General features: G+C 42.5%; 5 protein-coding genes across 6 annotated transcripts; all 5 read right to left on the bottom strand.

Moving 5' to 3' along the window:
- Nucleotides 1–17969: 17969 nt before the first annotated feature.
- On the bottom strand, nucleotides 17970–20025 carry LOC122013961 (putative clathrin assembly protein At4g02650). The gene is made up of 2 exons (XM_042570170.1): nucleotides 19247–20025; nucleotides 17970–19158 (listed from the first exon to the last, which is right to left on the bottom strand). The coding sequence occupies exons 1-2, from the start codon at nucleotides 19911–19913 to the stop codon at nucleotides 18044–18046; spliced, it is 1782 nt and encodes a 593-aa protein (XP_042426104.1). The 5' UTR covers nucleotides 19914–20025; the 3' UTR covers nucleotides 17970–18043.
- A 456-nt stretch (nucleotides 20026–20481) lies between these two features.
- LOC122009093 (dirigent protein 22-like) lies at nucleotides 20482–21009 on the bottom strand. The gene has a single exon (XM_042565112.1). It carries the CDS (start codon nucleotides 21007–21009, stop codon nucleotides 20482–20484), a length of 528 nt encoding a protein of 175 aa, XP_042421046.1.
- Nucleotides 21010–24265: 3256 nt separating this feature from the next.
- Nucleotides 24266–24799, bottom strand: LOC122009088 (dirigent protein 22-like). Its single transcript, XM_042565099.1, has one exon. It carries the CDS (start codon nucleotides 24797–24799, stop codon nucleotides 24266–24268), a length of 534 nt encoding a protein of 177 aa, XP_042421033.1.
- Nucleotides 24800–56487: 31688 nt separating this feature from the next.
- On the bottom strand, nucleotides 56488–57024 carry LOC122009082 (dirigent protein 22-like). Its single transcript, XM_042565091.1, has one exon. The coding sequence runs from the start codon at nucleotides 57022–57024 to the stop codon at nucleotides 56488–56490; it is 537 nt and encodes a 178-aa protein (XP_042421025.1).
- Nucleotides 57025–60507: 3483 nt separating this feature from the next.
- On the bottom strand, nucleotides 60508–63239 carry LOC122038981 (glutamate dehydrogenase-like). 2 transcript variants are annotated; one of them, XM_042598973.1, is made up of 6 exons: nucleotides 62801–63175; nucleotides 62174–62424; nucleotides 61937–62012; nucleotides 61764–61850; nucleotides 61413–61550; nucleotides 60508–60579 (listed from the first exon to the last, which is right to left on the bottom strand). In XM_042598973.1, the coding sequence occupies exons 1-5, from the start codon at nucleotides 62834–62836 to the stop codon at nucleotides 61440–61442; spliced, it is 561 nt and encodes a 186-aa protein (XP_042454907.1). In that variant the 5' UTR covers nucleotides 62837–63175; the 3' UTR covers nucleotides 60508–60579; nucleotides 61413–61439. The 2 variants fall into 2 exon arrangements, with proteins under 2 accessions (XP_042454907.1, XP_042454908.1); XM_042598974.1 differs by lacking the exon at nucleotides 60508–60579 and adding an exon at nucleotides 61644–61701 and having other exon boundaries at nucleotides 62801–63239.
- Nucleotides 63240–63482: the final 243 nt, after the last annotated feature.

The raw sequence follows: 63482 nt of genomic DNA, 5'->3' as shown, positions 1-63482 counted from the left end.
GATTTGAAAAACCTTGATGAAGTCATTTTAGTGATAGCATTCATCATTGAGCAAATTGATACAAAGTTGACTTAACTTTGAACTATTTCAAAGTTTTTGAACTTTGTATCAAGATTTGAAAATGAAAGTTATTTTCATAGAAAACTATTTTTCCTTGATAGTATATGGTATGAGGAATGTATCCTCAAAATTTCATAATTTTTCAAATTTTCTGGAATTTGTTGTGAGTTTCTGAATTTCGGGAGAGAAGAGATCAGAAACCGCCTGATCTGAACTTGGATCGGTCACTGGACCGATCCAGGGAAGGCTGGATCGGTCTGGGGACCGATCCAGAGGGGTCCTGATCGGTCCGGTGCGCTGAATTTGCTGAATTTCGACTGTGGTCTGAAATTTCAGCTGTGGGAATTGAGTTTCGGGTTTCTAAAGGTTTGAAACTCTCCAAGACATTGTTGGTGCAATGGTCAAGGGAGAGTTGACCTTTAGGGGGAGTCTTAACTAATTGTCAAGGGGGAGTTGACTTTTAGGGGGAGTTTTTACTCCTTAAGACTTTTGAGGTTTAGTGATAAGGAATTGTCACTAAGTTGAGTGTTGAGTTTAGTATCAAGGGGGAAATTAAGGGTTTCAATGAAAGGTATGGGACTTTCATTAGGAAGAAATTCTTGACCTTGATTCCCTCTTTTTGATGTGTGTCAAAAAGGGGGAGAGATGTCCCAAGGGGGAGAGTGTAGGTTTTGGAAGAATGTTCAAGGAAGAACATTAGAAAACCTAAGTTAGGTTATCGGGTTAACCTAACTTGATTTTGGATTTTGTCAAACATCAAAAAGGGGGAGATTGTTGGTGCAACTTTAGGTCATAGTTGACCTGGTTGACCTGACTCGAGTTGTGTTTTGATGTTTGACGATGTTTGACGAGAAGAGAGTTGTATTCTTGATGTTTGACAAGAATAGGTGTTTGGGAGATTGTAGGTGCAACCTTAGGTCAAGGTTGACCTGGTTGACCTGATTCGGGAAAAGTCCAAGCAGGGAGCTTGGCACGCGAAAAGTCCAAGTATGGAGACTTGGCACTGGAAAAGTCCAAGTACGGAGACTTGGTACGGGGAAAAGTCCAAGCAGGTAGCTTGACACGGGGAAAGTCCAAACAGGGAGTTTGGTACGGGGAAAAGTCCTGGTGAGTGAAGTCAGGCAGTCGGAGAAGTCCTGGTGAGTGAAGCCAGGCAGTCGGGAAATCCTGGTGAGTGAAGCCAGGTGAAAATCCTAGTGAGTGAAGCTAGACGGGGAAAAGTCCTGGTGAGTGAAGCCAGGCAGTCGGAGAAGTCCTGGTGAGTGAAGCCAGGCAGTCGGTAAGTGAAGCTAGGCGGTGAAAATCCTAGTGAGTGAAGCTAGGTGAAAGTGGAAGTCCGTGAGTGAAGCCGGGCATCTGGAAAGTCCGGTGAGTGAAGCCAGGCAGTTGGAAAGTCCCGTGAGTGAAGCCAGATTGGAAATCTTGGTGAGTGAAGCGGTAAAACCCTAGTAAGTGAAGCTAGGTGAAAGTCCCGTGAGTGAAGCCGGGAGGAAAATCCAGATGGATCAAGGGTGATCGGACATCCGGTGTTGGGAAGTCCAAGTAGATCAAGGGAGTGATCGGATACTTGGCACGAAGAGGAAAGGCCAAGTGGGTCAAAGGATTGACCGAACACTTGGTGGAGAATTCTAGCAGTCAAGGGAGTGACCAAATGCTAGGAATGATGAACCAACAGTCAAGGTTGACCGGATGTTGGTGTAGAAGCTGAGGTTTAGGGTCGGAGTTTGGATCGTCCGGGACCGATCCGATACATCGATAGCCCGACGGTCACCGCACCGATCAAGAACCATCCGAGTTTAGCCTCAGGTTATCCGATCGGTCCGAGACCGATCGACAACATCGAGGCGCAGAAGTTCGGAGAAGAAGCTCGATCGGTCTACGGACCGATCAGGAGGTTCCATGATCGATCCATGGACCGATCAGAGACGGAACAGAAGCGAAGGCTAGGGAATGGATCGGTCTGTGGACCGATCCACATGGAGCCTGATCGGTCCACAGACCGATCCCGGCACTAGCCGTTGCGACGCAATGGCTAGATTTCTTCTTTGTTTCTTCGTTTTCTTCGCAGGTTATAAAAGGAGGGCTGCTGCTGCGAGCCTCGTTCTTCTACTACTTCTTCTTCCTTGGATTGAAGCTTCTGCTTCTGTGCTCTGAGATTCTGAGCTTTGTTGAGCTCGCTTCCGAAGCTTCGCGTGAGCTTCTAGTCGTCGATCAGCTGCTGCGTTTGGGTTGTGAAGTTGCTGCTTCATCGCCTCCGATCGACAGAGAAGGCAAGCGAGTGTTGCATTCATATTGTTGTTTGTATTTGCTTCTTGCTTTCCTTGTACTCCTTTCTTGTTGTTACAAGTATTGTGGCGAGGTTTCTCCACCCACAAGGAGCATTTATTAGCCGGTTCTCCGGGGACTCATCCACCGACGGATTGATAGGCTTCGTCCACCTTACGGACACGTCGAGGAGTAGGAGTTTATCTCCGAACCTCGTTACATCGGTTTGTTTGAGGTTTGTCTTCTTTCCCTTTCGTTTCTGTGTTTATTTTCCGCTGCGCTAACACGTTTTGTAGAAACGCGACGATTTGGGGTCGGCTATTCACACCCCCCTCTCTAGCCTCCATACGAAGGATCCTAACATGAAGAACATGAAGAACATGAAGAAGATGGAGAAGGAGAAGGAGAGATAGGACAGGGGAGGAGAAGAGCGAAAGAGGAAGTTAGCGACGGGAGGAGAGATGGGAGAGGAATGAAGAACACGAAGGAGAAGGAGAAATACGGCAAAGGAGGAAAAAGAGAAAGAGGAAGCCAGCTAGCTAGTGAGATCTTCTTCCTTTTTTTTTGCTGACGTGGACTTGACCACGCACGCTGCCACATCAGTCACCGAGGGAAATTCGCTGCCCATATATCATTTCTCATATATATATATATATATATATATATATATAATTCTAGATAAATTGTTCAAAATTTTGAAAAAATCATGGTTTACAAAAGCCTATTAAGAATTATGTAGAAATACAACTCAGCATTGTTGGTGCAATCTTCCTCGGATTAAGGTTGACTAATTTGACTATGCTCAAATGGATTCGGGCTTGAGTTTCGATGTTTGATAATATGTGAGATAGAAGTCAAGTAGATCATAGGTAACCGGATACTTAATTAGGAAAGTTCTAACTTATGGTTAGGTAAGGTAAAGTCCTAACTCAAGGGTTAGGTAAGAGAAAGTTCAACAGAAAGGTTGGTAAGAGAAAAATCTAAGTAGAACAAGAAGAACTGAATACTTGGTATGAAAGTCCTAACTTGAGGATTAGGGAAGGAAAGTCCAAGTAGATCAAAGAGGATCTCACGTTCATAAAGAAAAGTCCTAACTACGGTTAAGCAAGGAAAAGTCTAACTAAGGTTAGGTAAGGTGGAAGTTTATTGAGTGACTATTCCTAACTAGAGGTTAGGCAAGAGAAAAATCTAAGTGGGTTAAGGAGGACCACACTTGATGATTGAAAGTCCAACGAAAAGTTGGCATGAGATGAAAAGTCCAAGTGGGTCAAGGGTTAACCGAACACTTGGTGAGAAAGCCCCGACAGGTTAAGGTTGACTGGATGTTAGGCAACAAGAAATTCCAACAGGTCAAGGTTGACAGGATTTTGGGCAAGGGAACCCTAGACTCCGATAAGGGAGTTAGGGTTGAGAAATCAATTAGGGTAATCGACCAATCAATTGGGTTGATTGCCCAATCGATTGGAAGTCATTCGTGCAAACACAGAATGGTGTTGAATCAACTTCATCCCTTTCCAATTGATTGGGGCAATTAATTGGAGTGTGATTTTCATGAAGTATAGTAATTTTCTGTGTTGAATCGATTGGGAAGGTGCCCAATCAATTGAGGATTGTTTGCGAAGAGGATAAATTGATTGGGAGCTTGCCCAATCTATTGGTAAAAGTTCACGAGAGAATAGTAGGATTCTGAATCGATTGGTCAATTGATTAGAAGCTTCCGAATCAATTGGTATGACTCACCGATTGATTCGATATTTGAAAAAGAGTCATTCTGCAAGTTTGAACAGGCAGATCCTACATGGAAACAATTTGGAATAAGCCCAATCGATTCGGAGGCATCGAAGAACCCTAGAAAAGAGTTTTCGTGGGCATTTGAAGGGCATCAGTTCATGCCAATTCTTGAGCCTTGGGCAACAAGTGTTGTTGCACTTTTCAAATTTCAAGAGGCTAACCAAAGCAAGAAAAGAGTGAGTAAAACAAAGTTCATTGTTGTAATCATTTTCGATTTCTTGTGTAAACTAGTTTGTGATTTCTTATTGTATTCTTGTATTTGAGCTTGTGGGTGGGTTCTCTATCTCCGAATTGTTTCTAAGAAGGAGTGTGTTCATAGTAAAACAGTATGCTCTATTGAAACTAATAGATAAAGAAAAGAAATAGAATAGAGAATTAATTCTTTGATATGTTATTTACTAAAGTCAATAAGTTTGTTTATACAAGTTATCCAAACAATAATAGAATGATTAAATATGTCATATAATTATAAACATAGTAATGAATATAATAGATTTAAGTATTATTTTTGCTATTTGATTCATGTTGGTTTGATTTTGATTGTAATGTCAAATATAATAAATCTTAATTGATTAAAATCAATTTGAGATTATTTTTCATTATTGTCATTACCTCCCGACAAACTCAATGGAAATACCTGAACATTGAGTTTGAATGCTAACTTAATGAAATGTTGTCTAAATAATGACTTGATAAATGTATCAGCAATTTGATCTTCAGTAGAGATGTAAGAAACTAAAAGTTGTTAAGTCATCACACACTCACAAACAAAATGAAAATCAATCTCTACATGCTTGGTACGATCATGAAAAATAGGATTTGTCGCAAGATAAGTTGCTTTAATATTATCACACCAGATTTTGAGCATAGAAGTTGGGGAAAAGTGCAATTCCAAAAGAAGAGATTGTAGCCAAATAATTTCTGCCATCGTATTAGCTATAGCTTTATATTCAACTTCAGTACTTAAGCGAGAGACTGTAGGTTGCTTCTTTGAAAGTCGGGAAATAAGATTTCATCCAAGAAATATGACATATCTATTAATAGAACGTCTATGTTTGGGAGATACAGCCTAATCTACATTACTATAGACAATCAACTCTCATGAGGACTGACGATATAAAAGAAAACCATGTACACTGGTACCTTTGAGATATCGAAGAATTCTCTTAACACCTTCCCAATGGTGTTCAGTAGGAGCATGTATAGATTGACAGACACGATTCACAACAAAGTAATATCGATTCACAACATATCATAAAGAGTTTCAAGTGACACTTGATCCATGTGAGTCGTCACACTAGAAACAAAGTTATCATATTGAGAACCTAAACCTACAAGAACATGCATTAATAGTTCTAGATTAGAGACTAGATATCCAATTGCAGCTAGGTTGTTGACAATAGTCTTGACTGATTCCATATAGTCATTGATAGAGGCATCTCCTCGTTGCATAGATTGTAATTATAGATGAAGTTGGAGAACCCGTGATTGAGAGTGAGATGTAAAAGAATGATCAAGAGCTTTCCAAACCTGACGAGAGGTGTTGAGACCAATGAGTATAGAATGTATATGCTCAGTAAATGATGAGATATACCAAGTCAAGACTAATTGATCATTCTTAAACCAAATAGCATAGGTTGAATCATCTTTTCGAGGTGGGGATGAATTACCATCAACATGACTAAGTAAGTCATGAACACAAAGAAACGGAAGAAATTACAATTTTCATAGTAAATAATTATCACGGTCAAATTTAACGAAAAAAGAAGAAACCATGATATGAAAAGGGAAAGAGGTATTTTGTGACAACGTAGGGATCTCAGTAAAATCTAAAGAAGACATTTTATCCTTTTTTTATTTTTTTCCTTGCTTTTTTCATTTTTTTTCTTTCTTTTTCTTTCTATTTTTTCATAGAACGAGAAACTAAAACGAATAGGAGACCAAAACGAATAAACAATAACCCTGCCTTTCTATAATTGACATTGCCGAAGTTACTGCCATTGACGAAAAGAGTTGTTAATGAAAGGAAAAGAAAAGTTCTTGTTGCCAAAGCTGCTGTTGTCGTCATCAAAGTTGTCAAGTTTGAGGCACTGTAGAAGATGATATCAAACCAGTATATAGAAACTCCTATAGCTGTTGTAAGAAAAATTAGGAGGAAGAGAAGATGACTCTAATACCATGTTGAAACTAATAGATAAAAAAAAATAGAATAGAGAATTAATTCTTTGATCTGTTATTTATTAGAGTCAATAGACTTATTTATACAAGTTGTCCAAATAATAATAAAAAGATTAAATATGACATACAATTATAAACATATAATAGATTTGGATGTATTATTTTTTTCATTAATTCATGTCAATTTTGATTTTGCTTGTGATGTCAAATATAATAAATCTCAATTGATTAAAATTAATTCAAGATTATTTTTCATTATTGATATTATGCACCATGTGGATCCTTAGATTAGTTATCTCAAGGAGGTGGAGACTAAGTAAATCAGAGGTCTTAGTATTGTGGAGTCTTCGCTTCGAATATCTGCTGTACACTTCGAATATCCGCTATAAATCATCATCGAAAAAGTGAACAAAATTATTCACCCTCCCCCCCCCCCCCCCGGCTCTCTATATGTCCTAACAAACATGGTTTAAAGTGTAGATTATTATGTGCGAATTGTTTACCTCGCGTCGAAGAGAAGATTGCTCATGCCATAATGTTAGACTTGAACTACAAAGAGGAGGCCGACGACAAGGACACTGGAGAGGGTCAACAATTGGCGGCAAGGAGCAGTTGGCGGTTGGTAAAGAAGACCAGCATAGTCAAAGGTCACCGAAGAGGATTCTGCTAGAGACGAGCACGCTAGAGAGGATTCAACCAAAGATGAGTACCACGAACATGAGCACTTTTTTGTTGGATTCGACCAAAGCCTAAGCAAGCTAGAGAGAGTTTTGAGAAGGTCGAAGAAGTGGCTGAGGCTACAGGACATGAGGCTAAGGAGGGAACCGCCGAGGACACACGAAGGGACTTGCCAGAGAACTCATGGAGGATAGGCCGGAGAGGACCATTGGAGACTAGTACACCGAAGATGCCGCGGATGGTCGTCGGACAAGATTGTCATAGAGAGAGAGAGAGAGAGAGAGAGAGAGAGGAGATCGCATGGAAAGAAGGACTGAGCAAGAAGCTCTAATTTTGCCTGGAATTAGTGACAAGATTATATTTTGTCGCTATTTCTGCCACTAAATAGAGAAAAAAATATAATTCAATTGGTAAAACAGGGGAAAAAATATTAATTATGTTGCATAACTTAGCAATGGAATATTATTTCCATTGTTGAAATAATATTTTAATCATTAATTGATAGGATCGAGTAGCGCGATAGAGGGGGGTGAATATCGCTTTTTTTTTAAAACTATTCTTTTCTTTTTAAGTCAGAATCGTGCAGCGGAAAATAAGAAAGGAGACACAATCGTTTACTTCGTTCGGAGCCTAGGTCGACTCCTACTCGAAGGCCCGCAATCCTTGATCGCACCGATGGGCAAATCACTATAGCTCTTCTTTCCGAGATCCTCGGAAAGAAGCAGATCGTACAAATGAGCAAGATAGTAACAACCCTACTATCTTGCTTAAGTGAATTACAATGCAAGCTTATATAAAAATATACCGACAAGTAAATGCAGTTGTAGCTTTGGTCGGCACTTCCGGATAGTGTGGCTTGCTGAGTTGATGAAGGCTTGTAGCATGATTTGCTTGCAGAACAGAACTTGAGTCGATCAGAGAAGAGTTGCTGAGCCTCAAACCTCGAGCTCCTTTTATAAGTGTCATTGTTGTTCGGTCGACCGATCCCTCTGTTCGGTCAACTGAACCCGCTCCCTTCCTTCCTGGCTGGAGTCTGACGTTGGCTCGATCTTTTACATTAATTGATCTTTAATGGTTCGGTCGACCGATAACCTTGTTCGGTCGACCGAACGGTGAATTTCCCTTCTCGCCGAGATTCGCACTTAATGCTCCATTAATGTTTTTATTGGTTCGGTCAACCGAACCTCATTTTCGGTCGACCGATCATGTTGTGATGCCATATTTGCGATCCTGATCTGCTTTGCCATTTTTGCCTGTTCGGTTGACCGAATCTTTTTTCGGTCGACAGATAAAAAGCCTTTTTCGGTCGACTGAACCTCCTGTTCAGTCGACTGAACCCTTGGTAAATTGAAGGTTTCTGAGTGCTGGTCGCGTGGCCGCTGACAGAGCCTGATTCTGAGTTCTGAGTCAAAAGTTATGACCATTTGAAGTCCAAGAGGTCATATGATTCTGCAACACAAAATTAGTTCCATATAACAAGAATATTCCTGCAAAACAAAGTTAGCACAGTTATAATAGTAATATGCATGAGTATAACAGTTAGGACTGTCTTGATCTCAATTTGGAAACCTTCCCGGTTTCTTCAGTTGGATCAGCGACCTTAGGTTGTTCCCTTCAGGAACCCGACCTCACTGTCGCTCCTCCAGTTATTTACCTCAACCTACCTGTCAAACGTTAGGTCCTCCAGACCTGTTTGGACTTTACTGTCTGGCCATGACTAGGGCTTTCCTGATTGAGTAAATAGCCTACACACTTAGCTAAATCATCAGATCATAACAAGACTTAACTTGAACATTTGACAACATCAAAACTCAGGTTTGATTCTGGTGCACTTTGCACCAACAATCTCCCCCTTTTTGATGTTTGGAAACCAAGGTTCACAGTTAAGTTTAAAATATGCAGAGTTAAGTAAACAAACATTTAACTCTCCCCCTGAGTTCAATAACTCTCTCTAAATTTACAATCTCTCCCCCTTTGACACACATCAAAAATAGGGGTAATACCAAATAACATGTTGAAGTAGTTTAAGAGAAAAACTAAGTTTGAGTTAGAAAACTCATTTGAAAATTTTTGAAATCAAGGTTCTCTAAGTATAAGTTAGAAGTTATTCGATTGAAAATAATAGTAATATAAGGTTTTTTTTTATAAAAATCCATAAAATATCTAAGCTTTGACTTATTAAGTTAAAACTATTTGAACATGTATTTTTGAAAAATTATCTAAGAAAAACTTTGGAAGTTAGAAAATTTTTAAGATAAAATAGTGAACTAAGTTTTTAAAGTAGTCTTTAGATTTTTTTTTTTTTAAAAATCTAAGTCAAATTTTTAATAAGAAACTTTGAAACAAAAAATATTTTTAATCAAGAACATTTATAATTTTTTAGGAAAATAAGTATATAATTTTTGAAATATTTTGGAAAGAGAATTTTGAAATATATTTTAAAATCCATAAGTCTAAAAGAAATAAGTTTTGAAAATATGAATTATGAAAAATTCTAGGAAAGATAGGTTTTGAAATGATGTTGATGCTCCCCCTTAATTAAATAATCTAAAGACCAAGCGAGATATGAAAAATATATGTTAGACCAACGTTTTGGAGTAATTTAGATAATTATTTAAGTTAAACTTAATTAAGGTTTGTTTTGAATTGATTAAGATTAATTAATTTAGGATTAAATTTAAATTAATAAAACACTGTGATTAGTTTAAGTTGTTAATCAATTTTAGATTAATTAAAACAACTTAATAATTAATTGATTAAAATGAATTAATGTTGATTTTAAATTAGATTAGATTTAGATTATTTAAACGTGAATTAATTTACGTATTAAATTAGAGAATTTATAAATTAATTGATTAAGTTGAGAATTAAATATCGATTAATTTCAATTTTGTGTTAATTAGATTTGTAAAGTTAATTTAAATAACTTAAAATTAATTAATGATTTAATTAATTATTTGTGTTAAGTTTTATTTTTTAAAAAATTCATTAAGTTTTAAAAAAGTTTTAAAAAAAAATTAATTAAGTTTTTAAGAAATTTAATTAAGTTTAAAATAATTTTAATTAAGTTTTAAAATAATTTAATTAAGTTTTTAATTAAGTTTTAATTAAGATTTTAAAAAAAATTAATTAAGTTTTTAATTAAGTTTAAAATAATTTTAATTAAGATTAAAATTATTTTAAATTAAGTTTTAAAATAATTTTTATTAAGTTTTTAATAAAGTTTTTAAAAAGTTTTAATTAAGTTTTACAATAATTTTAATTAATTTTAAGTTTTAAAATCATTTTAATTATGTTTTAAAATAATTTTAATTAATTTTAATAAGTTTTTAAAAGTTTAAAATAATTTTTAATAAGTTTTAAAATAATTTTTAATAAATTTTAATAAGTTTTAAAAAGTTTAAAATAATTTTTTTAATAAGTTTTAAAATAATTTTTTAATAATGTTTAATAAATTTTAATAAGTTTTAAAAAGTTTAAAATAATTTTTTAATAAGTTTTAAAATAATTTTTTAATAAATTTTAATAAGTTTTAAAAAGTTTAAAATAATTTTTTAATAAGTTTTAAAATAAATTTTAATAAATTTTAATAATTTTTAAAATTTTCAAAATAATTTTTTAATAAGTTTTAAAATAATTTTTAATAAATTTTAATAAGTTTTAAAAAGTTTAAAATAATTTTTTAATAAGTTTTAAAATAATTTTTAATAAATTTTAATAAGTTTTAATAAGTTTTAAAAATTTAAAATAATTTTTTAATAAGTTTTAAAATAATTTTTAATAAGTTTTAATAAGTTTTAAAAAGTTTAAAATAATTTTTTAATAAGTTTTAAAATAATTTTTAATAAGTTTTAATAAGTTTGAATTAGGTTTTGATAATGAATTTAAGTTTGAATTAGGTTTGATAATTAATTTTGAATTTAAGTTTGAATTTAAGTTTGAATTAGGTTTGGTAATTAATTATGAATTTAAGTTTGAATTAGGGTTTGATAATTAATTATGAATTTAAGTTTGAATTAGGGTTTGATAATGAATTTTGAATTTAAGTTTGAATTAGGTTTAGTAATTAATTATGAATTTAAGTTTGAATTAAGTTTGATAATTAATTATGAATTTAAGTTTGAATTAAGTTTGATAATTAATTATTTGAGAAAGGTTATTGAACCCATGTTAGATTCAAACTTAGCTTTGGGTTAATCAAGCAGGCGTCCTAAGGATAAGCTTTCAGTTCAGTGGCGAGACATACGGCCTACTTGGATATCATTAAACCACTTGCTGAAGGCTTTCCAAACTGTTCCCACCCAAAAAACTTAATACTAAATTTTGGTCTAACTAGCCCATGTTTGACTGGGGTAGCTTCGATCAGATCCACTAAGTCTAGTGCACCAGGTAGAATTCCATATTCAGCCTAGACATGCCTTCGACAAAGCTTCCTTGACGTACTATCATCCCAATCCATTCCGATGCTATGTTATAGGGTTTGGTAAACATTTTTCATCTAACCGTTCTAAGCAGAAATAAACCTAGTCCTAAGTATTGAGTTTGGTTAATCAAGTTGGTTGTATTATTTTTCTACTTGCTCCCCCTGAGTCAAAGCTTAGATAAGGTCTATCTAAGTAATAGATTTGACTCTTAGGGACCAAGTATAGATTTGGTTCAATTTGTTTGATTAAAAATTTTGTTTGGACCCATGCTTGGACTTGACTTCTAACTTTTTGACTAATTAAAGACAAATATGATTTGTTTGTTTGTTTAGGGTTGTAGCCAAGTCCTGATTTGTTGTACACGGCTCGTTGCGACCCAAGTACCATATTTAGACACTTGGATCCCAGATCGAACTTTTCCAACATTTCCTTGAGTTGCTCGACTTGTCTTTTCAAGTTGAAATTTTCTTCCTCAAGTTTTGTAACTTGAGTCGAAGTTCCAACTTGAACTTGATTAGTCGAGTTACTCAAGTTAACTTGTTCCTTAAGGTGGTCTATTTCCTTAAGTAGCAAGTTATTTTGTTTTTCAGATTTTGTTAATTTATTAAACAAGCATTTAATTACTTTCAACATTTCAAACTTCGAATTAAAAGTTACCTTATCGTGTCCTTTTGAAACTGATGCAAATTCATGGCTTATCTCAGACTCGTCGTCAGACTCTAACTCATACTCATCTTCAGACTCGGATTCGGACTCTTCAGTCTTTGCCATAAATGCTATATGACACAAGTGCTTTGGTTCTGGTTTTGTTCGGGGCTTAGCTTCCTTGTTTAGCCCTGCATACAAAGCTAACCCTTTCTTGGCTTGACTCAAGTTAGTCTGCTCATGTAATGTTAATTCACAAAATAGTTCGTCTAATTTAATAATGGAAAGATCCTTCGCAACTTTATAGACATCTATAATAGATGCCCATAAGGAGTTTCGAGGGAATGAATTAAGCGTATACCTGATGATATCACGATTCTCAAGTTGATGGTCGATGATATGTAGTCCATTTAGGATGTCCTTAATCCTCATGTGTAGTTGGCTTGCCGACTCACCATCTAACATTTTAATATTTAGTAATGAATTTAATAAAAGATCACGCTTTATTACCTTTGTATCATTTGTCCCTTCATGTAGCTTAACTAACTTATCCCACAAATCTTTTGCATTGTCGAAGGGGTCGACTCGTTTTAATTCTTCTTTTGATAATCCATATTGTAAAGTGTTGAGTGCCTTTGAATCAATTTGTACTTTCTTCTTTATTTCTTTTGTCCATTCCTCTGGATTGTTGACTGGTGATGTGTAACCGCATTGGATAATGAGCCATTGATCAATCTCTGTTTTGAGAAAAACTTCCATCCTCTTTTTCCAGTATGGGAAATCGCTTCCATCAAATAGCGGAGGACGCACGGTCGAATATCCCTCGGATTGTGTCATTTTCTTGCACCAAAAATTGAGAAACAAAAAAGAATTTCCAAGACTCTTGTCTTGGGATTAGCAGTGCTTGAAAAATAAAAAATATTCTAAGAAAAAAAAATGATGAAAAGAAAAAGTTTTAAAAGATGCTTTGAAAAACGGTTAAGTAATTTCAAAGCTAACGAAGCTCTGATATCAATTGATAGGATCGAGTAGCGCGATAGAGGGGGGGGTGAATATCGCTTCTTTTTTAAAACTATTCTTTTCTTTTTAAGTCAGAATCGTGCAGCGGAAAATAAGAAAGGAGACACAATCGTTTACTTCGTTCGGAGTCTAGCTCGACTCCTACTCGAAGGCCCGCGATCCTTGATCGCACCGATAGGCAAATCACTATAGCTCTTCTTTCCGAGATCCTCGGAAAGAAGCAGATCGTACAAATGAGCAAGATAGTAACAACCCTACTATCTTGCTTAAGTGAATTACAATGCAAGCTTATATAAAAATATACCGACAAGTAAATGCAGTTGTAGCTTTGGTCGGCACTTCCGGATAGTGTGGCTTGCTGAGTTGATGAAGGCTTGTAGCACGATTTGCTTGCAGAACAGAACTTGAGTCGATCAGAGAAGAGTTGCTGAGCCTCAAACCTCGAGCTCCTTTTATAAGTGCCATTGTTGTTCGGTCGACCGATCTCTCTGTTCGGTCGACCGAACCCGCTCCCTTCCTTCCTGGCTGGAGTCTGACGTTGGCTCGATCTTTTACATTAACTGATCTTTAATGGTTCGGTCGACCGATAACATTGTTCGATCGACCAAACGGTGAATTTCCCTTCTCGCCGAGATTCGCACTTAATGCTCCATTAATGTTTTTATTGGTTCGGTCGATCGAACCTCATTTTCGGTCGACCGATCATGTTGTGATGCCATATTTGCGATCCTGATCTGCTTTGCTATTTTTGCCCGTTCGGTCGACTGAACCTTTTTTTGGTTGACTGATAAAAAGCCTTTTTCGGTCGACTGAACCCTTGGTAAATTGAAGGTTTCTGAGTGCTGGTTGCGTGGCCACTGACAGAGCCTGATTCTGAGTTCTGAGTCAAAAGTTATGACCATTTGAAGTCCAAGAGATCATATGATTCTACAACACAAAGTTAGTTCCATATAACAAGAATATTCCTGCAAAACAAAGTTAGCACAGTTATAATAGTAATATGCATGAGTATAACAGTTAGGACTGTCTTGATCTCAACTTGGAAACCTTCCCGGTTTCTTCAGTTGGATCAGCGACCTTAGGTTGTTCCCTTCAGGAACCCGACCTCACTATCGCTCCTCCAGTTATTTACCTCAACCTACCTGCCAAACGTTAGGTCCTCCAGACCTGTTTGGACTTTACTGTCTGGCCATGACTAGAGCTTTCCTGATTGAGTAAATAGCCTACACACTTAGCCAAATCATCAGATCATAACAAGACGTAACTTGAACCTTTGACAACATCAAAATTCAGGTTTGATTCTGGTGCACCTTGCACCAACATTAATTTGTGACGAAATTATATTTCTATTGCTAAAATCGGGAAAAAGTAAAAAAAAATGCTAATTAGTATTGGTGCAGTTTCAACTAACGGTCTAACTTAGATTTTGATAAATGACAAGTGAGTTAAGTTAGATATTTTTGTGATCTAATTGCTTTACCAAGTGTGCAAGAGATGATGGGTCTTGAGGACCTGACACCATGCTGAAATTTAGCTAGGTCCATGGGACTTGATAGTTGGTGCGAAACCCAGATAGGTCAAAGGGCCAACCTGATATCTGGCAGGAAGTCCCATTAAATCCATGGGGTCTGACGCTGGAGAAGTCCAATTGGGTTTGCGGACCTGACAACTGGCATGAAAACTTGATGGCCCAAGAGGTTAGTTGATAGACTGCAAATTGGTAAGTGAAGATAAGTCATTGGAGGAGAGTAACTAAGTGAGGGCACACCCAAGTTGAGGGGACAATAGGCGTTGGTCCAGCTTAGATCTATTTGGGAAACCTAAGTTGCAACCTTAACTAGATCCTGGTTTCAAAGAGATAGAATCTAATTACTACTCATGTTTATTGTGCTAACTCTGTGTTTACAGGTTATTATTTATTTTGAACTAACTGTTAGTATCCCGTGGTTGTTCTGATGTGGTCAACTAAGTTCAGTGAGGTCCTGTTGTCTAAGTGTGCAGGAGTTTAGGAACACAAAAAGGTGAGCGGAAGACGCAACTAGTGAGAAGGATGTCACAGGAAAGGAGTTGACGGGCTTGGTGCATATATCCAAAGGACAAAATACTGCGAAAGAGTACACCGACAGACGAGAAGGGCGCGCGCGGCGGTTCAAGGGACGAGAAGCCGCGCGAGGAAAGCAGCTCAAGGAGAAGGTTGGAGTTGGTTCGGGTGAACTCAACTCCGGTTAGTTAGAGAATCACCTATGCGAAGCAATCGACTATTAAGCTAAGTTGCCCTGTGGAAGGTGCCTTCCATGGATTGGAAGGCGCCTTCAATGGCTCTTGGAAGACGCCTTCCATGGATTGGAAGACGCCTTCAATGAACAGTACGAAGACATCTTCCATCCTTAGAAGGCGCCTTCAGATAGTCGTTAGCTGCGGATAGAGTTTTATCCACAACGAATAAAACTTATCCGATGAAGGCATCTTGGACCTCTTGGAGGCGCCTTTAAACTACAGATAGAGTTTTTCAGGGGTTATAAAAAGACCCCTATATCTAGGAAATAATCATCAACTTCTGTATTAATTTCCTAGTAACTTTCTAAGCATTCAACGAGTGTAAGATGCTTCTCAATTTTCAACGAAGGAGATTTTTTTTGTGCTTTTATTTGCCTTGGATTAACAACCACCTAGGTTTTAACCAAATAACTCTTTTTGCCTCTTTCCTTTAAGTTGTTAATTCATTTTGTAGTTGTTTAATTAACGTGTTATAATTGTGTGATTACTACTAATCTGAGTTGAGAGATCGGGAAAGGTTTATTTTTATTATATAAGAAATTCATCTCCCTCTTGTTGGCCCCGCTGCACTAACACTAACATGGACTTACACGATCGATTGGCACAATTCACCTTAGAAAAATAGTTCTAAAGGCACCTCAGACCAACCTAAAGGCGCCCTCGCGCGTGGGCTGAAGGTGCCTTGGATCTGATGAAAGGCGCCCTCTAGTGTGGGCTGAAGGTGCCTTAGAGCTGATGGAAGGCACCCTAAAGAGGATTAGAATGTTGCTTCATCATGGATGAGAAGTGATCTTCTGGGGATAAAGCTTCAAGGTTAAAGGTGCCTCCATGTGCATTGGAGGCACCTCCAACAACCTTTAAGAGGGATGTTCGAGCAGCATTCCAGAGACGACTTGATGTCGAGCTTCTATGATTCTTTTGCTGCCTCGATTACGATTCGTTGCTACTGCACTGCTACTTAATGATATCCGACCGTTGCTAGCAGACCAACATCAACACACGAGCCTATTCAGATTCCTATCTACTAAAATGTTGGTAACAATCTTAATTTACTGTTTACCTTTCATATCGGCAAAAAGGAAGTGTACGTTGTTACACTGTCCTATTTTCTACTTGTACCCGATCCCCTCTTCTAACAATTCCAGAATAGGTATTTAGTGGATTATCTATCGATAGGTCTGCGGGACTTGAGTTTGGAGTAGGAGTAGTTGAGAGCTTCGAACCAAGTAAAACTGACTTCTTTGTATGTTATTTTTTATTTAATCTTTCCGCTGCATAACTCCGTTTAACTCGTGATTTTCGACGAACATGATTCACCTCTCCCCCATCACAATCCAACAATTACTTTACATAACTTAGCGACGAAATATTATTTTCATCATTACTTAATAACGGAATTATATTTCAATTGTTAATTAGTGGCAGGAATATTATTCTGTTACTAATTAACGATAAAAATAATATTTCATCCTTAAAGCAGTTACAAATCAGGAGTTTGTTTATAGTGTGAGGTGTCAATATTTTACAGGGACAGTTGATTGAGTCCTAATGCTGGGAGAGGAGACATCATATTCAATGAATGTGATACGTGAGAACTTATGATTGGCACACTGTTGCTACATTAATGGTTGGCGTGAGGTATTCACCTCAAGCTATGGGAGCACCTTACCATATTAACTAAAAAGGCATGTGATGAGATTTTGCGGGTTATCCGAATTAGTATGTGATGAGTATTGTCATAATGAAATCGCAAGGTCGATTTTTGGGATAGTTGGAGAATAAATTTTTTATCCTCGTATTATATCTTGTCCGTCACATGCTCGTTTGGATGTTACGATTTATCTCCTTCGTGATGGTCTTGAGTCGGATACAATGAAAATGCTGGGACGAACGTTTCACTTTTTGTCACAATAAAAAGGCATGTGACGATGTTGTTGTTGACGCAACCTTCGATCCGACGACCATGACACAGTGGCATCTATCTAGTCTATGTATGATGTATCGGATGGCTACGTTTGAATTATCACGAAGATTGATTCATCAGTCCATAACTTACCGCTATTGCACTTTTAATGTGGAGAGAGTATGTTGTGATCGCGACAACTTCGGCTGGGAAATTTGATGGTTGTGGTGAGATCTCATTCCTCCTTTTTTTTTTTACCATCCAATGGTTCAATGGGCTAACGTGACAGTTTTACTGTGCCACCAACAAGGTCTATTGGGTCATCTGAAAGCAACTTCGCCTTTATTTGTCTCTGATGCCTTCGTTTTCATTACCATCTTCTTCTCCCCTGCTTCCAACAACGCAATAAGTTCACCACCCCTTATGTCTTAGTTTTCAATCCTTTCGCTTCTCTCTGTCTTCTTCCTATCAATCCTATGGCTGTTGTCAACCCTCGAATGATCGGTATCCCACCAGATTGTATACACAAGCAAGAGGCGCAACAGATGGGAGTGAAAGTAACTTAAATTTCTATTTTATTGATATTTAAAAACGAGACTTTACATTGAAATATTTTTTTATTAAAAAAAAACTAAATCCTTAATAATAATAATAATATAATAATAATAATAATAATAATTTCTTGCACTAATTTTGAATCATTGAAGCTTTTGCTATTTTACACGAATTTGTCATGTTCTTGATCGAGCAGTTGAATTTACACCATGGTTACGGATGGATGTTCGATGCATGCGCGTTTCTCTCAAGCCATTCGGCCGTATCCGCCATTAAACTGGTACTGGTTTTGCTGGTATTGATATGAACCAGCTGGAGCATGATAAGCAACGAACTGTCTGGACCACGCAGCCTGCCCCTGCATCCCCTCGCTCGCGTACCGCTGCCACACTCGCTGCTCCTCAGTCAGCCACCGCTGTTTCACCTCCATTTCCCTCATCTGCACGTACGCCGGCGGCGGCACCGCCAACGACGCCGCGAACGGGTCCGCTGGTGCGCCTGACGCCGGAGGGGCCGGCAGCGCCGGCATTGGTGCTCGCGTAGTGGCCACGCTGCTCGCGCTCTTGCTACTGTGATTAATCGCCGCCGCATAGTGTCCCTGCCCCGTGGCGTAGAGGCCGTCGAGCAACATCATGTCGAGTCCGCCGCCCAGCGACGACCTCTGCCCGGACAGGTTGTTGGTCGCCGTCGTCACCAGCGCCGACTCCCAGTCGGCGTCCTCGCCGATCGAGAACGCTTCCCATTTAGGCGCCGCCGCCGCCGCCGGGCTCCCGTCGAACAGCGCCAGCGCGAGCTTGTCCCCATGCTCTTCGACGGTCATCGCGTGGTCGTCGTTCAAGTTCAACAGATCCGCTTCCTTTTCTTCTAATGTAAATGTCGTTACATTCTCGACGACGGCCATCGCATCTGTCGCAGGTTCTTCTTCGGAGAAGTCTTCCGGCGCGGGCAAAGCCTTGATTTGGTTCATGTCTTCGTTCTCGGCCGGTTTCGGTTCCTCCGCCTGAGGGAGCGCGGCGCGTTCGGCCGCGGCCTCATGGAGGCGCTGACGGAGGGCGGATTTATCGCTGATGAACTCGTTCATCACTTCCAGCTTCTTCGCCGTGATGTGCTCGATATCGGGGTACTCTGACGAGCGGCAGATGCCGACGGACTTGGCCCACCCGTAGAAGCAGTCGAGCTCGTCGAACTGCCTCGCGAGCCGGGAAAAGAGGTCGTGGACGTGCACACAAGTGGGGACTTCCAGATCCATGAAACGGTCGACGAAGATGTTGACGATGTCGGCGAGGTCACAGTAGATTTGGAAGCTATCCTTCACCAGCGGGAATAGCGCCGCCACCACCAGCCGGTGGCGCTTCGCTGCACCTGTGTAAAAAGATTGGTCCTTGTTTAAATTTCAATTCGATGCGATTGATGGATGGATGGATTGATTGATTGATGGAATATGTAATACCGGTAGGGCGGCAAGCGAGGAATCGCTCCAAGAGCTGCTGCAGATGCTGCGTTCGCACAAAGAGTTTCTCGGTCTTCATCTCCCGGGCCGGTGTGGTCTTGGAGGAGTCCGCCGCCGCCGCCGCCTCCTCCACGGCCTCCTCCTCCTCGACCTCCTCCAAGTCGAAGCTGGTCCTGCTTCCGCGGCGCTTGCGTAGGCCCTGCACCCGGTAATCAAGCCGCTCGTCGAGGTAGAGCGCGTAGGTGCGGACGAAGGCGGAGAAGTCCCACGACTCGGACTTGGAGGTGTCCCGGAAGTCCGACACGTTGAGCATGCGGGTGCCGCGGTGGGTGGCCAAAAAGATCTCCCTCTCGTAGGCGGGGTCGCCCTCCGCGAGGAGGCGGTGGACGAGGACCAGAGTCTTGAGCGCGACCGCCCAGCTCTTCGTCCGGCCGAGCCGCCGCGACAGCGAGGCGACGCAGGCGCCGACATAGGCCCGCGAGTAGCACGTGAGGTTCAGGATCTCCCGCAGGTACTTGTCGGCGGCGGGATGCTCATCGTGCCGCGTCGCCTTCACAATGGCCACGTCCAAATCCGACAGCTTCGCGCTGTGGCTCACCCGCGCCAGCCCGATGCTCGTGCGATCCTTCACAGCTCCCAGCGCCTTTTTGATCGTGCTCGGCGCCATGGCCTGATCTAGTGATCTGTTCGCACAAGTCGATACAAAATTAAGGTAGGAAATGACGAAATTCGATAATTAGTAAGGGAGATCTAGAGATTGAAGACAAGGAGAAGAGAGAGAGATGATGGCGTCTCTCTTCTCTGCTCGATAGGTGTGTTGTGAAGGGAGGAATTAATTTGCAGGAGAAGTTTGCGGCGTAGAAGAGGAAGGGCGGAAGAGGAGGAGAAGAGTTTTCTATTTGAAGGAAAACGTACAGCTGGATTATTGCATAATGCTCTTTTTTTTTTCTTTTTTTAAGGATGCTGCCAATCTGTAAAATCTAACCGAATATTATATATACATATATATCCTTTTTTTTAAAAATCCATATAAATGGAAAATTCGCGTGTCTAGCAAATGCTGATTTATTTCTATTTCCTGTCTACAACGAACTCCACAATATTAATTAATTGTTGTCACATGAGTCAGGAGTGATGGATTATTGAGAAATGAATTTATCGTATTACATATAATTAAAGAATGATCAAACATTAATGTTGAGCTTCTAATTAATTGCATGCACGGTACTCATTAATTAGCGAAAGGCGATATAAGCGTCGAGTTGTCCGGTGAGGGTTGTGTTGGTGGCATGAACTTCCGTGGTCAACAAGTAGCCTCTGGCCAGCCGGAACTTTCCGGTGCCGCCGGTGATTGCCCGTTCGAACACCGTCCCCAGCGGGGCCACAGGGAACAACCCCTGCAGGGAGAGGGAGCTGCCGTTGTACTTGCCGGCTGTGAACACCAGCTGGAAGTTAGTGAGGCCGGAGTTCTCTGCCAAGCTCGACCCGACTCCCATTCCCTGATTCCGACCGATAATAGGCGAGTCGGCCTCGACCCCGGCTCGGAGAAGGTTGTCGTAGACGATGACGTTGCCGAATCCGGCGCCGGAGGTGGAGCTGGTGCGCTCCACTGCGTAGACGACGGTGGCGTCGGGGCCTGAGCCGAGGATCCTCTCATGGTTGTAGAAGCGCAGGTGCATGTAGCCGTTGGGATTGGAGGAGGCAGCGGCGGCAGCGAATAGGAGGAAGAAGAAGAAGAAGAAGAAGAAAGTGGAGGATGCCATTAAATAGTTATATGGATGCAGATGTGCGGCATGCAAATGCAGGGCTCTTTATATAGAGGAGAGGCATGGGAGAGATATATATCTATGGAGCATGTGCTGAGTTGACCTAGTCCCAATTTGTTAGTGAAAGATATCAGGTCAACGCCGTCTCTGATTAATCGGTCTGACATCCACCGACGCGTTGTGTAGATATTAATTTGACTCGAATCGGTCTTTGGTTATTGATGGATATTGTCAAATGTTGGTGGTTATTAGACCACTGACACGCGGAAACGGGTCGAATACGCTGCTGATGGGCTCACCCTCCATTGAAAGACCCTTTGAATTCAAATAAATTTCCGAAAATTATCAAGTAAAGTTTGTTGACATCAAATTCATGAAATATGCATCCATTTGGTGGGAGCATCTAAAAAAAAAACAATTAGCTTGTGATGGCAAGTAAAAGATTTAAACATGAGATAAATAAAAAAGGAATTGTGCAAGAAATTCTAGCTGAATAAAAGTACATTGTTGAATTTGATAATCTCATGACGAGATATGATATGATAGAGTCAGAGGAATAATCTATTATTCAATTTCTTGAACTTCGATATGAGATTAGAAATATTGTCCAACTACAACTATATTAGATTTATAATGATGTATATAAGTTGACTCTTAAGGTGGAAAAATAACAAAAAGAGTTAAGGCGGATTGATGGTCGTTTCTCTTCAAGTGGTGGTACTTCTAATCGAGGGAGCGCATCTACTTCAAAGAACACAACATCATAAAAGAGGCAAATCAAAAAGATGTTGCAAACAAGGAATATAATGCAAGTTTTGTTAAATCAAATGTTCCTAACAATCAAAAGGTATGTTTCAAATCCAAAGGTTTTGGACACTTTGTTGTAAATTGTCCAAATTGTAGGATTATCACTCTTGTCGAGAAAGAAGCTATGAGGAACCTTATAAGACAACATCTATCTACAATGAATCTGATAAAAAAAAAAAATATTACTTATGAAGATCATAGAGAATCTAATTGGTAGTATGGCATAACCTCAATACTAATTATGTTGAAGATCTGCCATGATTTCATACTAATATCTTTCACACTAAATGCACTTCTTATGATAAGTGTGCAATATCACCATTGATGAAGGAAGTTGTGAAAATGTTGTGGCTACCACAATGATGAAGAAGTTGAAAATAAAAACCAAAGATCATCCTCAACTTTACAAGCTATATCATGGCTTGGGGCAATGAGTTGAAGGAAACTCAAAGATGTCTTATTCAATTTTCTATTAGCAATAATTATAAATACGAAGTTTGGTGTGATGTTATTGCTATGATGCGTGTCATTTGCTTCTTGGTAGGCCTTGGTAATTTGATTAAAAAAACTCATCATGACGGCTTAAGAATACTTATATTTTTATTAAAAATTGTGAGAAGATTATTTTGGAGCCAATTATGGTGGAAAATATTCCTAAACCTTATGGAAATACTTTAATCTCCAAGTCTCAAGTGGAAAAAATAATTTGTGAATCTGTCGAGGCATTTGCGTTGGTAGTGTTAGAAGAAAATGAAGAAGGTCATACTATTCCTTCACAAGTTCAACCTCTTTTTCAAGAATTTTAAAATGTGGGTGCATGAAGAAATTCACCTAGGACTCCTTCCAATGAGAAATATTCAACATCATATTGATTTAGTCCCCAACGCTCCAATTCCAAACAAGACATCCTATAGAATGAGTTTTAAGACACATGAAGAGTTACAAAGATAAGTTGAGAAACTTTTGGCTAAAGGACTTGTCCAAAAAAGTAAGAACCCTTGTGTTATCCTAGCCCCTTCTTGTATCAAAGAATGATGGTTCATAGCACACGTGTATTGATAGTACAACAGTGAACAAAATCACTATTAAATATTGCTTTCCAATTCCCCATCTAGATCATCTTTTTAACCAACTTCATGGGTTTAAGATCAGTTCCAAAATTGACCTTCGCAATGGTAATCATCAAATTCATATGAGATCGAGAGATGAATGAAAATTTGCCTTCAAAATAAGGGATGGTCCTATAAATGATTGGTTATGTCATTCGATTTTTCTAATGCTCCTTCTACTTTTATGGGGCTTATGAATCATATTTTTAAATCATTCATTGGGAATTTGTTGTTGTCTACTTTGATAACATGCTCGTGTACAGTGCCAACCCATAACAACATTTGGAAGATCTTCTATAGATTTTTGAATTACTAAGGACGCAGACGGTGGCGCATGGTATCTCTGGCGTAATGGTCAGGGGTCGATTCTCAAGAACTAACGACATGGGGTTTACCCCGCCATGCGCCTATGGCCTTGTACTTGTATGAACCTCCCTCCATATCCGTGGGGTTGACACTAGAGAAGCCGCTAAGGTAATGGATCTACCTTTGAATTACTAAGGAAGCAAAAGTTGTATGCTAATTTGAAGAAGTATCATTTCTTCACATATAACTTGATTTCTTGGGCTATGTTATATCCTCGGATGACATTAAGATGGATGAGGATAAAATTAAAGTTATTCCAAGTTGGCAAACTCTTAAATCTATTCGTGATATCATGGCTTTGCTTCATTCTATTGTAGGTTTATAAAAGAATCTAGCATAATTATTGAACCTATATGTAACTGAATGTTTGAAAGGTTTCAATTCCAAGTGGGCGGAGGAGGCACAACAAAGTTTTGATATTTTTAAAAGAAAGGTTACAGAAGCACCAATATTACAGCTATCAAATTTTGATAAATTAAAGTATTTAAAGTAGATTGTGATTTTTCAAATGTGAGAATTGGCGGTGTTATTCTTTATCATTATTCAAGCATTCAATTATTGACAACATTATCTCTCAAATATAAGGAGTTTTTTTTCTCGGATCATGAAATTTTGAAGTATTTAAATACATAACAAATATTAAACTCTTGTCATGTCAAAGGGGTTGAATTAGTACGAGCCTTTAACTTTGTTATCAAGCATACGTCTGATGTTCTTAATCATGTAGCAGAGGCTCTTAGCCAACGACACACTTTATTATCTATTTTGCAAATAAAGATAATTAGATGTGAAGTGATCAAAGATAAAGCAGAACTAATTAATCATATCATTATTATGTTTTCTTCTAGTACAATTTAGAGAGTGACATAGGAAGATGAATTTATTTTAATATATATAAATAAGTACGGCAAATAATGAAATACATATATAAATTTTAATATTATTTAAGCATGCAATGGCTTCCACTGATGTCAACGGAAGCTGATGTAAGCGTCGAGTTGTCCGGTTAGGGTTGTGTTCGTCGCATGAACTTCAGAGGTCAGGAGGTAGCCTCTGGCCAACCGGAATTTTCCGGTGCCGCCGGTGATGGCCCGTTCGAACACGGTCCCCAGCGGGGCCACCGGGAACAACCCCTGTAGGGCGAGAGAGCTGCCGTTGTACTCGCCGGCGGTGAAAACCAGCTGGAAGTTGGTGAGGCCGGAGTTCTCGGCCATGCTCGACCCGACCCCCATGCCCTGATTCCGACCGATAATAGGCGAGTCGGTCTCGACCCCGGCTCGGAGAAGGTTGTCGTAGACGTAGACGTTGCCGAATCCGGAGACGGAGGAGGAGCTGGTGCGGTGGACTGAGTAGACGACGGTGGCGTTGGGTCCGGAGCCGAGGATCCTCTCGTGGTTGTAGAAACGCAGGTGCATGTAGCCGTTGGGATTGGAAGAGGAAGCAGCAATGGCGGTGGCAAAGAGAGCAAAGGGAAGGAAGAAGAAGAAGAAAGAGGCGGATGCCATTAATTAGTTATGGATGCAGATGTAGTGACCGATTGAACTGCAAATTAAGGTTGTGAAAAAAAAAGAAATTAGTTATCGAAGATGAAATTTGAATATTTGTATGCAGTAGATTGCATTGCAGGGCTGTTTATATAGAGGAGAGGAGAGGAGAGGATATGCTGCATGCGTTGACCGTCTCCCAATTTGATACGGTAAGTAGAAGGTCAACGCCGTCTCTGAGTAATCGGTCTGACATTGAAATAATGATTAAATAGTGATTGACCGACACGTTGTGGATATATAGATTTGACTCGACCTGGTCAAATTAAATGTTGCATCGATGGTTATGCCAAATAGACCAACTTCTTCTTTTGGACGACCAATTAACTTCGAATGTTGTTTTTGATACGCGGAAACGGGCCGAATACGGTACTCGTATATATATATATATAGAAACGGGCCGAATACGGTACTCGTATATATATATATATATATATATTCGATCGTTTTTCTAAATTGTTAATTTTTTTTTCTCACAATAGTAATGAGATAGCCTCCTTTTTCCACGTAGATAATAGTGAATATCTTTCTATTTTTCACGTTTCCTTCTTTCTTATGTTTCAGCCAATTATCAATCTGTTTGCATGGTGGCTATATATTAACTTTTAGAATTAATTGGATGTTTTTAATCTTGTATTCTTTAATGTTTAAATGTATCGATGAATTCGTTAGCTGTTTTTTTATTTACAATTATTCAATGTGATATGATTTTATAAGCATCTATATATCTGAAATTTTACATCTATAGATTGGACGATTGGCAATTCATGGAATGATGGTAAGTTTTTGTAGAACCATAATCTTTTCTGTTGGTTCCGATAAATTCCGGAGTATGCAAACTGATCGTCGAGGCTAGTGTTCGACACTATCTCCGTAAACGATATTGCTCCGCTACGGTGCTTAACGGATTGTTACAATTCGTTCCCAAAATACAACGACGACAATCGTCTCGGAATCGTAGCACTCCGACTTCCGAGACCAGCGAACCTTCTCGTAGGCTTCTTGGACTCTTGAATGCACAAGATGAGTGAGTGAATACTTGAGGAAGAGAAGATTAAATTGAGTGATTTGATTCCAATCTGGAGGGTTCTATTTATACAGAAGGAAGAGGCTTTAGGGAGGGGTGTGACCTTTGGGTGGATTAATCTGGGCCGTCCGGACTGAAGAGTTATAACCCTTCACATAGCCCCTTTAATCTCATCCATCAGATCTAAGAGTTGTGACCCTCAGATCTATCAGCCATCGGATCTGGATCCATTGATCCGATGCTTCAGATCATGTCTCATCCCAAGCCGTCAGATCGTGACTCATCGTGATCCAACGCTCTAGATCGCATCACAAGCGATCCACCATACTTCTTTGATCAACGTTGATCAACGGCTGCCATCCGTTCGCCCAACCAACTGTCCAGTCATCTCCCTTTGCCCACGAGGATGCCACATAGGCACTGTCATGTTAGGTACTAGTCTGACACGTCACCCGAGTGCCATGTAGGCACTGCAATGTCACCTGGAGCATAAATTTAAGCTCCTCGCGACGATGCGAAGTGCAAAGTGCGCCTACAAAGCGCCCAAAGCGCACGTGCGCACGTGGCGGGCTCACAGGTGCGAGCACCTGCTCGCCCCTGAGCAGAGAGTACCTGGTACTTTTCTAAGTTAACTCCAATAACTCAACATCATTAATAAGTAAGGAATGCACATCGGAAATTTCCGATGTGAGACTATTCTCCCTTGCATTTCCTTAATGAATAACCAACGTTATTTTGGGCCGACTTTGAACATTAATTTCTCATTCACCCTTAATCGGTTTTGAGCAAATTAATAGTCTAAATCTATCTACGCGAAACGTAGATTTCAATTTTGAAGTCAATTACGACTTTCAACAATTGATGGCTTCCGATTTTTCCTCCTCAAAATCGTATTGGTCCATTTAGGCCCCAATATCCAACAATCCCCCACATGAATGGAAATTAATGTAATGCGTGTATGCATGCTGACACTTTACAAGAGTCCAATCGATAAGTCACTGCATCGGGAGAGGTAGCTTGTGGCTTTGAACCTTCCGTAGTGGAATGCTATCGAGTATACTAGGTTGCGCAGTGAACGTGATGTCTTGAACCGCTCACCTGTTTGTGTATACTAAGACAATAACACCCACACAGAGACCTATCTCACCTACTTTAGGTTCTCATGGTTGGTTCCGTTTTGGCCATGGACACCATCTTGGATTCATGAGTGTTTCATTGAAGCGGCCTGTCTTCACACTCACATAGGTGACACTTCTATCAAGAGTATCCTACCATACTCCACCTTATAAGGTATAGAAGTCACTAAAAGCATAAGCTTAACCTCACTACATGAGGTAGGACAACACAAATTCATCCTAGGATTGGGATAGAGATAAACTATCTCCTGTGCTGAACCACAACTTCTGAAACTTTGTTGTCCCATTGAACCAAGATCTTGGAATCTCCAGTCAACAAGGTTGGGTTTTCCACTTCAGTCGTTTTCAGTTGTAGATTTTTTAATCTCATTCCTCTTGATGAGCAGTATACTTGATCTCGACTCAACCCCTTTCGTAAGAGGATCTGCCAAATTATCTTTGGACTTAACATAGTCGATTGCAATCACTCCATTCGAGATCAACTGCCTAATGGTATTATGTCTACGACGTATATGTCTTGACTTCCCATTATACATACTACTCTGTGCCCTTCCAATCGCCGATTGACTATCACAGTGGATCAGTACGACAGGTACAGGTTTTTCCCAGCTCGGAATATCTTCCAAGAAGTTCCGCAGCCATTCAGCTTCCTCAGCTGCTTTGTCTAGTGCTATAAACTCGGATTCCATAGTTGACCGAGCAATGCACGTCTGCTTAGTGGATTTTCAAGATACTGCTCCCCCACCGATCGTGAATACATATCCACTAGTGGATTTGGAGTCTTTTGTATCTGATATCCAATTAGCATCACAATATCCCTCCAACACAGCGGGATATTTTCTATAATGTAATCCATAGTTCATAGTATATTTCAAATATCTAAGAACTCATATCAATACCTTTCAATGGACGTCGTTTGAATTACTGGTGAAACGACTCAGCACACTTTGAATTAACTCGCGAAAGATGAGTTTATTTTAATGAATAGGAGAATCCATTCGGCACATTTACACACGAAACTTATATTCGTGTGTGAAATGAGAATTTTAATGCAAACGAATTTATTTTAATCATATTCGTGTACATGCTGCAAATGAGAATCCATGCAGCCGGTTTAATTACAAAGGAAACGTACATGACCCACCCACTGTATTAATTAAGAAATTAAACTTCTAATAATTTACAACAAAATATATATATACAAATTAATTGGAGCTCTATAGGTAGCAGGTCCTCAACGTTACTAGCTCGAGTCAAACCGATTCACATAATTTTGGAATATGAAGTTCAACGTCAAGTGTCACATATTATTAATTAATCGCAGCCAGCTAGTTTATACACTTCCTATCCCGATTAATTCCTTCATTCACTAATTAATTAATACAATATAAAGAGATAAAATATATCTCCCTTTAATTTTAAACGGAACGCTAGAAACATGCATCCCATGCTTCATTACTTTTAAAATAAACATCAATATCTTAAACAGCCCGTAATTATATGACTTGTTGAAAAGAATATATTCATTAATTATTTTGTTGAAAAGAACAATGGTAATTAAAATTGTTATTTATTTTGTTGTTTGTCAATTGATATGGCGATGAAGATGGCCATTAAAAATAGATCAAAGATTAACTGATTTAGAAGTTAAAGTTCAGAAGGAGTCAAAGTTGGTTGAGCGGGCTAGTTATGACTAAGCGAATGAACAAGATCAAATGGATAACTCGATGTTAAGAGATAAACAAGTAATACATTCCCTGGTCGCCGTCCTTGCCAAACGAGAGGCGTGTCCATCTGGATGAGAGGCGGTCCTCCGACAATGAGAAAGCTAAGCGAAGGAAAATTAAGTGCTCGGCGCAGCACAGCTGAGCGGGCGTCGATCGGATCGATATGCAGCTTTAAAGACTTTCGGACGGCATTCCTCCAGCATTTCACGAGTAGTCGCTGTTATCAGAAGACGAATGTCAACTTGTTCATGGTCAAACAAGGACCCAAGTCTACTAAGAGGTTTAACCAAGTGACTATGGAGGTTTCATTAGCTACTCCGGAAATCTGAGTTCTTCTCACAAGAACTAGTGGATTATGAATTCTTTCAGTCACTCATCAGGAAACCCCTGAGAGACTTCGATCATCTGCTCGGGTTGGCTACCAAGTACATCGAAGAGACCTAGGCAGCTTGGAAGAAGGAAGTGATACCCGAGTTGGCCTCGGTCCAAGAGCACCAAGCGGCCCACATACACCAGCCACCCAAGGGGCCCTGAGCGGGCACCGTGCAGCAACACCCAGAGCCCGAATGCATGTTGTTCAGCATGTGGACACTACAAGAAAAACCCTGATAGACATCGGTGGAACAACAACGGTTTTAAGCAAAAATCGATATCTTTGAGTATTTTACACCGGTTTTTTCAAAAACCGATGTCTATGAGCGCAAATTTTCACTCATAGACATCAGTTTTTTAGGCGATGTCTATGAGCACCTTTTTTTCGTTAATAGACACCGATTTTAACAGCGGTATTTAAAATCTGGTGTCTATGAACCAAAATTCTGGTGGACTTTGTTAGCGTGCTTTCTTTTGGCCTTCTCACGAAACCCTAATCCTCCGCATCCTCCTTTTAGGAGTTACCATTTGAAAGACGAGCAATGGATCTCTCGGCAATGTGGGGGTGGTGGGCGGAGAGTGACCCCAGCGGTCGATCCCTCTAAAGAGGAGGAGGAGGCCGTCGTGGAGAAGGTGCTTCCCAACGGGGACTTGTATACCAGTGGGTTCGCCGGCAGCGCGCCTCACGGGCATGGGAAGTACCTATGGGCAGACGGATGTATGTACGAGGGGGACTGATTGAGGGGGAAGCCCTCTGGGAAGGGGAAGTTCTCCTGGCCGTCGGGTGCCACCTACGAGGGCGAGTTCCGATCGGGCCGGATGGATGGCGTTGGTACCTTCACCGGCGCCAATGGCGACACCTACCACAACCAGTGGGCGACCGACCGCAAGCAGGGTTTCAGTAGTAAGTCCTATGCCAACGGCGACTACTACGAGGGTACGTGGCGCTGCAACCTCCCAGGGGCCATGGGCGTTGCCTATGGCGAAACGGCAACCAGTACGTGGGCGAGTGGCGCAGCGACGTCATCCATGGCCACGACACCCTCATCTGGCCCAACGGCAACAGCTACGTCGTTCAGTGGGAGAATGGCGCCGCCCTAAAGGGCAGCAGTGCTTTTACCTGTCCCGACGGTAGCTGTTACATCGACAGCTGGAGTGGCGGCAACCCCAATGCCCTAGAAGGAGGCTATTACCGTATCGGAGTGGCATCGCGGAAAGAGACCCCTGCTGGGAGGAGAAGTTTCTCTCCCTTCTTTCATCTGGATAATAGATCGGCTCCGACAACACCGATGTCCCATTTGTCCACCAATGGGTGGTCGATCGATGGATCCTAGTGATCACCACACCAGGTCAGCTTGGCAACGGAAAAGAACTACCCCAGAATCTGCATCTGGGATTCGAACTCCGAGGCCGGGGATGTCACTTGCGATGTCGTCGACAGCCTCGAGTCGTCTTTGTTGTGCAGGGATGAATCATCTAATGCTAGCGGAAGTCTCATTGGAACCGTGAAACGGCTACAGAGTTCCAGCGCGTGGGCAACGACGGAGGCAAAAAAGCCAGGGCAGACGATATTGAAAGGGCACAAGAACTACGACCTGATGTTGAACCTCCAATTAGGCATTAGGTAAATGGTTAAAGAGCTGAATAATTGGCATTTACTTGAAAATCCAAGTGATTTATTGTTTGGTAAAAATTTTATGTTTTTTGTTCAGCTACACAATCAGGAAGCCTAGTTCGGCACAGTTGAGGGAGTTGAAGCAGACAGATTTTGATCCAAGGAAGAAGTCCTGGACGAGGTTTCCTCCTGAAGGAACGAAGATAACTCCTCCTCACCAGTCACCGGAGTTCCGTTGGAATGACTATTGCTCTGTAAACATATCCTTTTTATTGTTTCTAGCTAGTTCACATTTGTTTTGTCCAAGAGCCAAGGGAAGGAGCAGGAGAAGCAAGTGTTTTGGGCCATGGCGCCTCTGACGTCCATGTCCTGGGCTAATGTTGGAGACGACGATGATGACGATTACTATGCTACCACGGCGCCGCCCCAGGCTATTTGGGGAGTATCGGAGTAGCACCACAATAAGAAGGTTGAGGAGACCATAGAGGAGGTATGTGAACACATTGCACTCAAATGTGTTGGCTAGCTGTTGACAATGAAATCTAAGCTATTTAAATCTATGTTTTAGATTGTTTTTCATACTAGCATGTTGTATCACTCTTTGCTTATTCCTTTGGTGTAGTATCAACTTGAAATATGAGAATAATCTTTAAGCTCAATCACAATTCAAGATTTAGCAGCATTTTGAAGAAGATAGTGTTTCAACATTGCTCTAAAAGGTGACTGCCTGTGAGGTTTTTGGAAGCGACCATTCTTCTAACTGCTATACAATCCCTAGTAGGCGGACATTTAAAAAAGCCTCCCAAGCTCATAAATGGCCTAGGTGGTCTAAATTGGTCTAAAGAATTTTTTTTCTTTAATAAGTTGCTTATTCATTTGATATTAGAAAATAATTCTAATTCTCCTTATCAGCCCACTCGACGAGACGACGAGAGCCTCCTTATTCTTCTTATATATGTTCTCCTTATCTTGCCTTCTTTTTTCATACATTATCGAATTTTTATCATTTAATTTTAATACAGTTAGAATATTTTTTTCTAGATTAATTGTTTTTGTTGGTCGTCGTATTCTATTGTTGTTATGTGTTTGGTGCTTTATGATTTGTTTGTTTATGATTGTGAACTTGTTTTAATTGATTAAGGGTACAATTGTTATATATACGTATTAATATTAGTAATTCTTAATTTAATATTCTCCTCTATTGTAATATTATTTTAATGGTGATTGTCTGAGCCTTTGGCTAGGTGTTGGGTTGTGGGTCAACCGCCTGCTATCTGGAACCATCTTTTAGTACCTTATGTTTCGACATATTGTTTCTATCAGACATAATGTTAGTACCAAATAAACATTTATGTTATGCTTGTTTATACAAGACGTGCATGCGAGTTCAGCTTTCTTTATGCTTTAAGCTTAATAACCTATCAGACAAACTTTTTCTATTATGATGTTACTTATAAGCAATTCATGTTTACAAAGGTTTCATGATGAAGATTACTTAAATGATTATTTGTATTATATGAAGTACTGAATAAACTTAATTATTCTATTGTAATGCTTATTCCTATTTTCTGCATTTGGATCCTCTGTATGAGTATGTTTTCCTTCGTAAATCAGTAGTCTTAACTCTTATCAGTTCACTTCTATTAATCTCTTGTTAATTCTTTGGTGCTCTTTCATATTATCCCATTTTCTGAGAAGACAATAACAGTTTTGTTTTGTAGAAGAATAGGACACATTGCTAGCAGATTGTTCTAATACAAGTTGCATAACACCTAGTTTTCTGTAAGTCTTATGCATGTCTCGTCTCAACCTCTTAGATAACAAGAAATTACTAATAGAATTTTTGTAAGTTTTAGATAGATTGCAGAGAGAACTTGAAATACTATACTTGATTACCTTAGAAATTTCACTGATATTTTCTCTATATTTTGGTCATTCTCTCAGTATTCCTAATCTAAATCAGGTTGTATTTATACACTTTACAATCTGTATCAGGATCTTGGTCAATTATCCCGTCAATTTAATGGTTATTAATATTGAGGTAAAGTGTGGTAAAGGATTCTACTTGGGTGAGGAATTGACATGTCTTATATGTATAAACGGTGGTTTTCTTTTTCAATTTTATTTGTGCAATTATGTGACATTTGTTTTTATTTGGTAATTTGTCATAGTATTTGTTCTTAAGTATGTGAAGATCAAATGTTATTTGTTACTTCTTCCATTGATATTCTGATTTTCTTTTGATGCATTGGAGTTGGATAAATATTATTCCTTTTGCTTTGATTCTGTTTAATTTTTACCAAGATTGTAGTTATATCTAAGAGGTCAAGGAATATTCAGGCCAAGGTTCTAGGTGCTCTCTAGCCCACATTTACTCCTTTGAGCTGGAGCATTGTTTTTTCTGGAAGAATTCATGTTCTTTTTCAATCTCATGTTTAATGAACCTTTCAATAAATTAGTGTTAATGTATTCGGATCACAGAATGTGAATCCACATCTATTGATTATGTGGAAGTTTAATTATAATCATGCCTCCTCCATGCTGCTTAGATTTATGAGGTTTAAGAATGAAGGAAGAATCTTTCATTTTGTTCTTTTGAAAATTTATTATGTCAATATAAGTAGAATCTTTTTGAGTTTATGAGATTATCTGTTTAAATAAAAATCTTCTCTTCCTATTTCATTTTGTTCTTTTGAAAATTTATTATGTCAATATAAGTAGAATCTTTTTGAGTTTCTGAGTTTATCTGTTTAAATAAAAATCTTCTCTTCCTATTAGCTAATTTTGTTGCTTGCTAGTGATTATGTTTATCTACTATTTGCTTTACTCTCACATGTGAGAGTCAGTTCTTTTCTTACATATTTGTTTATATTAGATATTTAAGTTTATTTTATTTATAACAAGTACTCTCTTTTTTCCTGTGTTTAGGAAAGTGAAAGTGAGGATGATGGTCTTGACATGGGTGATGATGATGATGTTGAGGAACCTGAAAATGAACCAAAGGCTATTAGGAAAGAACCAACCATTGAGAAACCTGCTCCTGTTTCAGCACCACCCAAAGATGCTGAAAGGCAACTGTCAAAGAAGTAGCCTAAGAAAAAGGAAATGGCAGAGCTGGATACGCTTCTACATGAAATGGGCATTGCAAATAAAGATAGTAATACTGCATAAAATGAGACAGATGGTAATGTCTTCTTTCACATAATTAGTTTATTTTTGATAGATAGTAAATTTTAATTCACTTGAGTTGCTTCATACATATGAAGCAACTGTTTAATGTGTGTTGAATTTGTTTATCCTTGTTGATCCGGCGATAAGAACAGGGGTCCCTCGTTGTAAGGGGTCAACGCCACGTGGAAGTCAAAGAGCCGGGCGGTCCATCGAAGAAGGTCGGACCAGCTAGGCCGACCAGAGAAAGGGGGCTGACTGACCGGGCGGCCGCCCGGTGTTTAGCCGAGGGCAAAAGGCACCCCTATGGAAGTCGGGGTTCCGGCGCTCATTGGGCAAGATCGTAGGGCCGAGCGGACAGCATGCTCGGCCGAAGACATGAAGCATACTGCTAACAGTCGCCACAAAACACATTACCGATAATTTCTCAAGTGGACCATCATACATGACCGGTCGGACGGAAGGCGGACGTGGGCCGGTCGGACGCACGGCAGGAGTTTGGGGAAAAGACAAGGGACATCTTCGGACAGCTGGCATGCTTCGTGATATGGGCATACTCCAAATCACGCGACGTGGGGTTCCGCTGTCCCATCGAGGACATGCTTGGACTGTAGCAGTATGGGTCAGGTAAGCTCACTGACAAGCTCTTACTGGGGTATGGGCTACGGACATGTGTACACCTCGATATGTGTGCACTCGCTTCTCCGCTGCCCTATATAAAGACCCTCATCCTTCGCCGGAGGTACGCGTTCTAATATTTCGAGAGCAACTTTTCACTGCTTGCTTGCCTGACTTGAGCGTCGGAGGGTCGCCGCCGGGAACCCCTTCCTGGCCCAACTTCTGTGCAGGTTTGCCGGAGCTTCGTGCAGCCAGTCGAAGATCCACACCAGCAGCCGGGGAGCGCCATGTGCCCAGCGTCCGTTGGTTCAGCATTCGGACAGGATCAAATTGGCGCCGTCTGTGGGAACGCTCCTGCATCCGAACGGAAACAATGGACGAGACTGGATGACAACACACGGTAACGCTCTCCACGGAGGAACTCGACGCTCTGATCGAGTTGCGGGCCGCCAAGCTTGTGGAGCAAAAACAGAAGGCAACAGCCGAGCGGCCAGAGCAGCAAGCAACCTCAGCCTCTGGTGGCCGAGCGGAAGCACCTCAAGCCACCGTTGCATTCCACCGGGCCCTATTCCGCACCCCCGAAGCCGCACCCACTCATAGAGATCGGGGATCTTCTTCGGATGAAATGCCGAGACGAGATGACAAAAAAGGAAAAGCCCCTCGAGCGGACTCATCACCCGAGCGGATTAATCGCCAATTTTCAGAGGCTATTCTACGAGACCCTCTGCCCAAGCACTACGCGCCTCCGACGATCGGCGAATACAATGGAACCACCGATCCGGACGATCATTTGGGCAAGTTTGATAACACGGCAACCCTGCATCAATACACAGATGGGGTGAAGTGTCGAGTTTTCCTCACCACCCTATCTGGATCGGCTCAACGATGGTTTCAGAGGCTGCCGGACGGATCCATCACCAACTTCAAGGACTTCCGGACGGCCTTCCTCCATCATTTTGCAAGCAGTCGGCGCTATCAAAAAACCAGCGTTAGTCTGTTCGCCATCAAACAAGAAGCCCGTGAATCGCTCCGAGTTTACATCCAGCGGTTCAACAAAGTGGCCATGGATATTCCAACGGCCACCTCGGAGACCATGATGAATGCCTTCACACAAGACCTCGTGGATGGGGATTTCTTCCGATCGCTCATTCGGAAGCCGCCCCGAGACTATGATCACATGCTACACCGAGCCAACGAATACATCAACGTGGAGAAAGCGCAAGCGGCCAGGAAAAAAGAAACTCCAACCGAGCGGGCTCCTCCTGCCGAGCGGAAACAGCACGCTGCTCATCAGCCGCCTAGAGGACCGAGGGCCGAAGCAATCCGCTCCCCCCATGCCAGGTCTCACGTGCAAGAAGTAGCTGCCGCCCGGCCCAAGCCAAGGAAGAAATGAACCCCGATGTTCTGCTCCTTCCACCGGACGGATACGCACAACACAAGGGATTGTCGAAGTCTTCCCTTCGTGGCTCATCCCGTTCCCCGGAATGGCGGTCGACGGTCCCCCTCAGTCGACAGGCGACAAAGAACTCATGAAGCCGACCGGACGCGAGCTGATAGGCGACAGCAACAGACTCCCGATCGGCATCGCTCACCAAGGCAGGAGAATCGCCGAACGTCAAAAGAACGGTCTCGACCATCCGCTCGGGAGGAAGAAAATAGAAGTAATACTTCCCGAGGCGAGATCAACATTATCGCTGGCGGGCCGACCGGAGGAGACTCCAACCGAGCAAGAAAGGCGAGCGTCCGGCAGTTCCAGATCCATGCAGTTGGCTGTAGCCGAGAGCGGGCGAGTGGACCCGAAATCAGTTTTGGGCCTGGGGACTTGGAAGGAGTTGAAGTGCCCCACGATGACGCTCTGCTCATCAAAGCGGTAATAGCCAACTACACTATTCACCGCGTTTTTGTTGACACAGGAAGCTCGGTCAACATAATATTCAGAAAGGCGTTCGATCAACTACAAATTGATCATGCCGAGCTGCTGCCCATGACAACCCCCCTCTACGGGTTTACGGGCAATGAAGTCCTTCCGGTCGGACAAATCCGGATGGCTATTTCATTGGGAGAAGAGCCGCTCAGAAGGACGCGTACAGCAAACTTCGTGGTGGTCGACTCTCCCTCATCATACAACGTCATTCTGGGACGACCGGCGCTCAGTGAGTTCCGAGCGGCCGTCTCTACCTTCCACCAGAAGATCAAGTTCCCCGTCGAAAACAAAGTGGGAGAAGTACGGGGAGATCAACTGGCAGCTCGGCGATGCTACGTCGAAATGGTCCGAGTCGAAGCAAATTCCGCTCGGAAGTCACCACGGATCGAGGTGAATGCTATAACTGAAAAACCTCCCTCTCTAGTTTATGAAGAAAAAGAGGAAGTGCAGATACACCTGACTCGATCGGAGGCCACGACATTCATCGCATCCGACCTGGAGGCGAATCAGAAGGAGGAGGTGATCCAATGCCTCCGGAGAAACCATGATGTCTTCGTCTGGTCGACACATGAGCTGCCCGGAATTTCACCAAGTATAGCGCAGCATGAGCTACACGTCCGACCGGACGCACGGCCAGTAAAGCAAAGAAAAAGGGACTTCAGCGCCGAGCAGAATTCCATCATCTGAGCGGAGGTGGAAAATCTCTTGGAGGCCGGCCATATCCGCGAGGTGCAGTTCCCGAGATGGCTGGCGAATGTAGTATTAGTTTCCAAGCCGGGCAACAAGTGGAGAGTATGCATAGATTTTCGGGATCTCAACAAAGCTTGCCCGAAAGACTTTTATCCTCTGCCTCGGATAGATCAGCTAGTGGACTCTACGGCCGGCTGCGAATTAATATGTATGCTCGACGCTTACCAAGGCTATCATCAAGTGCCGCTCGCCCGTGAAGATCAAGAAAAAGTCAGCTTCGTGACGGCCGACGGCACCTATTGCTATAATGTGATGCCGTTCGGATTGAAGAATGCAGGAGCCACATATCAGCGCTTGATGAATAAAGTATTCAGAGAGCAGATCGGGAGAAATCTGGAAGTGTATGTGGACGACATTCTCATCAAGTTTGTCCGAGCGGCCGATCTCTTCAAAGACATGGAGGAAACCTTCCGAACGCTACGCAAATATGGAGTCAAGCTAAATCCCCAGAAGTGCCTGTTCGGAGCGAAAGGAGGGCGTTTCTTGGGGTACATAGTGACCAAGCGGGGAATCGAAGCAAATCCCAGCAAGGTGAAAGCTCTACAAGAATGGCGCCTCCAAGAAATACAAGGGAAGTGCAGCGTTTGACCGGTCGGATAACTGCTCTGTCCAGGTTCATCTCCAAAACCGCCGACCGGAGCCTTCCTTTTTTCAAAATCTTGCGCAAGGCCAATAAGTTTCATTGGGACGAAGAATGCGATCGGGCGTTCGAAGATTTGAAGGCATATCTGAGCTCTCTCCCGGTATTAGCCAAGCCGACTGCGAGTGAGCCACTTTATATGTACTTGTCTTCAACCGAGCAAGCAATTGGCTCGGCACTAGTGAGGGCGAGCGGAGAAGAGCCTGTGTATTTCCTTAGTCATATTTTAAAAGATGCTGAATCTCGCTACACTGGGCTCGAGAAGCTGGCTTTCGCTCTGGTCCTCGCCGCTCGACGCCTTCGTCCATACTTCCTGGCGCATACCGTCATTGTCAAAACCAATAGCCCGCTCGGACGTGTACTACTAAATCCAGAAGCGTCCGGGCGGCTCATCAAATGGACGACGGAGTTAAGCGAATTTGACATCCAGTACCAGCCCCGCTCGGCAATCAAAGCGCAGTCCTTGGCAGATTTTGTGACTGAGGTGCAGAATTCAGAGCCAGAAGCTATGTGGAAAATATTTGTGGACGGATCATCTACTCGGCTCGGAAGCGGAATTGGAATACTGTTGCTCTCCCCACAAGAAGAAAAGATGCACTTATCCGTCCGGCTAGATTATAAAGCTACGAACAACGAAGAAGAGTATGAGGCCCTTATAGCCGGCTTGCAGGCAGCACGACATGTGGGTGCCGGTCGGGCAACACTTCATTCGGATTCCTAGTTGGCTGCTCAGCAGCTCTCTGGCACCTTTGAAATCAACAGCGCTCGGCTCAAGGTTTACGCTGAAGCCTTTGAGAAGCTCAAAGCCAATTTTAGAGAAGTCATTGTTCGGAAGATACCCCGATCGGAGAACCAAGCGGCTGATGAGTTGGCCAAACTTGCGAGCTCAATAACGCCGATCGCCCTTCAGCAGCCAATTGAACAAGTATTGTTGGTGGCGCATGTCGACCGTATGGAAGGCCTTACGTTTTCGAGCGACTGGAGGACACCCATCACGGAGTTTCTGCGCTCGGGCGCCACACCGTCTGATCAGAATGAAGCTCAGCTGCTAAGGAGGAGAGCCGGTCGGTTCACACTCATCGGCGATCAGCTTTACAAGAAGGCTTTCTCACTCCCGCTGTTGAAATGCGTGAGCTCGGAGGACTCGGCTTATAGCCTCCAAGAAGTACATCAAGGATCCTGCGGAGGACATCCGGGCGGACGATCACTGGCTAAGAAGATCCTGTTGGCCGGGTATTTCTGGTCAACCTTACAAGCAGACGCCGCTCGGACCGTGTCGACGTGCCTTTCGTGCCAGAAGTACCACAACTTCTACCACCGACCGGCAGAGGAAATGAAGGCATCAACAGTCTCATGTCCGTTCGATCAGTGGGGAATGGATATCGTTGGTCCATTTCCTATGGCGACCGGACAGCGGAAATTTCTGCTAGTGGCGGTAGATTATTTTTCCAAGTGGGTGGAGGCTGAGCCACTAGCCAAGATCACCGAGCAGATGGTCAAGAAATTTATTTGGCAGAACATCATCTGTCGGTTCGGCATCCCCCGACAACTTATTTCCGATAACGGGCGGCAGTTCACAGGAAAATTGCTTGAAGATTGGTGCAAAAGCTATGGCATCGAGCAACACTTCACATCTGTAGCCTATCCCCAAAGCAACGATCAAGCCGAAGTAGCCAATCGGGAAATTCTTCGTATTCTGCGCGCTCGGCTCGACCATTTGGGAGGAAGTTGGGTGGATGAAGTGCCGGGCGTCCTATGGGCCATCCGAACGACTCCAAAGGAAGGAACGGGCGTCACACCTTTTCATCTGGTATACGACGGCGAAGCGGTGATTCCAGTCGAAGTCGGTGTCGAATCCATCCGGATCCAGAATTACGATGAGGGAAACGCCGAGCAGAGGAACATGGAGCTGGATTTGGTTGATGAAGAGCGAGCCAAGGCGTTCGTCCAGCTGATGGCGTACCGTCAAAGGATGAAGCAGAATTACAACCGGCGAGTAATCCCAAGATCATTCCAGGTCGGTGATCTTGTCTGGAAGAAAGTGGAGCCGGTCGGCGATGTCGGCAAGCTAGAAGCTCCGTAGGCGGGTCCCTTCAAAATCATCGAAAAGCTCCGCTCGGGCGCTTACTATTTGGAGGAAGACGGACGACAGCTGGACCGACCTTGGAGCGCAAATCATCTCCAGCCTTATCGAGCTAAGTGAAAGGTGCACTGATGTAATTCATTTAGGTGTATATTCTAGTCGCCCATGTCCTTGTAATGCAGGAAGCAGAAATGAATTAAAGGATGGCTAGTATGCCCGCCGAGCGGCTGTGTTAAAGATTAGCCGTTAAGGCCGTCGAGCTCTGACGTTAAATATCTAGAGACGAGCCAGCGTCTATAAATCATCCGAGCGGAAGACCGTCGAGCTCCGACGTTAAATATCGAGAGACGAGCCTGTCTATAAACCCTCCGAGCGGAAGACCGTCGAGCTCCGACGTTAAATATCGAGAGACGAACCGGCGTCTATAAATAATCCGAGCGGAAGATCGTTGAGCTCCGACGTTAAATATCGAGAGACGAGTCGACGTCTATAAACGTCAGAGCGGAAGACCGTCGAGCTCCGACGTTAAAAATCGAGAGACGAGCCGGCGTCTATAAACCCTCCGAGCGGAAGACCGTCGAGCTTCGACGTTAAATATCGAGAGACGAGCCGGCGTCTATAAATAATCCGAGCGGAAGACCGTCGAGCTCCGACGTTAAATATCGAGAGACGAGCCGGCGTCTATAAATAATCCGAGCGGAAGATCGTCGAGCTCCGACGTTAAATATCGAGAGACGAGCCGGCGTCTATAAACGTCCGAGCGGAAGACCGTCGAGCTCCGACGTTAAATATCGAGAGACGAGCCGACGTCTATAAACCCTCCGAGCGGAAGACCGTCGAGCTCCGACGTTAAATATCGAGAGACGAGCCGGCGTCTTGTTACGCTCCGCAAGTGTACGGAAATGTCGCAAGTAATATAAAAGATTATCGTATCCACAGGGACTGGAATAAACACTAGAAATGTCTCAATGCGAATTAGCTAAACAACTATCCAATTGTTTCAAATGCAAAGTGAAGGTAAACAAATCTAATATTAAAGATCAACAAACAAGAGTTTAGTGTTTTGGGTTATGATAAAGGGAGATTCTAGGAGTTTCGGTTTCTTTGTAAGATTTCTTGAATGTAAATGGTTCACCAATTCTTATCCCTCAATTGCCAAACACTTGTAAAAAGTTGCGGGTTCTCTCTTGCAATAGATAACCGGCTAATGACTGAGAAATGTATCTAAATATGATCAATTAGACGTGAACCTACGTTGTCCTTACACAGAAGCGCACCTATTACTATGCCTTCCTCGGATATCAACATAGAAGCCCACAACTTATTAATCTATCAAGATACAAGAAACTAATCACAAGATCCATCCTACTCTCTTGAATATTCCTATTTCCTCTTCAAGATTATCTCTCAAACGTCCTTACACGGGCTTGCACCTGTCACGTGGATCCCTCGGATGAGAGTTTATCTTTACAAAGTCCACAAGAAATCCAAACAATCAATCAAGAATGAGAATTAAGCACAAATCACCATTAATCATTCAAGATCTAATTGATACAAGCAAGACAATGTCATTGAAACAAGAAATTGGCAAATCCATAAGAGATTACATCAATCCATCATACAAATACTCCCTTAATCCTAGAATACAAGATCTACTCCATGAATCGAGGAAAATACCGAAGAAATAAAGATTACAAGCATTTCTTAAATCCCCAATCCAAGAAACCAAGAAAAGGAGGAAAGAGAAAACTTATCTACAAGAAGCCTCGTCTTCGGATCCAACCTCGCTCCCGAGTCGAAATCGTCAAGAACTCCCTTCGCCTGAAATCCTCCCAAGAATGGGAGGATACCACCAAATCTTGCCTTCTCCCAAAGGGGGAGCTCCCCTTTCAATTCATGAAGGAGGGTTTAAATAGAGGAGGAAATCGGCGCCACACGGCCCCATGACACGGCCGTGTGAATCTCACACGGCCATGTCCGGTTCCTTCTCTACACAACCGTGTGACTCACACGGCCGGGACCCTTCTGCTGAAATGCTACGACCGTGTGGTGCACACGGACACCACCGCTTGGCCCCTTGCACGGTAGTGTAGATCTACACGCCATGTAAGACATCTGCTCTAATTTATTCAAATCAAGACACGGCGTGTGAGATTCACGCCATGTCCTCTTCCTTCTGTTAAAACTACTGCGTGTGTGGTACTGACCTGATGCTCTCTCCTTCAATTCCTTCCAAGCTTGCGGGGACGCATAATCTTCACCAATTTCGACTCATGTGTACGAAAATGCACAAAAGCGGATCTCAGAACCAAAAGAGTAAATATGCTCAAAGGAAAGCTGGAAATATAAAAGTGCATAGATCAAGCATGCTCAAAGTATGTAAATGTGCGTAAAAACATGCATAAAAGAGTATATAATCTACGCACATCACACCCCCAGACTTAAACCTTTGCTTGTCCTCAAGCAAAATGCTGCAGTCTAAATTCATATGTTCTACAACACATTCATAAAACCTAGTGCACTTTCCTAACTCTATCAAAAAGTTTCATTAACAAGCGTGATTATGGAAACAAGTAAAGTATGGTTCAAGCATAAGAATCTTGTGCACAGTGTAAAAGTAACTCAACACCCTTCAAGTTTCAATCCATGTCCTAGTCAAGTCGTCATCAAATTTGAATTCCTAGTGTTTCCAGTGAAAGACAAGTAACCAGTGATAGGCACTTACTCACCATTCACTTGGTTCATATTTCTCAACTAACCCAAGGTCTCAAAGGTGTGCTCAATCTCAAGGGAAGCTAAGCAGTCATTTCCCCAGTAACCTAACTCAGTTTCAAAGGGGTGACTTGCTAGATTCTACTCATGACAACTGTTTTTTATATCCCTTTTTTTTTTAATTTTTTTTTATAAGTGTTTGCATTGTGCAAAACTTATTCACAAATGTAATTTTAGTACACATGTTGGGATATTTTGATTTTTCCAAATGAGCTTTAATGATTTGAGCCTCATCCAGTAACCAAAATGAAAGTTGAGAAATCATCATGGAAACCAAGTACTAAGCAAACAAGATGAATCATGACTATTTCAATGACATCAACTATTCAAGCATCAAGCACAAGTGTAGTGAAGATAAAATCCTTAAGGTTGAACCAAAACTAAAACTCATCACCATAAGATTTTTAGCTTATTAATGCTTCCCAAGATAGAAAAAAGAACAACACAAAGTTTACTACTAGCATCATTCGAACATCATGAATCAAGACAATAATCGTGCTAACATTTCACTTGAATCCAAGAAAGCATATAAGTGAAGATTTGATGTTCTAAAAAAAATTTTTTTTTTTTTGCCATGATTATTTCAAAAACAAGCAAAATAAAGCAACAAGCAATGAAAATAAGAACCAACATGAAAAACTAACAAAAACTAAAAACTACATGACACCCCCCCAGACTTAAACTTTTCATCGTCCCGATGAAATCAATATGGTGGAGGAGGTGGACGAGGGAAAGGAGGTCTACGACGTGGTTGGCCAATAGGAAAACTAGGAAAACTTGGAATCTCACCCAAGGTTCTATGATACTCATATAAAGCATCTACTTGTTGGCTAGTAAGCATCATGCTCTGCATAAAATCTCTCATCCTAGCCTGATCAGTATCATAATCCTGCACAAACTCAGCCACTTGACCTTGAAAATTCCTCGTAAACTGAAAATGATTTTGTACCTCCCTAAACTGATCATCAGATAAAGAGAAGTGCCCCTCCAACATTTTTCGTTGGGCATCTTGCTTCTCATGAAGTGATTCTAGAGATGTACGAAAATCTGAAAAACCAAACCTAGAAGATCCCGTGCCATATGCAAAAGAATGCCTAGCAGGCTCCATAAAACTATAAGGTTGCGGGTGTCCAGATGACGAGGGCTCATGATGTGGCTTAGTGTCTCCAGGTATAGAAGGGTTATCCTCAAAATCTAACTCAGAAATTACCCAATTAGCCGGGTTACGAATAGTAGTTCGTTCAGGAAAAGGAAGGGGTAAAGGAGAACCACTCCTCCTAGGAAACGCGAAATCATTCTCATCCCGAACGATCATTTTCATAGCAAGACATGCATCAATGTCAATCATGTCATTACCATGAATTATTTCCAACCCATCAACATCAAGATTTAAATTATAAGCTATTCGGGTAATCAAACCACCAAAAACAATTGATCTCGATGATGCCCTAGCAGATCTTAATAAGGTTTGAACAAAATGAAAATCAGAATCAAATTCAACCTTATAAAGCATAGCCCATAAAGCATAAAACTCTATCTTTTTAACCACCCCATCACTCTCTCCCCTACCAAAAATAGTTTTACTCATGACTCTATGTAGATACCTAAAGATGGGGTTTTGCATATGGGAGGCCTTAGCTCTTGAAGGCTCATAAGGTTGATCTAACCCAGTTATTGCATTCCAAAAATAATTCCAATTAAACCTTGGATCAAACCTACAAGGGCTACCGGTGGTTAATCCAAAACAAGAATTAAAGTTACTAAATGCCCATAGAAATTCTTGATTCATTAGTCTAAATGAGATTTTTCCAAAATAATCATCTTCATTAGTAAAATGGACATCCAATGAACTTAAAAATTCCAAAACAAGACGAGGATATGTAGGCAAATGTGTGTACATAATATCACTCCAATCCAAAAACCCAATCATCAAATCTACATCTTCCCTAATTCCAAGCATATCAAGAACAGTTGGGTCCATATATCTAGTACACACTATCTTTCTATTGACAAGAATTGCAAATCTAGTTACTTGATCATCATTTCTAAACACAATATTGAATTCATTGTCATTACCTTCGTTGCGTGAAGTCCTTTTGCCTTTGCCCTTCACTGGTTGTTTTCCTTTGTCCCTTGATGGCTCCTTCTCTTTGTCTCCACTGGATCCACCACCTCCTTTGCGAAGTTTCTTCAAAATGTTGGACATCTTGATAAGTTTAGATAGGGGAAGAATTATCTAAGGTTGGAAAAATGGAACTCAAAGAACAAAACTTCAAAGAGCAAAGATCTTAGGTTAGGAGAACAAAAAGTCCAAGTCTTAGAGAGGAGGAGAATCCGGATCTAAGAGATCTTGAGAGATTAGAGAGGAGTTTTTAAGAGATTGGGAGAGAAAGAGATGTTTTGGAGAGTTGGGGGTGTGCGGGACACGGCCAAGATCTGGTCGTGTAAGGTAGAAAGAAGACTTTAATAACTCTCCTACACGGGCCGTGCAGATCCACACGGCCTCCCCCTCTTCCTTCTCTGGATTCTTCGCACGGTCGTGTCTGGGACACGGCCTCTCCATCTTTCTTCTCGGAATTCTTTGCACGGCCGTGTTTGGGACACGGCCTAGACCTTTTTCTCCTCGGGATTCTTTACATGGCCGTGTTTGAGACACGACCTAGACCTTTTTCTCCTCGGGAGATCCTACACGGCCGTGTCTGGATGACACGGCCCAAGCACTTCCCTTCTCTGCAACCTTTGCCTGGCCGTGTATAGCACACGGTCGGGCTCTATTTTGCACCTAACCTGAAAACAAAATCAAAAGAATGCATCAAACTAAAAGAAATTAAAATACAAATCAAAACTAACTAAAAGAACCCTTGGGTTGCCTCCCAAGAAGCGCTTGTTTAAGGTCTTTAGCTCGACCAAACTTGATCATTCACTTCTTTTCCTCGCCCTTGGAGGACAGATATACTTTTCGTTTTTGTTGGGAGATCTTCTCCCAACATCTTCCACCACATTGTCTCCTTCGTTTGGCCTTCCATGAGGATGGAAATTCCATTCCTCAATTTTATAAATGCTTGTCCTGCTACAAGCATTTAAAAGAGACGAGACATGGTTAGAGATATTAGATAAATCATATTCCAACCTTTCCTTACCAATTACCAAAGAAAGCTTATGATTTTTGACATCAATTATAGCTCCAGCTGTAGCAGGGAAAGGTCTTCCTAATATGATAGGAATCCTGGGGTCCTCTTCCATGTCCAACACGACAAAATCTGTGGGAATAACATTCCCATCCACCTCTACTGGCACATCTTCTATAATACCCAAAGGGTACCTGCAGGAATGATCGGCAAGTTGAAGTGCCATAGTAGTAAGTTTAATGTTTTTGAGACCTAATTTATTACAAATTGAATAGGGAATGAGGATAACACTTGCCCCCAAATCACAAAAAGCTTTTTCAAAAAATTCTTTTCCTATGTTGCAAGGAATATAAAAGCTAAGCTCCCTGGGTCCTTTAGTTTTGGGGAAGTGTTCTTCTCCAAAATAGCACTACATTCCTCACTAAGCGCAATGGTCTCAACCTCTCCTCTTCTTCTCTTGTTTGACATGAGATCCTTCAGGAATTTGGCAAATCTAGGCATTTGAAGAATAGCATCAATAAGAGGTACCTCTACACAAATTTCCTTAACTTTTTCTAAAAACTTGCCAAATTCTTCATCTTTCTTGAGCATTGTAAGTCTCTGAGGAAAAGGGACAGCTTTGCTCTGATGGTTCAGTGGGAGAATCTCTTCAACCTCAATGGTACTCTCCTCATTAGCTTGAATCTGATTTGGTATAAGAGGAGAGAGCTCTTCTTCTTTTTGTATCCCTTTTGGAGCAGTCACTTGGGAGTCTCCCAAGGTCCGTCCGCTCCTAAGCTCAATTCTATTGCAATGCTCCATAGGATTCACATCAGGTTTTCCTGGAAGTTGTCCTGGTGCTCTGGATGATGAGGAAGCTAGTTGGGCAATTTGACTATCCTAGATCTTTTGATGCTTTTCAGAATTATCCATTCTCTGAATGAGCTTTGCTAAATCTTGCTTCATTTCATTCTGACTTGAGATAATTTCTTCAAGCATCTTTTCAATATTTGACTTTGGTAAGCCTTGAGAAGATAGATGTTGAAAATTTTGTTGCCCAGCTTGAAAATTTGGTCTTGCCCCCATAGATGGTCCTTGATCTTGATTATTTCTGTAAGAAAAATTGGGATGGCTCTTCCATCCAAGGTTATAAGTATTTGAGTATGGGTTGTTCTGCCTTTGATTGTAACTCATGATTGCATCACATTGTTCCAGTTGATTGATTTGTGCAGTGATAGCTCCCAATGGACATGAGTCATTTGAGTGCTCTGAACTCCCACATACTTCACAAGATGTACTAATAGCATTGACCATATTAGCACTAGTCCCCATATTCTCAAATTTCTTTGTAAGAGCGTCCAATTTTACAGACAAAAGAGTGACTGCATCTACATCAAACTTCCCTGATGCTTTAATTGTTGGGTTTACAGAAGAATAGCCACCACTTCTTTCATTTGCCCATTGATGATGATTTCGTGCTACACTGTCAATAATTTTCTTCAGCTTCATCTAAACTTTTATTCATAAGTGCCCCTCCAGTAGCTGAATCAAGGGACACTTTGGTATGATAGTTGATACCATTATAAAAAGTGTGCAACACTAACCATCTTTCCAACCCATGATGTGGGCATTGTCTGAGCATACTATTATATCTATCCCATGCTCCACAAGTGTACGGAAATGTCGCAAGTAATATAAAAGATTATCGTATCCACAGGGACTGGAATAAGCACTAGAAATGTCTCAATGCGAATTAGCTAAACAACTATCCAATTGTTTCAAATGCAAAGTGAAGGTAAACAAATCTAATATTAAAAATCAACAAACAATAGTGTTTTGGGTTATGATAAAGGGAGATTCTAGGAGTTTCAGTTTCTTTGTAAGATTTCTTGAATGTAAATGGTTCACCAATTCTTATCCCTCAATTGCCAAACACTTGTAGAAAGTTGTCGGTTCTTTCTTGCAATAGATAACCGGCTAAGGACTGAGAAATGTATCTAAATATGATCAATTAGACGTGAACCTACGTTGTCCTTACACAGAAGCGCACCTATTACTATGCCTTCCTCAGATATCAACATAGAAGCCCACAACTTATTAATCTATCAAGATACAAGAAACTAATCACAAGATCCATCCTACTCTCTTGAATATTCCTATTTCCTCTTCAAGATTATCTCTCAAACGTCCTTACACGGGCTTGCACCTGTCACGTGGATCCCTCGGATGATCGAGTGAGAGTTTATCTTTACAAAGTCCACAAGAAATCCAAACAATCAATCAAGAATGAGAATTAAGCACAAATCACCATTAATCATTCAAGATCTAATTGATACAAGCAAGACAATATCATTGAAACAAGAAATTGGCAAATCCATAAGAGATTACATCAATCCATCATACAAATACTCCCTTAATCCTAGAATACAAGATCTACTCCATGAATCGAGGAAGAATACCCGAAGAAATAAAGATTACAAGCATTTCTTAAATCCCCAATCCAAGAAACCAAGAAAAGGGGAAAAGAAAAAACTTATCTACGAAGAAGCCTCGTCTTCGGATCCAATCCTCGCTCCGGAGTCGAAATCGTCAAGAACTCCCCAGAAATCCTCCCAAGAATGGGAGGATACCACCAAATCTTGCCTTCTCCCAAAGGGGGAGAGATCCCCTTTCAATTCATGAAGGAGGGTTTAAATAGAGGAGGAAATCGGGCGCCACACGGCCCCATGACACGGCCGTGTGAGATTCACACGGCCATGTCCAGTTCCTTCTCTGCCAAAGCTGCACGGACTCACAACCTGCTTAGTCTCTGGAAATGCTACACGGCCGTGTGGTGCACACGGCCACCACCTGCTTGGCCTCTGGAAACCTCACACGGCCGTGTAGATCTACACGGCCATGTAAGGCATCTGCTCTAATTTCTTCAAATCAAGACACGGCCGTGTGAGATTCACACGGCCATGTCCTCTTCCCTTCCTGTTAAAACTACACGGCCGTGTGTGGTACACGGCCTGATGCTCTCTCCCTTCAATTCCTTCCAAGCTTGCCCGAGGACGCATAATCTTCACCAATTTCGACTCCTGTGTACAGAAAATGCACAAAAAGCAGATCTCCGAACCAAAAGAGTAAATATGCTAAAAGGAAAGCTGGAAATATAAAAGTGCATAGATCAAGCATGCTCAAAGTATGTAAATGTGCGTAAAAACATGCATAAAAGAGTATATAATCTACGCACATCACGTCTATAAACGTCCGAGCGGAAGACCGTCGAGCTCCGACGTTAAAAATCGAGAGACGAGCCAGTGTCTATAAACCCTCCGAGCGAAAGACCGTCGAGCTCCGACGTTAAAATCGAGAGACGAGCCGACGTCTATAAATAATCCGAGCGGAAGACCGTCGAGCTCCAACGTTAAATATCGAGAGACGAGCCGGCGTCTATAAATCATCCGTGCGGAAGACCGTCGAGCTCCGACGTTAAATATCGAGAGACGAGCCGGCGTCTATAAATAATCCGAGCGGAAGACCGTCGAGCTCCGACGTTAAATATCGAGAGACGAGCCGGCGTCTATAAACCCTCCGAGCGGAAGGCCGTCGAGCTCCGATATTAAAAATCGAGAGACGAGCCGGCGTCTATAAATCATCCGAGCTGAAGACCGTCGAGCTCCGACGTTAAATATCGAGAGACGAGCCGACGTCTATAAATCATCCGAGCGGAAGACCGTCGAGCTCCGACGTTAAATATCGAGAGACGAGTCGGCGCCTATAAATAATCCGAGCGGAAGACCGTCGAGCTCCGACGTTAAAAATCGAGAGACGAGCCGGCATCTATAAACCCTCCGAGCGGAAGACCGTCGAGCTCCGACATTAAAAATCGAGAGACGAGCCGGCGCCTATAAATCATCCGAGCTGAAGACCGTCGAGCTCCGACATTAAAAATCGAGAGACGAGCCGGCGTCTATAAACCCTCCGAGCGGAAGGCCGTCGAGCTCCAACGTTAAAAATCGAGAAACGAGCTGGCGTCTATAAACCCTCCGAGCGGAGGACCGTCGAGCTCCGACGTTAAAAATCGAGAGACGAGCCGGCGTCTATAAATAATCCGAGCGGATTAAAGCATCTAATGTCCCGAGGCACGCGATTTCGATACCGTTCGATCGTCTCTACGCTCCGATTGGCCCAGTATCCAAAAGTACTTGGCATTTGGTAAACGAGCTCTACCATCAGAGAACACGGTATATTTCGCCGAGCGGGGAGATCACGACGATTACTTTGTTAAAATCCCTTTTGGGGGAGCACGAGAAGTAATAATGAGCGAGCGGATAAACACACATTTTGGTTATGAAAGGAGACAGCAAATACCAGGAAAACATGGCATTCAAGGAAAAGCTTAAGGCCGAGCGGCCCAATTACAAAAAAGGATGATATCCGGGCAGGGGGCCGAATTACAGAAAACTATTCAATATAATCATAGAGGTCCCTGGGAATGTTATTCAGAAGCGCCACTTGATCGCCGGCCGGAATAGTAGTAGACTCCGGAAGAAGACCCTTAGACTTCAGATAAGTGGTGGTGGCGGTCATAGCCAAGTCGAAGGCTGTGTACATCCGTTCGCATATTTTCTCCGAGAATTCGGGCGAGCGGATGTAGCTCTGTCTTAAGGCAGCGATTCGACTCGGCTCGGCATCTTGATATTCTTTGAAGGTCGCCTGGGAGCTAGTAAGGGCCTCATTCAGACTCTAAAGCTTGTCCGCGTCGGCCGAGCGGCCCGCCTTCTCCCTGTCGAGCTGCTCTGTCAACTCCTTTATCTTCAGCTCCAGGCCCCGAGCCTCCACGTTCTTTTTCTCCAGATCGGAGATAGCTGTATTTTTTCGAGTGGTGGCCAAGGTTATTTTTGTGTCGAGCGACTTGACTTGTCGCTCGGTCTCGGCCAGGGCGTGGGCCTGATCGGCTGTCTTCTTCTGCTCAGCCGCCAGCAGATTTTGAGTCTTCTTCAGCTCCTTTTGCAGCTCGGAATATGAAGGGCCCTGAGGACCGGACAGACCAACTGCTGCCTTCAGTTGTCGCAGCTCTTCATCCACAAAGGCCAAGCGGTTGGAAACCGCAATTTCCTCCACCCATCTCTGGCAAAAGAAAATTATAGTTGTTAGCGGCCGATCGGAAAGAATGCATACAAAACTTCGTAGAGAGCAAACTTACCCCCGTGGCCTCCCGCATGTGGCTATTGGCCAAGTTTCGGAGGGGGATCAGCGCTGTGCGTGCCCGAGCATCGGCCCACATCTCAGCTAGGGGCCCTTTCAAGGTAATGGTGTGCTCGGGCGCGGTTGGGCGGTCGGCCTCTGGCAGCAGCTCTTCAGTCGGTAGATGAAGAGTGACCCGAATCATGCGGCCATGACCGGGGGTCGTCCGACCGACGGTCGGAAGGGGATCAGAAGCCGACGCAGAAAACTGGGAATGAATGGTCGAGCGCTGGACTGAGTGACGAGCGGGCGGGAGGGTGCTGATCGGAGTAGCCTCAACTGGAGCAGTTGGCTCGTCCCAGTCAGAAGGCGTCCGGTCGAACGAAATGGTTTCGGCCTCAGGCGCCTTGCCTCGAGCAATTGCGGTGGCCCGGTCGGAGGGTTGGACCGCGGAGGTAGCAGAGCGCAGCGGAGTCTCCACCCGGCGCCTCTTTTGTAGAGGCTGCTCCTCCTCCCGAGCGGAACCTTCCTCGGGGGTAGTTGGTTCTCCGGGGGTTGGGGGGGGGGGGGTGGCTCCGCTAGCCACGTTCTGTTGAGAAGCTTGAGCGGCCGACTCAGCTTGAGTCCCGCTCTCTCCTTCATGGGAGCCGACCGGCTGAATACCCAGCGCTTCCATTTCCTGCGCCGCCGCCTTTCTCTTCAGAACGCCGGCCATCACCGAATCCATGATGATGTCAGCTGCAGGAGAAAGAAAAGAAATCAGTTAGCAATTAAAGCAAATGCCCAAGCAAAATTCTTACCGAATCTGGTCGGAAGAGGAGTCCGTATAGGACTCAGGCCGAAGATGTACATCACTCCTTCGTGAAGAAGCTTGTTGATGTCAAGTCGCAGACCGGCTAGTATATTTGCAGCGTGGAGATAGTCCGGTCGGGTCTTGAATTTCTTCATCTCGGGAGTGGGAGGTAGGCTGACCTACCACTGGGTCGGGAAGTTGGCCCGATCGGGCATACAGATGTAGAAAAAATAATCCTTCCAATGTTTATTGGAAGTAGGTAGCTTGTTGAAGAAGACTAAGCCGGGTCGAGCTTGGAACATGAAGGTGCCCGGCTCGGCTTGCTTAGGGTAGTAGAAATAAAAGAAGACCTCCGGTCGGAGGGGGATGTTGTGAATCTTGAACAAAACAACAACACCGCAGATGAGACGAAAGGTGTTGGGTACTAGACTGCCGAGCGGCACACCAAAAAAATTACAAACATCTATGATGAAAGGATGTACAGGGAACCGCAGACCGGCGGTAAATTGGTCGCGGAAGACACAGAAGGCTCCGCGCGGCGGCCTGTGCGGCCGAGCGGAAGGACCGGCTAAAAGAAGTTCAAAATCGTCGGGAATATCAAAATTATCAGTCAGGATATCAAAGTCACGCCGGTCGAAGCGTGACTGCATGGTGGTGTACCATGGCACAAGGGACTGGTCTTCCGGATGAGAAGAACTAGCCATGGTCCGATCGGAAGAAATCGAAAAGGCAAAAAGGCAAAAGGAGGAAGACAGCGAATGAAAAGATATCCCGAGGATGAAAATATGGAAAAGGAATCTAAGGAAAGCACCGGAAACAAGGAAAGATGGCCTTACGATGAGAAGGAGCGGAAAGAAGGCGTCGGAGGTCGTTGGAAAGCAGAAGCGGAATCGCCGGAGCTCCAAAGCACTGGGGGCAGGGGTCGAAATCGCAAAGGCAAATGCGAGAGAGAAGGAAACGAAGGATTTATAGGGTGGAGGCCGGGCGGTCTCCACCGTCGGATCCAGGTCACGGGAATCAAAGCGTGCATCGGGCCGTCCATTTTGAATCACTTCAATCACATCAAAGCACCATGCCACCGCCGCCGTACGATGATGGCATTGCGCCACGTGGCATTCGACCATTCGAAGCATTTAATGAACGCATGCTCAGCCTTAATGTTGAAGATTGGCACAGATTACGAGGAGATCCGATGAAGGCCACTGTTGATTCACTCAAGGCCATCTCTGCGGTAGGCCGATCGGAGGATACTAGCCGCCCGGCCAGACTCGCAGTCCAGTCAGTCGGACTAATCGCCTCCTTCGACTAGACTTGAAGGGGAGGCAAGTGATCCGGCGATAAGAACAGGGGACCCTCGTTGTAAGGGGTCAACGCCACGTGGAAGTCAAAGAACCGGGCGGTCCATCGAAGAAGGTCGGACCAGCTAGGCCGACCGAAGAAAGGGGGCTGACCGACCGTGCGGCCGCCCGGTGTTTAGCCGAGGGCAAAAGGCACCCCTATGGAAGTCGGGGTTCCGGCGCTCATTGGGCAAGATCGTAGAGCCGAGCGGATAGCACGCTCGGCCGAAGACATGAAGCATACTGCTAACAGTCGCCACAAAACACATTACCGATAATTTCCCAAGTGGACCATCATACATGACCGGTCGGACGGAAGGTGGACGTGGGCCAGTCGGACGCACGGCAGGAGTTCGGGGAAAAAGACAAGGGACATCTTCTGACAGCTGGCATGCTTCGTGATATGGGCATACTCCAAATCACGCGACGTGGGGTTCCGCTGTCCCATCGAGGACATGCTTGGACTGTAGCAGTATGGGTCAGGTAAGCTCACTGACAAGCCCTTACTGGGGTATGGGCCACGGACACGTGTACACCTCGATATGTGTGCACTCGCTTCTCCGTTGCCCTATATAAAGGCCCTCATCCTTCGCCGGAGGTACGCGTTCTAATATTTCGAGAGCCACTTTTCACAGCTTGCTTGCCTGACTTGAGCGTCGGAGGGTCGCCGCCAGGAACCCCTTCCCGGCCCGACTTCTGTGCAGGTTCGTCGGAGCTTCGTGCAGCCAGTCGAAGATCCACACCAGCAGCCGGGGAGCGCCACGTGCCCAGCGTCCGTTGGTTCAGTATTCGGACAGGATCACTTGTTATGCAGACAAGATGCAACTGGAGCAAAATAGTGAAGGGGAGAAGAAAGAAAGTGTTGGTGCTCCTTCAGAGAACAGAATCTTAAAGAAGAAGAAATCCAAGAAGGAAAAATCATCAAAGGAACAAGAGGAGCATGATCAAAATCAGGAGAAAGGAGACATTGAAGCTGAAGTGGCAGATGCAACTGCAGTTGACGTAAAGGAAAGGATAAAGAAGGTGGCCTCCATGAGGAAGAAGAAATCAAGCAAAGAGATGGATGTCGAACAGTTGAATAAAAGGGCTTCTTACTTGATGTAAGAAGAATATTTGTGTAATTTATGGATACGGAATTGATGTGTACAATATCTATTATCTTTTTATGTTGTAAAAATAATATTTATGTGTTGGTTACATGGATATTGATTTGTTTGTATATTATCGATTTTTCACTATTTTAGAAATCGAATTTGTGTCATTAAACAATACTGATATTACATCGGTTTTCCACCGCTGTAAAACCGGTGTCATTAACTAATATTACATCGGTCGTATACCGCTGCCAAAACTGGTGTTATTAACATATAATATTACATCGCTTTTACACCGTTGATGAAACAGTGTCGTTAAGTGATATTACACCGGTTTTAACCCGATGTCTAAAATGACGGACCTTTTACATCACCTTCATAGACATCGGTCGAAAATGTAATAGACAGCGGTGGAAAATCGATGTCTATGAGGGTTTTTGTTGTAGTGGGAGGCAGAGCAGACGAAGATCGTTGAGCCTAGACAGTGACCGCAGCTCTTCTATTCCTATCATCGGTTACCAACACACAACACTAGAGACTGCTATCAACTCAAACTGAAGCCACGCCGATCGACACGTTCAAGATTTTGCCACCGGTCCCCGATGTTCAATCGCCACCATCACAATCGATCAGGAGGACAGCAAGAAGAAGGCATGCAAGGAGATGAGCGACACCGACAGCAGTTCTTGTGATGAGAGTATGAGAGGCCCGCACGAGCATCTATCGAGCGGTCATGCCCATCAGCCTGAGAAGAAGAGAAATGAAGCAACGCTACTCGAGGCGATATCGGTATGATTGCAGGAGGCCTGACGATGACTCCAACCGGGCTCGGAAGTCACATGCCCAATGACTGGAAATACACGTTGTCGGGTGCAATAAGGAGAATGTAAAAAAGCTAGAGATCAGTTTCGGCTCTCGGGACTTGGAGGGAGTAGAGGTCCCTCATGATGATGCCTTGATCATCACAGCAACAATTGCTAATTATAATATTCTTAGTACTTTCGTAGATACAGGGAGTTTGGTGAACATCATATTTAAGAAGGCTTTTGAGTTGCTTCAGATTGAGCGAAGTGAGCTCCATCCCATGACAATACTGATATATGGATTCACAGGCAATGAAGTGTTGTCGATCGACCAAGCTCGGCTGACCATATCACTTGGGGAGGATCTGCTTAGATGGACGATGATGACCAACTTCATTCTAGTGTACGCCTCATCCGCTTACAACGTCATATTGGAATGACCGACATTCAATGAATTTTGAGTGGCGTCTCCACATTTTGCCAGAAGATTAAGTTCCCGGTAGAGAACTCGGTCGGGGAAGTAAGGGGCAACCAACTAGCTGCCCCCTCGATGCTACGTCGAAATGGTAAAGAGGGAGGCGTGTGCCGCTCGGAGAGCACAACAGCTAGAAGTAAATGCAATCCATGAAGAGCCTCTTGCACTGGTCTACAACAAAAAAGAAGAAGTCCAAGTGCATCCAGTCGGTCGAAGGCCACTACTTTCATCGCGGCCAATCTTTGCAGAAAAGAAGACGGAGCTGGTTGCATGTTTAAGGCAAAACCACGACATGTTTGCTTGGGTGACTCATGAGCTCCCGAGAATCTTGCTGAGTATAACACAGCATGAATTGCATGTCCGACCAAACGTCTAACCAGTGAAACAGAAGAAAAGAGATTTCAGCTCAGAGTAGAATTAGATCATCCGAGAGGAACGAGTAGAGAAGCTACTAGAGGTCGGGCACATCCGTGATGTACAATTCTCGAGCTGGTTAGCTAATGTGGTGCTAGTCTCAAAGTCGGATAATAAATGACGGATACGCATTGACTTCCGAGACTTTGAACAAAGTCTGCCCAAAGGACTACTATCCGCTGTCGTGTATTGACCAAATGGTAGACATCACGGTGAGTTACGAGCTGATCTATATGCTGGACATATATCAAGACTATCATCATGTACCACTTATAAAGGAGGATCAAGAGAATGTCAATTTTATCATGACTGATAGAATCTTTTATTACAATATGATATTATTTAGCCTAAAGGGCATCGAAGCTATCTATAGACTGATGAATAAAATATTTCGAAGGTACGTCGATCAAAATATGAATGTATTGCTTTGGGCTAAAACAATACATAAAATAAAGATAAAGCAGAACTAATTAATCATATCATTATTTTTTTTCGGCTGGTACAATTTAGAGTGGCTTAAGAAGATGAATTTATTTTAATATATATAAAATAAGTACGGAAAATAATGAAATACATATATAAATTTTAATATTATTTAAGCATGCAATGGCTTCCACTGATTTCAACGGAAGGTGATGTAAGCGTCGAGTTGTCCGGTGAGGGTTGTGTTCGTCGCATGAACTTCAGAGGTCAGGAGGTAGCCTCTGGCCAACCGGAATTTTCCGGTGCCGCCGGTGATGGCCCGTTCGAACACGGTCTCCAGCGGAGCCACCGGGAACAACCCCTGCAGGGCGAGAGAGCTGCCGTTGTACTCGCCGGCGGTGAAAACCAGCTGGAAGTTGGTGAGGCCGGAGTTCTCGGCCATGCTCGACCCGACTCCCATGCCCTGATTCCGACCGATAATAGGCGAGTCGGTCTCGACCCCGGCTCGGAGAAGGTTGTCGTAGACATAGACGTTGCCGAATCCGGAGACGGAGGAGGAGGTGGTGCGGTGGACTGAGTAGACGACGGTGGCGTTGGGTCCGGAGCCGAGGATCCTCTCGTGGTTGTAGAAGCGCAGGTGCATGTAGCCGTTGCGGTTGGGGGAGGCGGCTGCGGCGGCGGCGAAGAGCACAAAGAGGTGGAGGAGGAGGGAGGAGGAGGGAGCAGATGATGCCATTATCATGGAGATGAAGTAATTTAATTCTGAAGTAATCGAATGGATGCGTTAAGAGATGGAACGATGGTGTTTATATATATAGCGGCATGGAGATGCGTGTGGGGTCGCATAATAATTTTATGCAAAAGAGCCAGGTCGCATACGTCTCTCTAGCTCCACAAATACTATACTGGGCGGGAGTCTTCTAACGGAAACACAGCAACTGCCAAATCAATTATTATGGACTCTGCAGCGAGTCGCAGGGATATTCGCGTCCTGCAAATGAGAATTTTCCTGCAAATGAAAATTAAACTTCTTGACGATCATCAAATTATATAATTAAATATGCATGCCGTGTGTCTTTGAGAACTTTCCAACGGAACACGAGGAACATGTACAGGAATTCCCTGCGATATCGATTTCATTGACTTAAATCTATGGCAACTTTGTGGTTGACATAATTGGCGGTAGCAGGTCCTCAACGTTTCTTAATTGTCAAGAGCCTGCCGGCTTTTATAATTCATACATGCATCAAGGTCAACGTCAATTGTTATTGTTATATATCTCTGTTCACATGATCATAAGCCTTCCAATTATATTGTTAATATACTAGATAACGAGATTTATTTTACTTTAAATAACAATGAGCAGAATTATATTTCACTAAATAAATATTATAAGAATTTAAATTTTAACAGAAATTAAGCTTTTAACACAATATATCCGTCAAAGAGTACATTGTTGATTTTGAGAATCTCATGATGAGGTGTGATATTATAGAACAACAAATCTTTTATTGTCATGTAACAGATACATTAAATTCGAGATTAATACAGAATCAAAACGGTCGAGTAATAATGAGTGAAACGGTCGGTGTTTCAATACTCGACGAGTAATGATCATTAATCGACTTACAGCAAGCAGAAGCTCTCCATCTTCGTTTGCCGTGATAGAAATCGGGTGTCACTTAGTTTGCCGTGACCACCAGTGCTTGGTGGAAATCACGATTAATGCGATGAAGATGAGGGGCCCTACCTTGATGCCATGGTGGAGGTCAAAATTAAGACGGTCAACGAGTGGACGATATCGGTCGGTCGGGCGAATCATGTTCCTACCGGGGAGAGGGCTCCGACCCATCGTCGACTTCGACATGGGAAGGATTCAAACAACCGATGCTCAAGAGAGAACGACGCTCAGAAGCCGAGTTGAGCGACTACCCCGCTTGGCTAGACAGCAAGGCCTGGCATTGAAAGGATTCAACTTCGGCCTAGTAGCAGACACAACATCAGCCGAGCATGCAGATAGTGGACTTTCGATCGAGCGGCTATCCCGCTCGACCCGACAACAGACAGCATACGGACAATGGACTTCCGGTCGAGCGACTATCTCGCTCGACCTGACAACCGACAGCACGTGGACAGTGGAATTCCGACTGAGTGACTATTCCACTCGGTCAAGCAACATGCACAGCATGCTATCTTTTGATATCCTTTTGGAAGCTAGTGTCGCTGACAAACGACATGGTCAGACAAAGGATCGTACAACGGACGACATGGTCATATAGATGATAGTACGACGGAAGCTTTCATTATCACTTCAGAAATATGCTCGGCTCGTTAAGGTACTGTGTCAGGGACACTTTACTGACAGGTCTTTTCAAGAAAAGTTTTGAGAAGCGTGCCCACCTTGGGAAGCGTGCACCACGCTACAGGAGTTCTATATAAAGGGAGTCCAAGTATCGACGGAGGTATGCGATATTTTACTGTTACGCTACAGTCTTCTTGCTGCTTCGCTCTTTGCTTCTTCTTCTTTGCCAAAGATTGACTTGAGCGTCGGAGGGTCATCGCCGGGGACCCTTCCCTGGCTCGGCACTGACGCTGCTTGTGTTGCTGGATCGGAACAAAGTCCACGGGAGGTCAACCGGAGAGCCACATCCCCAACATCCATCTCATCTACTTTTTGACAGGATCGGCTAGAGTCGTAGCCCGCGACATCGGCAGCAGGACGAGCAAGGCATGAAGACCAAGTAGAACAACTCTCTGTATGGGGACAAAATAGAAAGTCGACTGGTACGCCAGGGGAAGCGCCTCTCGCACCAATCCCCTTCCATCGCGCCCTATTCCAAACCCCCTCAGAAATAACCCAGACAAACCAAGAGAGGGGATCATCCTCAGATGACGCTCCCGTTCGAGACGCGCGTAAAGGTAAGGCGCCCCAAGGCATCGCGTCGCCCGTACAGATCAACCAACAGTTCTCCGAGGAAATCTTGCAAGACCCCCTGCCGAGGCATTATACTCCATTGGCGATCGGAGAGTACAATGGGTCGACAGATCCAGACAATCATCTGAATAAATTTGACAATGCGACCACACTTCACCAGTACACAGATGGAGTGAAGTGTCGAGTCTTCCTCACAACCCTCTCCAGGTCGATGCAGAGATGGTTCTGAAGGCTGCTGGACGGATATATACGCAGCTTCAAAGACTTATGGGTTGCCTTCTTACATCAGTTTGCTAGTAGCCGCCACTATCAGAAGCACTATAACAAAAACATTAAAAGACAACGATTAAAAACCATTGTCATAAGCCTTTAAAACCGTTGTAATTGGCAGTGTTGTTAAAAGTGGGGGGACGACAACGGTTTTAAACCGTTGTCTTTGACTGAAAAGACAACAGTTTTGCAACGATTTAAAACCGTCGTCTTTGAATGAAAAGACAACGGTTTAAAATCGTTGTTGTTTAGAGTTTTTTTAATAACATTGCCCGTTACAATCATTTTTGGGGCTACGACAACGATTTTTAACCGTTGTCTTTGAGGGTGATAGACAACAACAACTGTTTTAAACTGTTATCTTTTAAATTATTATCTTTTAATACCAATATATTATATTTCAATATAAATATATAATAATGAATCATAATCACAAAAGAAATAATATTCCTCACATCAATATCATTCAAAATGTTACTTATTCAAGAATTACAGTCACAAATGAAGAAACATATCTCATGTTTAAATAAAATTGATCTCAATACAAATAAACAAATAAGTTCCATTTATAACTAATGAACAATAGCCAACTAATGAACAAGTCTCATCACAATCTTCAACTTGTAGGATTTCATTGAACTCTTTTTTCTCACTTGCTGATTCTTTTTCAATTAGTATATAAGAATTGGCAGCTACTGTTATAGCCTTGCATATAGCAAAATGAATAAAGCTCCATGGAGTGAATAACTTCATGTAGCTGGAACCAAAAAATTGGGACAAGCATAGCATAATGAAGATGATGTAAGAATTAGCAACAAGTTAATTCCAATAAACTGACCGGTCTTGCCCCAACATGATCACGAATGAAAGCTGCATCGCTGTATCGCTCTTCCTCTATAGCTCTCTGTGGCAACAAGAGTGCTTAGAATATAAATTAAATACAATAAGTGCATAAGACAAGTTTCATACATTCATAATAGTCAATGTTGCTCCAACAATATCCTTTTTTGTAGCACCAGTTATGGCCAACTTCAACTTTGCAGCTTCTCCATAATCCTCTCTTAAAATAGCCTCATTCAATTGTGACTGAAATAAGGCCATCACATAGCATGAAACTATCATCAAAACTAAAGCCACAGTGGTATGAACAAAATTGTACACTAGAACATAATAAACTTGACTCTAACAAGAGGAAATCAAGTTTGGTATATTCAGTTAAGCTTCAACTTCTAATTTAGTGGTGTTGTTTGTGCTACTCTCTTTGGGCATAACAAGCCAGAGTGACCGTGGTCCAAAACTTTGAACAAGACTGATTTTACCAGCCAATTGATGGCCTATACCATGTGAATCATTTTCATATAACCTTTACAAACCTATAATAAGATCTGAACTAACATTGGCATAAACCAAATTGTGCTAACTATACCAATTATATGGATCAGTATAACTATTAGAACCAGCTGATATCATTTCAACTCGTCACAAGGACTCTTTGAGGGTTTTTTTTTACACTGTTTAAGTTATTTTATACTCCTAAACCCAAACATTTCTTATCTGATTCCCTCGCTCTTTACAATATTCCACTCAAATGGCTGATTCTCTTAATTGATTAATCACAAGCGGATGCACAAGACGACTGACAATGAATTAACCATGTAATTGAACATAAAAGTAAAACAATTTTACTTTGAGGCAGATACAAGTAAAACAAAAAAGTAAAACAATAAAAATCATATCAAAGGGAGGAAGCAAGACCAATTCCAACCTTGAGGCAGATACAATACCATTATACAAACACTAATGGTTTTCAGAAAGCAAGATTAGTTCCAAACATAAGCAGAGAAAGAGGAGAATTCTACAGTTCCAAGCAATAAATTATTATCGACATAGGAAGAAACACAGAAGTTGTACAAACTCACATTTATATAAAAGCTCCCATGCGTAGATCACAGTTGTAGGTCTTGCACATCTCCTTCATATTTGTTGAAGGCTCTGATAATGTATGTTCTCAGTTCAGCATTCACCTTCTCTTCATCCCACATGAATCCTTGGATATTCTGAAAAGGGAATGGAAAAAAAAAATCTAACTCTTTTAGAACTTTGTCAGATGCAAATTTTAAGGATGATAACTAATGTTTATTTATCTACACCTTCTGTATTTTTAGAGAAAAGAGAGCATGATATCCATCAGTCGGTTGCACATGAAATCTGTGATTGGATTGTTACAAGCTAAGCATGGAGTATGAAGAGGACTGGAATTAACAACTAACCTGAACCCACTCAAAATAACTGACAGTAACGCCGCCAGAGTTCGCATATATATCTGGAAGAATGACGACACCTTTCTTTGATAAGATCTAAAAAAGGAGGCAAAAAGTTAACTAGCTGGCTATACCAGCAACTATGCTTTTGACCAATGAGAGGATTAAAACTTGGGTATCACCTCATCAGCTTCAGGATCAGTTGGATGATTTGCAGCCTCAACAATGAATTTGGCCTTTATGTCATTCGCATTTTCCCTTAGGATTGACAAAAGAAGAAAAAGTTTCTCAGATCAGAAAACTTCCAAGGAGAAGAAATAATCTAATTTATTCCCAGTGATCTCAGATGTTTCTTAAAACTACTAATAAGTAGATTATAAGGTAGAACAATTTACAGAAAGAATCCAATGATAAAAAACTTGTTAATCACACCACCAAGTGCTGCAGGGATAAGAACATCACAGTCTTCAATTAGCAAAGAACCTGGATCGATGGGCTCTCCGCCAGTGAAGCCTCTAATTCCATGATTCTCTGATGAATGTTTTAGCAATTCTTTTATGTTCAGACCTTTACTGTTCTTGATTGCCCCAGTGACATCACTAACAACAATCACCTGACCACCAGCTTCACTAATGAGTTGGACTGCCCATGATCCAACATTACCAAAGCCCTGAATTTGAAGACAATGAGATCTTCATCAATAAATAAGTTAGCGAAACGGATTGGTAATGATTTCACAATCTGAACTAGTACATTATCCTAGCCCCAACAGAAAAATGTGTCGATTGTATAGTATGATTCAATTTTAATGATTTATGAATCAAAAAATGACATTGAAATACCAAACTGAGAGCGAAATTCATTTATGATGATCAAAGCAAAAAAGAAAAAGATACGAACAAGTAAAACTGTATGTAAGAGCAAGAAAACGACAGAAGCCAACTCTATTATGCCACCGAAGACGCACCACACTCCATCCGATATACTCACCTATCATCAGCAAACCTAACGAATCAATACTAAAACGACAGAAGCCAAGTACGTACCAAAGGCAGAGCGGCTAAGCTTCCACCACCCTCCATCCGGAGACAAAATGTTGTCTCTTCAGCGTCCGAAGCCGAAATCCCACCCGTATCTTCTAGCTCTCATCGACGCTCAAAGATGACCGGAAGCGCCTTCCCTTCCGCCCAGTAAACCCTAGCTCCAACAAATCTCACGAACGGGCGCGCAATCTCCTGCTCTGGCTACGAATTCCTCTTCGAATCGAAGGCTGAATTTGAGAGCAGGTGCGAGAACCGTCTTTCTTCCTCACCTTCGACCTCTCTCTGTCGTTCTTCTCGACGCTCGTCTACCTCGCGCTCACTCGCTCGCTCACACGCCCACCCTGTGTCGGATTAGAAGGGGCGTATTTGACGATGCCCTGTTTCGGTGAGGATCCTCTCCAACGGCTTCTTTAGATTAATCCTACAAATCGCATACATCACGAGTTTGAAACTCAGAACCCGCATGGCCCCATCTTTCCATGGGATGCGACCCGCGAACGATAGGAAGTTTTATGCCGAGAGTTGGAGGGGATCACGAGGACACCAAATTGAGGGGCTGAGGACACCAAGGCCTATTTTCTGAGGCACAACGTTGTAAGTTCTTACCGACCAGAGTCGCCTCCGCCTCCGCCTCCGCCTAGCAATCTGCATAAGCAGCAGCAATCACCCATGCTCCTGCCTCGCG

Source organism: Zingiber officinale, chromosome 1A (assembly GCF_018446385.1).
Source record: "Zingiber officinale cultivar Zhangliang chromosome 1A, Zo_v1.1, whole genome shotgun sequence".
Classification (NCBI taxonomy): domain Eukaryota; kingdom Viridiplantae; phylum Streptophyta; class Magnoliopsida; order Zingiberales; family Zingiberaceae; genus Zingiber; species Zingiber officinale.
The sequence above is the reverse complement of the archived record's forward strand: the minus strand, read 5'-3'. Positions and strand labels throughout refer to the sequence as shown.

What these genes read in the sequence shown, in the direction of transcription:
- LOC122009093 (XM_042565112.1), bottom strand. Translation starts at nt 21,009, where the DNA reads ATGGCATCCTCCACTTTCTTCTTCTTCTTCTTCTTCTTCCTCCTATTC.
- LOC122009088 (XM_042565099.1), bottom strand. Translation starts at nt 24,799, where the DNA reads ATGGCATCCGCCTCTTTCTTCTTCTTCTTCCTTCCCTTTGCTCTCTTT.
- LOC122038981 (XM_042598973.1), bottom strand. Translation starts at nt 62,836, where the DNA reads ATGGAGGGTGGTGGAAGCTTAGCCGCTCTGCCTTTG. An exon ending in CTGATCCTGAAGCTGATGAG is followed by an intron (nt 61,851 to 61,936) that starts GTGATACCCAAG and finishes CTCCTTTTTTAG; the next exon opens with ATCTTATCAAAGAAAGGTGT. An exon ending in GTTATTTTGAGTGGGTTCAG is followed by an intron (nt 61,551 to 61,763) that starts GTTAGTTGTTAA and finishes TTCCCTTTTCAG; the next exon opens with AATATCCAAGGATTCATGTG.
- LOC122009082 (XM_042565091.1), bottom strand. Translation starts at nt 57,024, where the DNA reads ATGGCATCATCTGCTCCCTCCTCCTCCCTCCTCCTCCACCTCTTTGTG.
- LOC122013961 (XM_042570170.1), bottom strand. Translation starts at nt 19,913, where the DNA reads ATGGCGCCGAGCACGATCAAAAAGGCGCTGGGAGCTGTGAAGGATCGC. An exon ending in CCTCGCTTGCCGCCCTACCG is followed by an intron (nt 19,159 to 19,246) that starts GTATTACATATT and finishes CTTTTTACACAG; the next exon opens with GTGCAGCGAAGCGCCACCGG.